At 49.8% G+C, this 70534-nt stretch overlaps 2 protein-coding genes across 3 annotated transcripts; one reads left to right on the forward strand and one right to left on the reverse strand.

Moving 5' to 3' along the window:
* Nucleotides 1-24075: 24075 nt before the first annotated feature.
* On the reverse strand, nucleotides 24076-27949 carry EVX1 (even-skipped homeobox 1). Of its 2 annotated transcripts, none has more exons than XM_027101322.1 (3): nucleotides 27188-27847; nucleotides 25384-25631; nucleotides 24076-24743 (listed from the first exon to the last, which is right to left on the reverse strand). In XM_027101322.1, the coding sequence occupies exons 1-3, from the start codon at nucleotides 27612-27614 to the stop codon at nucleotides 24201-24203; spliced, it is 1218 nt and encodes a 405-aa protein (XP_026957123.1). In that variant the 5' UTR covers nucleotides 27615-27847; the 3' UTR covers nucleotides 24076-24200. The 2 variants fall into 2 exon arrangements, with proteins under 2 accessions (XP_026957123.1, XP_026957124.1); XM_027101323.1 differs by having other exon boundaries at nucleotides 24201-24743; nucleotides 27243-27949.
* A 39037-nt stretch (nucleotides 27950-66986) lies between these two features.
* HOXA13 (homeobox A13) lies at nucleotides 66987-70156 on the forward strand. Its single transcript, XM_027101324.1, has 2 exons — nucleotides 66987-67955; nucleotides 68663-70156. Exons 1-2 carry the CDS (start codon nucleotides 67040-67042, stop codon nucleotides 68905-68907), a joined length of 1161 nt encoding a protein of 386 aa, XP_026957125.1. The 5' UTR covers nucleotides 66987-67039; the 3' UTR covers nucleotides 68908-70156.
* The last annotated feature ends 378 nt before the right edge of the window (nucleotides 70157-70534 follow it).

The following is a 70534-nucleotide window of genomic DNA, read 5'->3' on the forward strand; positions in this document are numbered from 1 at the left end:
AGAGAGATGTACCTCAAACCTACCTAAAAGTTGGCTTTATGAAACAAATCATGACTGCCTGACTCATAAGGTGGCAATGTGATTCTGGAATGCTCTGTGGTAAACAGAGGTAAAAATCCCACCCTCTTCTCTATTTTCCCAAGACTCCAGAAAGCTCCAGGGAGCCAGCAGGTCCCCGACAGGCAATGATGAGCTGAGACCGAAGGCTCCACAGCTCTTTGCCATATAATTATGAAAGAAAGCGCCGTGAGGGAATGTTTGCTTCACCCCTGGATTTTAGCTTGTTGTTTTTTGGTTTCTTGCTAATATTAAGCATAGAACAGTCTAAGTCTCCTACATGGTAGTATTCCTTGGTGCCTGGCATGTAACGTGCATCGATTTCACAGTTTACCAAAAGGCTCATGTGCAGAATCTGATGAAAGCTCTAGTCCTTCTCCTAAGAAAAATGCACATATATGTGCAAATGTTGCATATTGTTTCATATATGTTTCCGAAATGACATTTAAAAAACTAGTTTGCTATGGGGAGGGGGAAGGGTAAGCTGTGACAAAGGGAGAGAGAGGCATGGACATATATACACTACCAAACGTAAGGTAGATAGCTAGTGGGAAGCAGCCGCATAGCACAGGGAGATCAGCTCGGTGCTCTGTGACCGCCTGGAGGGGTGGGGTAGGGAGGGTGGGAAGGAGGGAGACGCAAGAGGGAAGAGATATGGGAACTATGTATAACTGATTCACTTTGTTATACAGCAGAAACTAACACACCATTGTAAAGCAATTATACTCCAATAAAGATGTAAAAAAAAAAAAAAAAAACTAGTTTGCTCCCTCACCACTCCCACCAAACCTACTTCTTACAGCTTAGGAATAGTGAAATATTATTTCTTTAAAAAAAATGAAATGTCCCCAAACCACGTCATGTTCCTTCAGAGAAGCTACCTAGCTTTTATGCTATAACAATTCTCCAAGATTCCAGGAACTGCTTGGAACAGCAGTCAGGGTCAAGTAGCCTTTGTGAGAACTGGGGGCAATCTTGGATGATTTTTTAATAAGGCACTCATCAATTTCTTCAGTAAAGGAAAAAACCCACATCACTTAATAGAACATGTTGAATAGAGGCCTAATAGATTGTAGGGCTATGAAAGCAAGGCTAGAAACAGAGTGATATTGACTTGGGGGGAGTATTTCAAGGGGACAGAAAAGAGGCCCTCTCTGGCTATATTTTGCTCAGGGCTCGACCTCTTGTGCTTCCCTGGTACAGTCCAGGAGAAATGTTTTGGCAGTCGCAGTCAGTTATTAACGGAGTGACAAAAAGGGGGCACAGTTCACAAAGTCACTTTCTGCTGTGCTGTATTCTCCATTGTAAAATGGCTCCTTGCTTCTGAGGACACTAAATTCACAAAAGATGCGTCTGTATCCCTGTAGCCATGTTTTTACTGCAGTTGCAAAACAAAACCATCATGTTCCCTATTATCTTAACTTCTCATAGTTGATAACTTTCCTAATTAGCATTACACACGTTTAAGTCTCTCTACTTATTTAATGATGGTCACCAGGTAATTCATAACGGCAATTACATATCTGGATTGTCATGGACTATTGGACAAATATGTAATGGAGCATTTTAAAGGCATTTAAAATGTAATGCTAATTAGAAAGGTTATCAAATACAATACTTACCATAATAGGGAACATGTTGGAATTTTTGTGGTAAAAAACAAGAAAATGGTGTTTATTAGTACTTAGATTTTGTGAATGTATGTAAGAATGAAATCAAAGGATATAGGGAATTATCTGGAGCCAGAAACATAGATTTAATGCAAGATTCTCATTGTTTTATTTGGCCTTTTATTAGACAAGTATCAATTAATCACCTACTGCATTTTCCTAAGTATTAAAAGTGAATACCAAAAAATTAAGAAGTATATGTTGCTTGCTCATGCCCTTGGGAAGTCTGAAATCTGGTTGGAGAGACAGGCCATAGAGAAATGGAATTACCAGAGATCAATTAACCAATCGCAATTAATATTACCACTAAAAAACCCCAATCTATAATGATCTAATTTCAACTACATACAAAGCTCTGAGGAAAGATGACAAAGACGCCTGGATGAGGCAAATCTCAAAAAAATGTCTTGAAAGGGGTAGGGAGTAGAGGTAGATGTGTACTGGCAGAAAGCAAAAGAGAGTTACTACAGATTGAGACTGTGGCATGAAGGCCCAAGAAAGGACATTGGGCTTGGAATCAGAAAACATGGGTTGAAATCTTGGCTCTGCCTCTTACCAGCGTTCTGCCCTTGAACAAGGCAAGCCCCATAACCCTCTGTTTTCACATCAGTGAAATGAGGATAATAAAACCTACCTCATGGGTTGGTTGCAAAGATTAAATTAGTGAGCATATGTGAAAGTATGGTGTTTAAGTGTTTGACATAAAAGGAATGGAGATGCTCTTTAAATGAATGGGGGGAACAAAGTTGTAACCAGAAGTTGACACAAAGAATATGTTTAAAGAGTAACAACTCCATGAGGTTGTACAAAGAGAGTGGGTTCACCCAGCAAAGTGCCTTGAATACGAGGCTGAATCACTTTAGGTTTGTTCAAGATCACTATCGGGATCTCCTGTCAGCTCTTGAATGGAGGTTGGGGAAGGTGACCTGGATATTGTTGCAACAATTCCGGGAAGATTGGATGGAGAAAGTATCAATCAGTGGTTGGAAACTAGAGGCTCTTGAAGTGTTTATTTTTATTTATTTATTTACTTGGCTGGGCCAGGTCTTAGTTGAGGCATGCGGGATCTAGTTCCCTGACCAGGGATCGAATCCAGGCCCTCCGTATTGGGAGCATGGAGTCCTAACCACTGGCCTACCAAGGAAGTCCCTCTTGGAGTGTTTAGACATGAGGAAACTTCAAGAAAATGGAGCTACCAATTGAAAGAGTGAGAGAGAGGGTAAGACAGAGAGAGAAAAGGAGAGAAGAGATCAGAATTGAATATGAAGTAACCTGCATGAAGCTGGTACTCGGCACTATCACCCTAGTCCAAGCCACCAGCTCTCACCTAAATCCTACAAGAGGTTCTGGGTTAATAAAAATGCTTTCAGCTGCAGGTAGCAATTTAGCTCACTGTTAGTGGCTTAAATAATAAAGGCACTTAGTTGTTTCTAGATCAAAAAGTCTGGACAAAGTGGCTCCGGGGTTCTTTCAGTGGTTCCATGTCTGTGTCTCTGTAACTTTCTTGGCCTTTCCCTCACGGTCACAGAGTGGCTGCCACAACTCCAGGTATCATTAGCTCAAAGGCAGAAAGCAAGGACACATCACTATGGGGGCAAGACAGTACCAGCCAACCCTCACATCTGTTCCTTTTATCAAGAAACACAGTTTCTGTGCCAGAAGCTTTCCAGAAAACTTGCTTCTATGGCACAAAGGTCAGGTCTAAGTGACATGGCCACCTATAGCTGCAAGGGAGACTGGGAAAGTAAAAACTAGGCTTCCAGACAGTATGGAGCAGAGATAGGAATAAGGTTTATGCGGTCAATCAACAGTATCTGCCATGGCTCCCTAACTAGTTTCTTGTTTCCAGACTTGTTCCCCTATGGTCCATTCTCTACACATCACTGTTTTAAAATTTTAACTCTGATTTTATTATTCTCCTACTTAACAATTCAAAGATTTCCAGTTTGCCTAGATTAAGTCTGACCTCCCTACTTAGGCTACAATGCTCCGCACTATCTGGGTCCTGCCTACGCCTCTAACTGTACTTATGGCTCCTCACCTCTTCTCCATTATTTCATGGCCATGACGACCTTCTGTTAGTTCCTCCTTAGGAACTCTGCACCTGTTCCTGGCTTGGGGACGATTTCCCCTCCCACGTCTCACCCAGCAGCTCCTTCTCATGCAGATCCGTCCTCCTCAGAGAAGTCTTCTCAGGGTACACTATTTAAAGCAGGTCTCACAGGCTCAAACCCCATTGCTCTCTTTCACCAAACCTTGTTTATTTTCCTAGTTATACTTATCACAATCCTTAATTCCACTTAGCACAGTTGGTCCTTATTTTGACTGTTTTCTCATTGTCTGTCTCCCCTTCTAGAATGTGAGCTACATGAACATGATACCACCTTCTTGTTCACCCTTTTATGACCACTTCTTAGCATCATGCCTGGCACATAATAAGTGTTCAATAAGTATTCGCTGAATGAATGGATGAATGAATGAACACATCATCAAGAACTAGGTCTTAGACAATGAGAGTAGGAAGAGGAACCAGTGAAAGGGAGAAAAAGAGTGATAAGAGAGTTAAGAGAAAAAGCAAAGGAGCATGTAATACGTAGGCCAAAGGGGCTTCAGAAGGGGAAGGAAAGGATTCCTCCTCATCAGATATCGTAAAAATAGCAAAGAGAAAGAAGAGTTGAAAATATCAGTCAATTTGATTAGGAGGGGACCATGGTAACTTGAGTTTAGAGGTTATATAAGGCGTACACATTCTAACTCTTGCATAAAGAGCTTCAGAATCAAAGAGAGGACATAATGGCCTGAAAGTCAGTGGTCTGCTTTCCTTCTTGGCTCTAAGAGACACTATATGGTTCCTCTTTAATGCTTCAGTTTTCTACTTATTAAACAGCATGAGAAAGATCTTAAATCTTTCCTCCCTACCTTGGTATCAAATAACAAAAATAAAATAATTTAAGCACTCAGGATGCTAAAACATCAAAATAATTTAATAATAATCCAGGAGATAGACATGTATCTGGAAGAGGACCCAAAACAAGCATGTTCATTCTTCTCCACTGGAATAAGCAGTCCCCTCCACATCATTCAATAATCTTTACCACACCCTAAATCTACTCTGCCTTATGTAACTTTCATGCACAATTATTATTAGTAGGCTGGCAGGAAAGCCACACAACCTAGTTTAGAGTGAGGAGATTTTAAGAATAATTGCCCCATAAACTTTTATCTTTTTCATTTAACTGTCATGTGATATGGTTCAAGTCATTACTAGAGAGAAGAGAGACAATCCTGAGTCATAGCTATGAATCACAGTGGAATGAAACTTGGTGACATTTAGGAAAGAGTACCTTAAGGAAATCAGAAACTTCCTGGTGGTAGTCCTTCCAGAGCTATTCTCATAGCACAAATCCACGTGACTACTTCCATTATATGTCCATGAGCTTAAAAATATTATCCTACCTGCTTTTAAAAATATCAGCAGAAATAAACGCCTTACCTTCTGTGTACGTGCTGCTACAGTGAGCACGGAAATGCCTTACCTTCTGATCTTCAGAATAGGATTTATCTGGATCTCATCAAAATTGTTTCTTGTGAATAGCCCAGTAAAGAGGAGAAGAAAGTGGATCAGAGATTAAGTGGCCAAGATTTTATCTGCATTGTACCTGTGAGAAGACCTAGGAACTCCCACTGAGTCTCAGTAAAAGTAAGGGTTTATCTAGATAGTCGCTTATTTAACTCTATCTAAAAATTAATAAGAGCACTTAAGGAGATTCAGTTACAGCACAAAATGATTTTCTGGAGATGAAACTGATGTTTTCACTTAAAAAATTAATAGACAAATTAAAGAAGAGGATGAGGGGCTTCCCTGGTGGCACAGTGGTTAAGAATCCGCCTGCCAATGCAGGGGACACGGGTTCGAGCCCTGGTCCGGGAAGATCCCACATGCCGCAGAGCAACTAAGCCCGTGTGCCACAACTACTGAGCCCTTGTGCCACAATTACTGAAACCTGCTCGCCTAGAGCCCGTGCTCCCCAACAAGAGAAGCCACCACAATGAGAAGCCCGCGCACCGCAGCGAAGAGCAGCCCCCGGTCACTGCAACTAGAGAAAGCCCACATGCAGCAACAAAGACCCAACTCAGCAAAAATAAATAAATAAATAAATTTATATTTAAAAAAAAAGAAGAAGGGGATGGGGGACTTCCCTGGCGGTCCAGTGGTTAAGACTTCGCCTTCCAATGCAGGTGTGGGTTCGATCCCTGGTCAGGGAGCTAAGATCCCACATGCTTCAGGGCCAAAAAACCAAAACACAAACCAGAAACAATATTGTAACAAATTCAATAAAGACTTAAAAAAATATAGTAATAAAGAAGAGGATGGTTGGTCACTGCGGAGGTATGATTTAGAGGCCAAAAGTTAGAAATATCTTTTGAGTAGATAGAACCAAAATACAAAGAGATAGAAATTATGAGGAAAAGGACTAAGAGCCTTAGAGGGTATCTAATATGTGAATAATAGGAGTTCTAAAGAGAGAAAAAAGAAGAGATGGGGGAGACATAATAATTAAACAAATGGAAGAACTGTTCCTTAGTCTCAGCCCTTAGTCTCAGCTTAAAAGGGCATGCCAAGTTACCAGCAGTTCAGTGATAGAAGATACACCCCTAGGAAAATCATTGTAAAATTCCTGAACTCCAAGTATAAAAAGAAAAGCTTAACAGCTTCTAGACAGAATAAGTAACTCACAAAAGAGACAGACTGACCCTGGACTTCTTATCCCCAAGACGGGAAGCTGAACTAACCTCACATGTATTTGAGAAAAAGGAAGCTACAACCTAAGAATGCTATAGTCTTTCAAGATATCATTCACCTATTGAGGTGAAAGGATGATATTTACACATCTGGGAGGATTCAAAGAATGTGTCACCCCTGTATTCCGTCTGAAGAAATGACAGTCTAGAACTAAAATTACTAAATATCTCAGCCTAACCTAGGAGGTAAGAAGAGAAGAGGAATGAAAATATTTCAAAGATCTCATCTGGAAGAGGAAGGAAACAGAGAAAGGGGGATGTACAGAGGTCTCATCTAAAGGTCTTGTTTTGGGGGTTGGAGGAAATCAGGAAGAAATACAGCATCTTACCAAGGGACAGAGTAGACATCTGCTTCAAGTAACAGTAGAGACACTTGTGTGTAATTATGAGTGCCACGAAAGGACAGAAACCAGTAAGGAAGTCAATCAAATGTGGCTCCACCTCACTCATAAATGAAGAAATACAAAGTTAAATGTTTTTTAATGCCATTTTTATCTGTCAGATTGGCAAAACATGGAAAGTGTGATACTATCCAGGGTTATTGTCAAGGATAGTGGAGGTGGGGAGGTACCCTCACATACTTTTGATGGGAATGTAACAGATGTAATCTTTTTGAAGAGCAATTTCACAGCATCTAGCAAATGTAAAGTGAACATACCCCATATTGAATCATCTCACTTGTATTTTTTAAATGCACATACATAAAATATACATTACCTTAAAGTTATGAGGGTACTGAGAATCTTTTAACCATGGCTGGTGGGGAGGTCAGAGCTTTAGAAGGGACTTTATGCTTTTCACTTTCTGTACTGATTGATTTTTTACCTTAAGCGCATATTTTCCTAAATGTATAAAACTAGTTCATCAAAAACATACATGTCCTTTTACCCAGAGATTCCATTTCTAGGAAATTACTCAACCATCCAGCACTATACCTGCACATGTATGGATAGATAATGATGTAAAGAGCATTTTTATGCATAGGTTTGCAATAGAAAAGAAAAAAAATCTAGAAACTGCCAAAATTTCCATCAATCTGGTTAATAAATACAAGCACATTCTTAAAATGGTATGTAATGCAGCATCAAAAAGAATGAAAGTGATCTGTATGTACAGATGTACAGAGATGAAGTTTAAGACATTGTTTACTAAAGAAAGCAAACTGCAGAAGACTATTATAAGCATATTTATAGAGTTTTAAAAGGACATATGTATATATGACAGTGAACTTTGGTGGCAGGAAATTTTAACATTGTTTACCTCTGGGTAGTAGGACTGAGGAGTGAAAGAAGTAGGGAGGCAGACTTTTTTTTTTCCCTTTGTATATTTCTGTCTTTTGCATAGTTTTAATTTTTTTCCACGAACATATGTTACTCTTATAATTTAAAATATCAGTTAACTTTTTAAAAGTGCAATAAATGATATGTGTGTATACTCATACACACATCATCAAAATGCTGAATTACAAAAATACCATATTACCACATGGCATCTTTGTTAAATAATTTGCACTTAATCATCAAGCATTTTTACCTTGACATTTTGGGATACCTTTTTGCACCTTCTGTAACTAATTACTCAACACTAATTGTTTCTCTCAGAAATGTATGGCCCCATTGGGAAGCCCAATTGCAGGGCACATATACCATCCTGAATAAAATCCCTGTCTGCTGAAATCTTCAATATTCTGCATAGCATTTAAGAAACGTTTAAACCGTAATATCTAGAAATGAGAAAATCAATTGAATGTGCTATGTATAAAGTACAGCGTTTTGAAAATCTATTGCTGAGCAGTTTCAGCATCAGTTGTATGGATGTAAATCAAATCTTTTAATAATAAGGATAATTACAAAATCTCACTGGGTCTGTTGTAAGCACATTTTTAAAAAAGGTGAATGTCTCTTAATATAGCAACCTCCCTTGCATGTTCAAGAATTTCATTTCTGGGTAGCTTTCTATTATAAAATATTTGTCATGTTTCTCTTTCACAAGGTTCCACAAATCTTGCACATGCTTCTCTCTAGTGGGACATTTTGCTTCAGTGAGGAGAGATACATGTTGTTAATACTAGAGGAGAATGTTTTAAACACAGAAATGGAAGAGTCCTGGAATGGCATAATAAGCACAATGCTCAGAACAGAGATAAATCTAGAAAATTAGGTCCTTTCATCCAGTTCGTTTTAGGGGTCTTTTTACAATAGCACAAATACAGAGCAAGTAAATAAGTTTACTTCTTTCTTTTCACTTATGTACTTGCTTCTTGCTCTCACGAGTGAGGAGATAATGACCAAACCAAATCTAGCACCTAGTTCTATTTGCTATCATTTGACACCACCAAGTGCCTACAGAAATCAACTGACCATTCAAAACCCTTTCCAAGGGACTTCCCTGGTGGCGCAGTGGTTAAGAATCCGCCTGCCAATGCACCAGACACGGGTTCGAGCCCTGGCTAGGGAAGATCCCACATGCTGCGGAGCAACTAAGCCCGTGTGCCACAACTACTGACCCTGCGTGCTGCAACTACTGAAGCCGGCGAGCCTAGAGCCCGTGCTCCACAACAAGAGAAGCCACCACAGCGAGAGGCCCGCGCACTGCAACGAAGACCCAATGCAGCCAAAAATAAATAAATAAATTTATTAAAAAAAAAACAAACTACAGATTGAGGATCTATCTGTCTAACTGACACTGTCTATGAATGAAACATCGTGACTCTGATGTCAGGACACAATATCTACTATATCTGGTTTAGTTTTTCTCAAGAGATAAAGGAAGTCACTGGACACAGGAGAGAGATGCTCTTGAAAGTAGCCAAGAAGTGGAAGCACCCCAAATTTTCCATGGATAAAGAAACTATGACATATATACAATGGGCTATTATTCAGCCTTTAAAAAGAAGGCAATCCTGTCACATGTTGCAACATGGATGAACCTGGAGGACATTATCCCTAGTGGAAGAAGCCAGTCAGAAAAAGGAAATACTGTATGATTCCACTTGGATGAGATATCAAGAGTAGTCAAAATCATGGAAACAAAGTAGAATGATGGTTGCCAGGGGCTACGGGGAGGGGGAAATGGAAAGTTGTTTTTCCATGGGTACAGAGTTTCAGTTTTGCAAGATTAAAAGCTTCTACAGATCTGTTACACAACAATGTGAAGATAATTTATACTATCGAACTGTACACTTAAAAATGATTAACAGGGTAAATTTTATATTAGATGTTTTTTCTAACCACAATTAAAAACTTTTTTTTTTAAAGATTTCTAGACCCCACCCCAGATCTAAATGAGAAACTATGGAGGTTAGGCTGGGAATCTTGATTTTAACAAGCTCCTTAAGTGGTTTGGAAGCACATTCAAATTTGAGAAGCACTCTCTGGAACATATTTCCAAGTACCTCAGCAAACTACTAAATTCTTTGTCATTTCTGCCCTCTTCCACCCTTCCTCATGTCCCTTCAGGCCAGACTTTTGGACGTAGCCAGGCCAATTATTCAACAGCCTAAAGGATCTGAGCTAGTCCACTCAAGTAAGTTTTAGGACTTGCTATAAAGGATGAAGACAAGGATGTGAGAACCAGCAGGTCACTTTGATGTGAACATGGTCAATGCTTTCTTTCCTTTTTCTGACTTAAGGTCATTAACTTACCCTTTCTGGCCTTCATGTCCACAACTTTATGATCCAAATCAGCTGTGCCCTAGGAATAGAGCTAGAAGTCCAGTTTGGAAACTTCTGGGGGTCCCAAAACTGTAGAAAGAATATGAATGGCCCTCAAATGCCTAATCTAGTTCAGGCCAATCTTTGTGGTCCAGTTACAGCCTGGACAAGATTTGAGAGGCAGTGTGGGTGGGGAGGATGAATGCAGGGCTACTCTCTAGTGTTCGAATCTTCCCTAATGTGTCAGTGTCACTGAGAAGTCATCTAAGTATACTGCTTTTCAAACTGTGGATCAAGACCCTTGAATAAGTCAAGAAATTTAGTGGATTACCACCAGCATGTTTTGGAATGGAATGTAAGTAAATGGAATGGAAAAGAAACCATCAGAGTGCCTGAGTAAGTATAAATATTGTTTAAGCAAACCTTTGTGGTTTTTTGTGGGGGGGCGGGAATCTGTGTGTACTGCGTCATGATATAAGATGCCGGGGTTTTTTTGTTTTTTTTTTAATGTGAAAAACATTCCAGAGTTTGAAAAATAGTGATCTAGTTGTCTGTAGAAAGAGGGGGATAAGGAGAGGTATCTTTCCAGACCAGAAATAGGGCTGAGAGAAGGTATGGAACAGAGCGGGATTGAAATTGCTCCCATGGCCCAAATCCCCAACCTGACCCTCTGAAATTTATCTCAGAATCCCTGAGAAAAGGGAAGAGAGAAAGGCTTCCCAGGCTCTGACATACGCCAGTGGCTTGGCTTTTCTTATTTTTCACCAAACAACTCACCACGCCGAACCAACCAGGGTTTCTAAAGTCTTTGCTCCAGCCACTGTGTCTCACGTCACCTTGATATTCCTAAAATTCAAAATGGTCCAAACAGGATTTTAAACTTATCTTTTAGTGATACAATTTGCAATTCTCGCTCCTGGAAGATTTTAGGTATACATTGCCTCCAGGGAAGATTACCCCTGCTGACACAGTCTGCACTTCAAAGCTTCCTACCTTATCTTCAGGTGCCGGAATTGTTAGGAGGAAGTGTGTTACTAATCGCTCAGGCTTTGGGGGCAGGCAGGAAGTTTATGGCCTTGCTATCAGTTTTACATTCCATATTACACAAGAACTAGGTAGGTACCTTCCTCAAAGAAGACCCTGAGGTTTAGGAGGTTAATTTTCACACCCAGATACTAGAGTGGTGAAAGGGAACTTGAGCTCAGGCTTTCCTGGTTTCAAAGCCTACGCTTTCCACTACTTCAAGCTGCCTCTTTTGTTTCTGACTGACATTTCATATGAATCTGGATCTACTTCCATTTGAGCTGTTTTAGAAACTGTTCGTACTGCTCTCCCAGCTAAAGTGTTCAAATGACTCTCAAGCAAGAGCAAAGACCAGTGTTGTAGAAATGAATTTACAATGAACAGGGATCAGTGTTGTTTTCAATGGGAATTGAAAATCATACAGGTTGATTGTTCATTTGACTTGCTTCTTTAAAGAGACAGTAGGAGAATTAAATGCACAGAGACTAAGCATAGATAATACAGCTTGACATGAATACCAGAAGTCTAGTGCTGGATTTCTGATATGTATTAGATGAAAATGTTTATATAAGGACATATTTCCAAAATTATAACAGAAATCACTAGCAAAGTATGGTTCAAAATACACAATTTCTTTTAGTAAAGTTTTTTCATGCCCCCACCAAGTATATAAAATTAAGTCCACTTGTATCAACCCTTCATATATTTATAACTAGTACTTAAAAATCCTTGAAATGAAAAGGTGCTTTTTTAAGACTTCACGCTCTGAAAGCCGTTTAACACTCTTACATGAATATTCATTTTAATCTGGCTCAGTTTTTGCTTCTCAAATCATACATTTTCCTCTGAGATAAGCCACACTAAAGAAGCTTAATTTTTCACCTCTTATAAAATCACCATATACACTGACCTACTTACTATACTATACCAAGTAACTGATAAACAAAATTTTGGAAATCAATTATCCTCACCCGTCCATACAGCACTGTTAGGTCCCTGTGCCGTTCATTTGTATTTCATGACTCTACTTGATGGGAAATGAGACATGGCCTGAAGAATGGGATTAAAGGCAGAGTGCAAGCCAAAAATGAGGCTATTTCACATACCCCTTCTCCCAAGAATGTGTTGCTTTGTCCTGAAATTGGAATAATTGACTTTGAAGGAAGGAAGGAATAAGGCACAGAACTTGTTCTAAACCATGTTTATTAGCCAATAACCAAGGCTACTTCCTTTAACCAACGAAATTGTCCATCAACAGAGCATTCAAACACTCACTATGTAAGTCGAGGCAATTTCTTAGGGACAGCATCTAAAAATTTCGTTGTAGTAAAAGGGCCAAACTAACACTATATGTCACTGGGACTTAACTTCACAGGTGAGGAGACAAATTAAGGGTTCCACAGTTGATCACTGAAGGTAGGATTCCATCTCAAAATCATCACTGATGTAAAGTACTATCCCATCACTAGGCAAACCCATACCACACATCCGGAAGTAGATATACCGTGTTAAAACAGCACTCAGTTAAATTCACATCTAACCTTAAGCAGAAACTGCCGCTTGAAAGGCTTCTAATAATCTTTTAAAAGTTTTGTGAAACTCATCCTAATAAGGTAGAGATTCTGATTTGAAGAGCATTCCTGGGTAGTACTGTGGATACAGGGGTCAAGGGAAGTAGATCTGAACTTCAGTTCACTGTAGGATAACACCAAGTTTAAGAAATTAAGTCTGACACAGACCTTCCCACAAATAGTCCAGGAAACCAGCACATGCCATCAACAAAGCCAAGAACTCCCCTGCTGCTTCTCAGAGCCTATATAAACCTCTCGCTTCCTCTTCCCAAACCAGAGACAGGCAATCATATAACATACAAACAGTGTCCACCCTCAAACAGACAGTCATTTGAAGTCATCTAAGTTTCTGCAGTGCTCCCACTTGTGTATCCATAATCCCGACTCCTCCAAAGATGGAGAAATACAATGAGACCAGTTAAGAACACTTTGTCACATTTTACAAAAACCTTGTTATAGATAAAATAAGAGTAACATGTTCACCAGGCCAAAATGGTAATTCTAATTTATTAAGAGATTATCAGATCTGGGGTAGAGTCATTAGTATATTCTAGGGGTGAGATTAGTGACTTTCCTCCAAGCGATCAAGAGCTTGTGCACTTTATTCCATGAGTTCAAATCCAAGTGTGGGTCTCCAACCCAAGTGGTGTTTCCTGTTTCCATCCATCCACTTTATTACTTGAGTGGTTTGCTAAGACTTGTGGTTATACTCCGCTCTCCCCTTTCTTTTCTTTTTTATCTCCTTTGATCGGATCCAGACATCCCAGCAAATGCAAGCCTCTGGCTAGGGCAGCCGAGAGAAGACATCCTTACCAAGATGTCTCTGGTATTTCAAGAATTACTATGTATGTGTTGAATTAAATCAATTTCTGAAAAAAATAAAATAACCCTTTTTTTCCCAGCAGAGAGTAGAATTATTGGCTCTTCTGCAACAATATCATAATAGTTCAGAAAAAGACCCTGTTTCAGGCAGTGCTAAGATCACTTTTCTGGAATTCTAGAAATTCTCTTTGGAGATGCAAGACTGTTTTTTATACATATTTCTTCCAGAGTCACCGCCACCCCCAAACCCTATCTCTGATCTTGAACAATCGTGCTTCCCAAAGTCACCTGGCCGGTTCTGGTCATCTAGATAACAGAAACTGGCGGGGCTCTCCAAAGGTTCTGCCCCCCCAGGCACACTAAAGTCAACAGGAGGCTTACCTTCTGGAGCCGCTTGTAAATCCTCCTTTGCACTTCCTTCCTGGGGGTTTAGGAGGGTAACATCCAGGCAAGAGTATGCCCAATTACCCTGTTTTTCTCAGCACCCTGCCTTTCACTAACTTCAACTGCTAACCCTGGAGATGTACAGTTGCAACGCCAGCTTCCAGTGAAGTTCCTAGAGTGCCGTTAAGTAATGCAGCTTTGGCCTTTGGATCTGGACTTGGTGTTGGGACTTAGAATTGCCCAAGGCAAATACGAAAGGAATGTGCAGTCACCCCAGACTTGGCTTCAAAAATAAAGCGAGAATAGAGGTGGCATATATCCTATGTAACATCCTGTGTCTGCTCTAAAACCACAGTAGCCATACGAGGTTCATTTTACCTAGAGAAAACTGAAAGACTTGTAAAGTAAAGTAGTTTGGCTAAATGACCTGGAGGTTATTCCTGGCTTTGAACTATCAGGGGGCCTCCAGTTACGCAGGATATCCAAACTACTAAAACCTCGGTTACTCGGTAGATAATCTGAGTATATCAAGTATATTTAAAGACAATACAGAGACACTTCTATTAAGCCGCACACATCAGGTCTGCTTACCTCCCATTGGCCAGAACTTGGTCACATGGCCACATCTTGCTGGTAGCCTTTATTACAGGGTGGCCATTCATCCAGCTAAAAACAGGGGTTCTTTTACTATAAAAGGACAGGGGCAATTAGGTCTCAGCCATGTTTTCCTCCTGTTACTCCAGCCTTCCCCTCTAGGACTGCAGCCCTCACCTGAACGTCATCAGCAGCCTAACAAGTCTGAGAGCCTTATTTGTCCTGCTCTCTTTGCATCAATTTCTCTTGCCAGTCCCATAGCTTTTATCTTTTACCTCAGGCTGCTGAGTAATAATGCATCTTCCATCCTTTCGCTACTTTTGCTCCACTTCTGTAATTATGTAGCCCAGTATCAAAAGCTTGCCCCCTGGGGACTTCCCTGGTGGTGCAGTGGTTAAGAATCCGCTTGCCAATGCAGGGGACATGGGTTCGAGCCCTGGTCCGAGAAGATCCCACATGCCGCGGAGCAACTGAGCCCGCATGCCACAACTACTGAAGCTCACGTTCCTAGAGCCCGTGCACCACAACTACTGAGCCTGCATGCTAGAGCCCATGAGCCACAACTACTGAAGGCTGCACACCTAGAGCCCGTGCTCCACAACAAGAGAAGCCACTGCAATGAGAAGCCCACACACCACCACGAAGAGTAGCCCCTGCTCACCGCAACTAGAGAAAGCCCACGTGCAGCAACGAAGACCCAACGGAGCCAAAAATTAATTAATTAAAAAAAAAAAGAAGAAGCTTTTGCCCCTTTGGGTGTTGCTACTGGACCTCCTGGTTGCCCATTTTTGAGTCAGCTTTTAGCTAAGTCGATAGTACTAGCTAGGTCAGGTAGGACTGGGAGTCCTAACCAAGTATCTGACATACTGCCTCCCCACACCCCGGACTACATTCATGCCATATCATCTTTCATGGCTCCAGCTGAAGCTATAACTTTATGATAAGGAGAAGTTGGGCAGCTGTAATAGATTACAAACACAGTCAAAGCCACATCAGCACTAAACTGGAGGAGAGAGAAATACTGTGTAAACGTGAGTCTGGTATGGCCATAGAGTAGGTGCTCAATAAATACTTATTGATATAGTCATTGGACTGCACTGCTCACTGCACGTCCACCAAAGAAATTGGAGATGGTATTTTTGGAAGGCAGAGTAGGGTTGTGGTCTTTACAAGCAGACACGAGTCCACCCTGCCTCCTTCACTAGCTGCCCTTATCTAGAGCCCATTTCTGATGTTAGTAACTCGTGGCGCAACATACTCTCAGTCTGCCCTTAGCCACCATACTACACCACGAAAGCAGCTTCAGTGACATGATCAGCAATGTAAACTCCGGAATCAGACTGATCTACTAGCTGTGTGAAACAGGCAAGTTACTAGCTCTCTATGCTTCCATTTCCTCATCTGTAAAATGAGAATTATAATAGTATGCACCTCAAGGGGTTGTTGTGGGAATTAAATGAAACAATGCATGGAAAGCATAGCCAGTAAATGCATGAGACCAAGTACTCGATAAAGGTTAGCTCTTCAACCTCACTGCCCAGCGCCACAAATCTGGTCACTGGACTTTCCAAGTGAAGGCAGAGAACTGTAGGAGCCACAATTACTGCTGAGCTGGAGAAAAACCTCAGTGGAGCGCTTGCCCACTGCCTTTCTTGAGCCCAGATGCCATCAGCCAGAAGCTTGAAGAAACCCTGCCTAGCAGCTGGGTTTCCTGTTTGGTGGCTTCAGAAAGTGGTATGTTTGGGGAATTAGTAAGAGTGGAACTCTAACTATGGAAATAACATATAAGCAGAAAATTAGCAATACCACATGAATAAGTCACGGGTGTCCTAGTCAAGTTCAGGGATCCTTTACCTTTAGTTCACTGTCAAAGCACTGGGGCATGCAGAAGAGGACTTTCTCTCTGCTCCCTTGAAAGTACTCTCCATCACGGAACTACCTCTGCAGTATTCATCCTCCCTGACTTCCTCGCCATCTTAACAAGTTCTGTACTTCTTTTACTGATCCCTTTGTCCCGCACTCTACAGTCTCTCTACTGTACCCTACCCGTACGCACATTCTATTCTACTCTCTCCCTTGAGTTCTTTCTGTCTTGTTTTCCTTCACAAAAGATTATATTTGGGAATTGGGAATGATACACACGGGGGTATACAAATTGATATTCTGCTGTCACAGTTAAAAAAAAAATACACACTGCACGGTAACTGGCACATAGTAGGCCCTCAAGTGTTTGCTGAATAAAATCCTCCTTGACTGAACCCTCCAAGGCTGGATGGAGACAGAGTACCTGAGAAGATGCCCACATCCCTAACTCTGGTGAGAGCTGGAGGAAAGAAAAAGAAATATTATATATCATCTATATCAAGCCCTATCTACCGTCTATCTTATACAATAAGAAAATGAAGCTAGGAAAACAATGTAATAGAGATTACACAGCTATTTAAGGACAGAACCCAAGCATGAAGCCTCATCTTCCGCTTTGCAATTCACTGTGAATGACGTGTGTACAAATACCCCTTACTTCCCAGAGTTATGAGTTTGTAAGGCTTGAGAGGCAGCAGCTAGCCACCACTCCTCAAAGTGGGGCCTTGGATTCAGACCGAGGTCTCCATTTCTGATCTCCAGCAGACTCTCCTGGCAGGGTTTGACATCCACACTTCAATGGGGTGGGCTCCTAGATGGATTTTCTATTCAACATTACATGGGGTTGGGTCTGTGCTAACTTTATGGGGGAAACACCCTGAAAAGGGGGCCTAGGACTTCACTCCTCCTCTACCCCAGGGCTCCTTGCAGGCGCTTTATTCCCACCTTCCTCTAGGTTCCAGGGAGCCAGGCGGCTCCGGCTCAGGTCTCTGTGCAACTCGGCTCCCAGCGCCTTGATGAGGCGTGTTTAATCTTCCACCCAGATTATTTAACCTCCGCATCCTTGTTAACAAACAGCCATTATTAACGAGATGAGAGACCACATGGGGTGGGCTTCTACAGACGATGCGCGCTCCCTTGGCCTTTCTGCGAGCAAATTTATAATCCTCAGCGACTCAGACGCCCGAGCCCTCCTGCCAGGACCGCGAGGGAGTCAGGAAACTAGAAACCGGGGGATCTGGACCCTTATCCACGACCTCGCGCCTGGAGGGTCCGGGCTCTACAAAACGGAGCTGTACCTCTCCCTTCCTTCCCGGCCTCCCTCCCTCGCTCTCTCTCCCATGGGATTGCTACAGTGCGTTATAAATTTTACCTTTCCAGTGTGTAGGAGAGGCGAGAGGAGGCTGTGTCCCAGCTCCGGGCCGGCCTGTCCCCGAGGACACCAATTAAAGGCACTAATTGGACAGCAATACATCAAAGTCGCTCCCGGGAGTGGGTCCTCAGAGCGCCAGGAATCCATTAGTTGGGCCTTTGTTTCAAAACACAGAAATACAGAGGAATAAAAAATACAATAAAAAGCACCTCGACGCGACGGGGGTGGCGCGGGTGCTGTACCGCGTGCACCCCGCTCTGTGTTCGCTGGGAGCCCCACGCTTTCCTCTCCTACTCCAGGCCCGGCACGTCAAACGATCTTTCCCGCTCGTCTGTTTTGAGCCCATCTCACATTTATCCCCACAGAGCTCCGCCTGGAAAGACTCGATCGCCTCTGGGCCCGCGAACAAACAGAGCCCGTGTAGACGCGGCACACTAGGTTGCCACTAACGCGCCCGGACCAATTCGGGGGAAAAAACAAACCCACTTCCCCGCGCACACTGCTCAGGGTCTCTGCCTAACCCGGCCGAGGAAGGGGAAGCGGACACCTCGGGGAGGCACATGTCACCTCGAAGTCGTGACGGCCTCCTGGGCTGCACTGGGGATGCGAGGCGGACAGCTCGTGGGAACCGGCGTCCCCGAGAGGGGTTAGTTCAGCATGCGGGGAGCGGCACTTCGATGGCAGAAGGAAGGAACTGGCTCTTCTTTGCAGAGCTGGATGCCACTCGCAGGCCCGAGGGCACCCGGAGAAGAAGGCCGGGGAGGGGCCCAGGCCCCGCAGGAGTGAGGCGACCCCAGGCGAGCTTCCGGCCCTGGAATGGCGGGGTGAGCGACCCCGTGGAAATAGGGGCGCTTCGGCTGTCGGCTTAGCCCGAGGCCAAGGGTAAGAAGAAACCGAGCGTCTAGAGTCCAGAAGTCCTGCTACCCCGCCCCGTGCGCGCGGCGAGGCCTCCCGACCCTTGCGGCTGAGGCCAGAGTATGTCGGACTCTGGTGGATCCTGGGCGTGGCCGAGGCCCCGGCGCAAAGGGCACGGCCTGGGGTCGATGTCCGCGGCGCGGTGCCTCCAGATGCGGGGCCCGGGCCACACCGGCCGCCGCCCGGGCCGGGGCGCGGGGGCCTTGCCGCGGCTTCCCGCCAGACTTGAAGCGGGCCTAGGCGAGGGCGGCCCCGGGTCGCCACGGCAGCCAGAGAGCTGGCTGGCGCGCCCGGAAGCCCCGGCCTCACCTGGGTGGAGGAGAGGCTAGAGGCCGAGCCCCCAGCGCCTCTCATACTGCGGGGGCCACGCCAGCTCGCTTCCCTCAAGGAGCCAGACTGCAATGACTGCTTTTGATCCCATTTGTTACTAACCCCGGCATTTGTTTTCCATTTTATAAACGCTTCCCTTTGAGTAACTGTCCCTGTTAACAGCGTATACCTTTCAGCAGTCCTCACTGCACTATAAATAATCTCGATGAAGATGCAAGGATATGACTTTCACAAGATTGGACAATTGATTCAATCTGTGACCCGCGATCGCGAATAATATTGGAAGGCTATTTAAACAGATGAAGGCCTAAATTGTCTTGCTTGTATCTGAATTAATTTCTCATTCATCATCATTATGAAGTGATTGGTCTATTCAAGCTCTTCAGCCTGCTGGAACGGCGTGGGATTTAAATGAGATTGTAACACAATTTAAATGCTCGCCGACTTTAACGAGGCCAATTGAGCAGCTGCAATAAATACAAATATTTTTCTAAACAGCCTTGTTTTAAATAATTACTTAATGCTTTCATGTTATTTTTAAGTGGCAATCTTTCTCTCTCTCCTGCTCAGAATATCACACACTTATTTGCTGAGAAGGCGATTTTGGAAACGACTTTGTGTTTCTTTGTGCTTTGTAGATGGTAGCATGCGTTTTGCCGTCGGTTTTTTTCCCCCCTTCAGAATCAACATCTCGGGGTCCACAACCTGGCACCAATGGTGAGCTGGGCCTCGGTTTCGCCCTAATGCGGTCTGATATGTCTGCCCCCGCAAGAGCCAGGGAAAAGCTGGGTGATGGGAGAAATTTGCCGTTTAGATCAAGTCACTTATCCAGACACATTTTAGCTGGGTCTTGCAAACGAATCCGTGCAACCACACTTACAAATGACACCCCAAAGAGTGGCGTCGTTTCTGACTTGTCCTGATAACCACCATCAGCTTGAACAAATCAGAATTCCAGAGTATCTGAAAGGTGTCCCTTAGGAAGTTCAATCTGCCAGCAGTTTGGCTCCCGTGCAAGTCGACTGGAGCGGGTGGAGGCTGGCTGAGGATTTCTTTGTTAGGGAACAGGCCCAGAAAGAGAACCTGGCCACAAGGATTGGTTGGGGGTAGAGTAATTGGAAGAAAATCCCAATTCTTTGGCCCAACCTCCTTTTCCTCCCCCCATTCTCTGACACTACTCCCTCACTCACTCCGGACGACGGTGCTTGGAGAGGATGCTAGGAAGGAAAAGCTCTTTCCACTACGAGAATGCCATTCGTCTGGCCACCCTCGACAACTGTCCGCCCGTGACACCCACGCTCTTCAGCCGACATATGGCGAAGGGTGTTTCCTCGATTGCGGAATAATGGAAGCAATCGAGCGGGAAAAGCCTGGAGAACAAAAGAATCTTTTAAACTTTTGCGAAAGTCCTAGGCTGGGGGTGGGGAGGCACGCGACTGCAGCGGGGACCTAAGCTCCCGTTTGCCACGACCGTCTAGGGCCATATACCCCTGGGAGGCCTGGGGTGAGAGGGTGCATTCTGAATCACCTCTCCCTCTGACTGGGATGGGGGCAGAGGGACTCGATGTCTGGAATGTGCCGGCGCGGGTTTCCCGGTTGGGAAAGCAGGGCCGATATAGTCACTAGAGAAATCATTCGTGGGACAGACAACATTGGGGGATGCGATCAAACTGCAGGCCAGGAAAAAAAATGGGGACAAGGGTGGAGGAACCAAGTGATTTGCTATGTAACTGGGCAATTTAATGCCAGAGTTAAGGAGCTGCTGGCCGGAATCATTTCGTCTTCGGAGGCTCTGCCGAGCTCATCCTCCTTATCCTGTTGTTTAAAATGAGCATTATCCCAAACATATGCAATGCAATCAGTTTGGTCACACTTACAAGAACACGCTTTAATAAGGCAATCAATCACTCGCTCACAAGACGGCGACGGCTCGCGCTGACCGCGCACTCGGGCTGCTGGGTGGCTGGTCTTCCCTTCCCGGACCGATGGACCGCGGCTGAGCGCTGGTCTGCGCTCCCAGGCCCCGCTGGGTCCCGAATAGGTTGAGGAGCCCAGGGAAAGTGTGAGTCGGATGTGAGGTGTCAGACTTCGCGAGGGGTGACCATGGGCTCTGGGCCCCAAAGAGGCCTAGGACAGGGGAGGGGAAGCCAACGGAGCCGGGAGCTCATAGCTACATGAGTCACTAATAGCTGTGTGAGACCAGAGCCTCCGTTTTTCCACCTGCAAAATGGGACCGAGATGGGGGAAAACTAAGTAGAGATGCTCAGAAAATTGAAAAACAAAAACAATAATACGAAAACAACAGTGTCAGTCCTACTGCTTGGTCTAGCCTTCTCCTTTTACAGATGAAGAGATGGAGGCTGTGGACGAGCAGGGCCTTGTTCACGATCATGTCCCATCCAGCCGCCCCCCACCCCATCACCAAAATGGAAGTATCCGGCCAGATGCTGCTGCCCGCACAGGCAGAAAAGCCTATTTTTAGGTGTGGGGGTCTTCGAGGGAGTGTGAGTAGTGCGTGCCTAGCACCAAACCGCAAACCTTGGCAAAACGGAAATTTCATTATGAAATAATGAGTAATTCCTCCTGGCAAGATGTATTGTTATATATTCCACTGCAATTTGGAGGAAGAGAGGCTCAATTACCCAGAAAATACAGTCAATTAAAGGCTGCTGATTGGACACGAGGCCAGATCATCGATCTTGTACTTTCCAATATTGCTGCAGACACCTCATTTTCCCTCCCTATTAACTGAAAATACGCCTGGCATTACGGCAACCCGCAGCCCATTTACCTGTCGCAAGCAATCTTGGTCCGATGTGAAGTAACCGAGAAATTTGCCGGGGTTTGGCACCTGGAGCTTCCCAACTGCAGAGGGAGCTGCTCAGGGCTGGGGGGTGGGGTGAGTGGCAGAGAGGATACTGGAAACTTCAGCACAAGGCTTTGCTTGGGAGGGCGGGGGGTGCTATGTTTGGGAGGGTTTGCTCTAAACCCCAAGGGGGGATGGAGGCAGATTAAAGAGTCCCCGCCTGCCCATGGATACACCAGCAGAGGACCCTTGAGTCCATGCAATCCTGAGCGCCCAGCCTGCTGATGACACCCATCTCTTCAGAGACAGCCACAGTGGCTCTCCTATGGGGACAGAGGGTGACAATGAGGTGGCCACTCAGCACTGTCTGTCCCTTTGCCCTGACCAGAATTCCATCCTTGGAGATGACTTCCAGTCTGAAGAAGATTCAAACCCTCCCATCCCAACTCAGGAGTCCTCCTCCCTCCTCTCCCCTCACCCTAAGATGCAGACCCAGCTTGACCAGCAAACCCAGCTCTCTGCAGTGCTCAAGCTCCACCCCCACTACCTCATTCGTCTCCACCTTGGGTTGGGGTGGAGGTAGGATCCACAGAGACCAGAGTCCAGAGTCCCCTTTCCTCAAAGGGTTGGGGCAACTGGAGAAGGAACCATCAGGGTGAGCCCCTGATGGGATCAGCGCTCTGCTGGGCCAGTTGAGCCAAGTCTCCTAGCATGCACAGAATTAAGGAAACTTACACGCCAGGGCAGCTCAGCTCAGAACCCTCCTTCTCCACCTCTGTGCAATGTCCATTTGGAGCCTCCCAATGCCCAATAGAGGCTTGGGAGACTGTGTGTCCGTCTTTTGACTCCTTGCCTACCCAAGCCTATGACGGCTGAAATAGTCATTTAAAAGGACTTAACATACTGCCCGCTGCCAAAAAATTTAAAATGCTAAAGTGAGAATCATATCCAGCTTTATTGCAACATGGTCAACAAATTGTAACAGCAAATTCTTTGGGCGTCAAAGGAAAACCAAATCAAATTCATTCCCTACAGGAAGAACCACTCCCTCCCAGTCAGGGTGAAACTTGCCTTGGAGGTAGGGGGTGGGGTGGGGTACAAGTTCTCCTCTCTCAAAAATTGGCTGCAAGAATGACTGTGGAAGTGAGAGTTTGGGAGTGGTTCCCAAACAAACCCTGATGGAGGGGAGAGACAAGGTCCCCAGAAGGGGCAGAAGGCTCCCGCTAGTAATTGGAAAGTCAAGCCCCATTGGCAGCTTGGGAGACAGAAGAATGTAAAATGCCAAATGCAAAGGGAAGGGCCAGAAAGCTCCTGGTGAAGGGAAGGCAAGGGCTGGAAATTGCTTCTAATTTGCCACCAGATACCGAGGGAGAGAGATGAGGTCCCTGCTCCCTAAGCTCTTCCCTGGGCGCCTTGTTAACAGCTCAGCTCTGGACTCCACGGCCAGCCAGCCGCATGGTGATCATATTATACATTCAACATTCAAAAACCCTCCTCACACACATCGCTTACTAATCAGGGTGTGTGTTGGGCTCAGGGAGAAGAGGCTTGGTAGAAGCTGCCAGGGGAGCCTGGGGTATCTGCAGCCTCCCTGCCCTCGGTACACAAAAAGTAGGGGTAGAGATGAAGTTACAAGAGAGATATCAAGAAGCTAGGAGAGAGGAAAGAGATCAGGTGGTGGTAGATGCTAGAATCAGAGAATATTGTGAAACTGAGGCTCCAGGAGGGTCAGAGAGCCCCCAGCTTCCTAGGGAGGGCCAGGATTCTCCGCCGTAGTAAGTCCTCTCCCTCTTTCTCCTAGATGGCTGGTGCGTTGCCATCCACAAGCCCCTTGCCATGCCTTGGAAAAGCTGGCATAGATTAATCTCTACCTGCTCTGCATACACAGCATTTTGTTCCGAGAGACAGCAATTTCCCTTTCCATTGCGTGGGCTTGGCCTTGGCAGGGGGGAGGGGTTCCAGGTGAGAAAGGGGTTGGGAGTGGGGGGCTGGGGAGCTTAGGGGCTGCATATCGGTTGCTGTTGCAGCTAAGTTTGTTTAGCTTTGGAACCACGGCCTCAGCCCGGGTCAGGGGGAGTGCGGCCGGTGAAGAACGACAAAGAGGCGCCACCCCAGAGGAAGGTCTCTCAGCCACGGCCTCCCCACCCCCACTCTTGCTCCCCAAAAGCGCCAGCCACGGCCGCTTCCCGGGCGTCCGGATGCTCGAGGCCAAATCCCGCTGGTCCTCAGCGGCCCTCTTCTTTCCCCTCGGTACCCCGGGGGCGGGGAGGGGCGCTGTCTTGAGTCCCCGGGGGTTGCCCACGGGCGTCCTGGAGTCGGCTGCCGGCGGGCGGCCCCTTATCTCGTGAGGGGCACCTCCTCCCTCTGGTCCAGCGCCACAGAGGAGGCCTTGCTGAGCACGGAGGGCGCGAAGGTGAGGAAGGAGTCCGAGCGGGAGGTGGAGGCACAGGTGAAGTCCGAGGCAGCGGCGGCGGCGCGGGGCGCCAGCCCGTTGGCCGGGCCGCCGTGGCAGGCGAGGCAGGAACAGGGACCGCCGGCCGCGGTGCCCAGTCCGTGCGCCGGGCCCGGGTAGAGCGGCGGGTGGCGGAAGGCGCACAGCAGTTCGGGCCGCGGGTAGGGCTGCGAAAGCACGCGGAAGGTGTCGAGCGGGCGCAGCGGCCCGCTGAAGGGCGAGGCGGCGGCGGACGCGGCGGACGCAGCGCCCAAGCCCACGGGCGAGTAGTAGGGCAGGGGCAGGTGCGACGGGAAGGGGTAGGGCAGGCCGCCCGCGGCCGCCGCGTGGCTCATCATGTACGTGTAGAAGGCTGGGTCGGCCGGGTGCGGCCAAGTCATGGCCAGCCGCTGCCGCTTGTCCTTCATGCGCCGGTTCTGGAACCACACCTGGCGGGGAGGAGAGGAGCGGGTTCGGCGGCCGCGCGGGCCCGGTGCGCAGAGCCCAGAAGTCCCGCCCCACTGCGGGCGACGGTGCCGGCAGCACAGGAAAGAGCGGAGGCGGAGCCCCTCTGGGCGGGGGCGGATGCAGATTCCCCCCCGCCCCGCCCCGGAGCTGGAATCCCTCCCGGAGAGGCTCAGGGAGCCACTCCAGTCTCTGTCCCTCCTTCCCTCTGCCCACGCCGCCAGGACGCCGGAACCCGGTGTGGATGGCAAAGTAATGGGGGCACCGAGGACTCCACCGGTCTGAGGCGGCGGGCAGAGATTCCCCGGAAACATGTCCCTTTCCTGCTGCTCTCGCATGGGGCACTTCCTTGTCACCTGCACAGGCACTTCATCCCCGCTGTTTATTTGGCTAGGAAAGGGACCGTCAAGCGCATGGCAGCCGCGCTCGCCTAGGGACCGTCAGGTGGGCAAATTGCTGGCACCTGGCACCTGCACCAGGCCTAGCCACCCCCCGGCCTAGCTGCCATGTGGGCAGGGAGACTCCAGGCCCCAATTCCTAGCTAACGATTTAGGAAGTGGGAAGCTGGTATTTATCTCCTCCTGACTGGGTGCACCCCGTCTTCCTGGTCCCTGGAGCTCTTACCTTGATTGTGGTTTCCGGCAGGTTTAGAGCAGCCGCCAGCTCACATCTCCGAGGCCTGGATACATAGTTCTCCCTGTAGAATTCCTTCTCCAGCCGTGCAATCTGCTCCCGGGTGAAGGCAGTACGGTACCGTCGCATCTGGTCACTAGCACTGCAGGCCAAGGTGCCCTGGGAGCCACCGCTGCCATTGCTTTTGGGAGCCTCGCCGCTGCCATTGGGACTGCTGGCCAGTGCCTCGGAGCCAGGCCCTGTGCAGGGAGCCCAGAGTATACGCACACACAGCACACACAACAGACACACAGACACTGCTCATGTAGGGCTGTAGGCCAAGGGTGTGTATGGAGGGGGTGATGGAAAGGGACATTCCCCTTCTCAGTAGCCTCAGACTCTGCCTCTGCGGGGGTGGCAGGGACTTTGAGAACCCAGGAATGGAGGACAGAGGCTCACCATTCAGAGGAGCACATAGCAACCATTAGGCCTGGCTGGGCTGCTGTTTGGGAGGCCTCTCTGTAAGGCCTGCTGGGAACAAAAGCCCCAGCCACCCTGGCTACCTGCCTCGGGGCACAGGGGAGATGCAGCCGCTCTGAACTTTCTGCCCACCATTGACAGGTGTGGGCAAGGATATGCATATCTGACAGGCAAGTGAGTTGAGATGCACCTTTGTGCTGGAGCGTTGCCGGAAGTTGGGCAGGGACTGAGTTTCCTTGCTTTGTGTGCCAGGCTGCGGTGCAGGTGTGGGAATGTGCACTAGGCTGCATATGTTGTGGAACGGCACAGGGGTGTGTGAGTATCCTGTTACCTCACTACGTATGAATGGAGTATGGATTAGTCTGAGGGTATGCTGTGCTTAGTCTGGGCTGAGTGGACAAGATGGTAATGCGTGGTTGTGGGTACTCAACAAGGTGTTGGCTGCCAAGGCCAGGGGGTGGTTTTTCGTCCATACCAGGCTCTTCTCACCCACCCGCACGGCTTTGTGGAGGAGTGTCTGCTGGTGGGCTCTTCCAACTAGCTTTCCACCCCTCTCAGGGAGACTCCCTTCCTGCTCATTCACCCCCCCCCCCCCCCCCCCCGGTCGGGGGGGGGTTCTCCAGTTACAGCAGTGTGACGGCCCCCCCATATGAGTGTAACCCAAGGAAGGGGGGGCTCCTGCCCCCTGCAGCTCCTTTTCCTTTGGGTGGAGAAGTGGGACTAGGAAGGAAAGGGGAAGGGGGGAGGGCCAGAGCTCTGCCTTTTCAAATGCAACCGGAGACCAAAGGCAATTAGATCATTGGGACCATTTCCGACCTGGCGCCACCGAGCCCGGGAAGTGACAAGGTAATTTGGACCTCTGACCGACGTGCAAACTGGCCGAAGGGCCGCAGCACCCGGGCGCCCGAGTTGGCCGCGATTTTACGGTCCTTTATGGACTCCCGGCTTCCGCGCCTGGATACTCCTTACACTCCGCCAGTCACAAACTGCCCGGACCCGCGTTTGATCTCTCCCACGCCGGGAGAAGGTGTCTTCCCCGCGCCGTTGAAGCAGTACCTCAAAGCTCTGGGAGGTTGGGGTGCGCTTTGAATCCCCGTCAAGCCCAGGGCTTGCGTCTCCCTCCTTCCCCCAAAGCACAGCTGTCACCCTCAGTCCCGCCAATGCCAGAGCACAGAAGGAGACCCCCCTCCAGGGCGCAGATAGCGGGGAGAGTTGCTCAGGTGGGTCCCCCCAGCCACCCCGCCCTGGGGGAAAGGAGTGTCTTCCTCTCCTCCAGAGCTGAAGTGGAAGGTGGGCGCGTTGGGAGGCCGGGGGAGAGAAGGGGCGCGGTGGCTACCTTTGCTGTGCTGGTACTCGGCGTTCCCCGTGGCGCAGTCCGGGGTGCAGCTCACCTCGATTTCTTCATAGAAATCCGACTCGGTGTCCGAGCTGCTGGGTTGCCCCTGGCCTGAGAGGCTGTCGGCGGAGGCAGCCGGAGGTCCGGGGCCGAGCACTGCGGCCCCGGCTGCCCGCGACTCGGCGCCCGGCCGCGCAGCGCTGCCTGCTAGTCCGTCGACCGGCTCCTCTTCCAGGCCTCCCCCGCCGCGCTCCCGGGCGGCCGGAGGACCAGCCCGCGGACTCAGGCAACCACGGGGCACCATCTTCTCGGGCGGCTCGGGCAGCGGGCTGCCCACGGCTTCGGACAAATTGGAGACCCTCTTGCCAACCAGAGTGCCAAGCTGACCCCCATCCAGAAACATAACCATGTCCTTTCGGCTCTCCATCCCGGGCTCTCAGAGTGGGGGGAGGGGGAAAGACCCAAGTGAGCTCCTAGCCCCCCGGCTCCCTGGGTCCCCAGCGGTCCGACAGATCTTGGCTGCGGGGGGGAGAAAGAGGCCAGGCGACTGGGCGAGCGCGGAGCGGCCGGAACGCGGTGTCGACGGTGACAGCGGTGGTGGCGGTGGGGAGCTGGGGGTCACCTTGTGATGCGAGCGCTCCTCTGTGCCGCACCGCCTCTGGGAGGAAGCCCCATTGCCCTCTTCTTTCTAAGCTGTCATCCTCCTGCTGCAATCGTCATTACAGTACCGCTGGTGACGCCACTCGGCGAGCGCAAGTGGATAAATAGAAACGTCTGCTACAGCGAAGATGAAAGGAGACCCGCAGCTAATGGCTCGGCAGTGATGCGCCAGGTGTGGGCCTCGCTCGAATGGGGAGGAGAGTGTGAAAACAGAGAGACACACACACTGAGAGAGGGAGACACCCAGGCAGAGGGGATGCAAATGGAATTCAGCAGAAAGAAAAGAGAGCTTAACGCGGTGAGTTCCGCAGAGGCTGCGGGACTCGGTAATTGAATACGCTTTTGATATATTTTTTTTTCTTATTGTTGTTCGGGCTTTTGTTTTCTTAACTTGGTGCCTTGTTCTAACACCGATGAGAGAATCCTTAATTTTAGAATTTTAGAAGTGTGAAGGCCGGTTCACAAGCCTCCCTTCTCTCGTCATTATTACAACTGCCTGTCCCTGGCGAGCTAACCTCGCCCGGGCTCCAACGTCTTTTTTACCAGCTACTGAAAAGCATATTCCCTCCCCCGCAAGTTGTCTGGAGAGCTTGAGCCTGGGGTCTCTTTCCTCCCTCCTCTTCCCTCCCAGCCCTACCCCCAGCTGTCTCCTTCCTCCTGGGAACTAAAAGAGAACTTTGCCATTTTTCGTCCCCAAGGGGCAAGAGATAAATGTCTTAATATTTTTCTTTAAAGACGGCCTTGGCTGCTGACTCCAAATGTTCGCTTTTTTTTTTTTTTTAATCCCCCCCTCCCCATCTAGGTGGCCTTAAGCTTTCCACAGCCCAGCTTGACCTCCAGAAGGCTATTCATGGAAGAAATCGCTTTCCCATTTGCTCGGGCCTCGCCTGCACTTCAGGTATGTAGGGTGGGGAGAGGTTCTAAGGGTAGCCTTTTTTCTTCTCTTGCCTGTATTTTAAGGTATTTGTTCAGAGTCAACGAATTCCCCCGAAACAGGTTTTGGGAGTTCAGAAGCGCCGGCAAATGCGGCTCCCGCAGTGGCAGCGGCAGCGGCAGCGGCAGAGGCTCCTAGCTGGGAGAAGGTGTTATTCTCACCCAGAGATTTGGTGCAGGGGTCGAGAACGACCAGCACGCAGCATTGGGGTTCACAGAGGGTTGACTCGCAGGGTTCCCCCTCACGCCCTGCCCCGGGGCTTTGGTCCCCTGCTCCAAAAGTGGGTGGCGTTGGGAGAGAAGAGAGAGAAGTCATCGAAAATGCCATGAAAGCACAAGTGACTGGGGTTCTCATCAATCGTCGCGAACAGAAAGGGGTCCCCCGTGGCAGGGCTGAGGGGCGTGAGCAGTGCTGAATATATTTGGGAACAGCCACAGGCTCCCTCTCAGGTCTTCTTCCAGGGAAGGTGGAACCCATTAGGAAACTGACCCCTTGCCAGCTTTGAGCAAGTGTGCCCGGGCCAGGTAGGTGGGCTGGGTCTCTCCCCACTTTGCTGAGGCTGGGAGGCAGGCCCCTCCTTGGCTCTGCAGCCCTACAACTCTCCTTTCTCTGTCCCCTCCTCAGAGCTTCTAGCGCTAAGCTGACAGCCGCAGAAGTCTGCCTTGCACCACCTCCTTCTAGATGTTCCAAGACAAAGCCCCAACTTGTGAAATTCTAAAGAAAAGTCCCTCTGTCACTAAGTTTTTTCTTTCTTTGTGTTTTTTTTTTTTTTTGGTCTTCTATCTCTTACTTTTCTCTCCTCCTCCTCCTCCTTTTTCTTTTTCTCTACTCCTCTCTCTTCTCCCTGCCTCAGTCTTCCTATCTGTGGGCTTCCAGAGGTGGTGGAGGAAACAAGGAAACAAAGTCCCTTCTCAAGTACTGCCTTTGACTTCCCCCCAATTCCATGAGAAGATGCTCATTAACCTCCCCTGGGGTGGGGTGTGCAGAAGGATCTGGACGGTAATGTTTGCACAAACGTCTCCACTCCCTGGAACTCCCAAAGCCACCAGGTGCTGAGCACTGCTAGCCCCCAAATCCTGGAGAATATTTTACAGGTGAGAGGAGCAATTGGGATCAGATCCCAGAGGCTTTTGCCCTGGTGCAGAGTTGTCCTAGGGTGCTGGGGTGCCCTGTGCTTTCCAGCTGGTAGCCAGAGGCTGAGGGAGCAGTTGGCTTCCTCTTTCCTTCCTGTCAAAGTCGAGCCACCAGCGTTTGTGTTAGATCTGCCACTGTCCTCCACCCTCGGCAGGGCCCTTCCAGCACTGGGCCTGGGGCGCGCCTTCCCTCCCCGCCTTCATCCCCCGCAGCCCTCCACCAACTTACAGCCGGCCCCGCTGTGCTCACCTCCAAGAGGCCAGCTCCTCAGAGGGACTCCTGGTTCCCTGCCCCGCCCCGTCCCGCCCCCACTTTGCATTCAATGGGAGTGCTCTGCGTTTGATCCTCTTTTCCTCTGGGGTTTTCCCTGCGAGATGAAAGCGGAGTAGGATTGAAAGATCAAGAGGTGGCACTTGCGTCTCCTTCCTGGGTCCGGCCCATCCGAGCGGGGCTTCCCCTTGCGTCCCAGGAGGAAGGAGGCTCGAGTCCGGGTTCAGCCTCTCCGGTAGGGGGGCTGCCTCCTTGTGGCTTCGGAGCTGAAGCTTCAGGGATGCCCCATCCCTCTCCCGGTTCCTGCCTCCGCCCTTTCAAAACGCCTCAATTTTCCCTGTCTTTAGGGGCCTAAGATGCCCCCGAGCGCAAGAGGAAAAAAAAATTTTTTTTTAACCAAATGTCACTTCTTCCAAAAGCATCTTTCACCAACATCAGATGAAGAGGTCGAATTTTTAACAAGAGAAAGAAGAAAACAGGCGGGACTCGATAAGAGCACTGTTTCTGGTTGGGGTTTTGTGTGTGTTTCTTTTGGGGGGTGTTTGTTTCTGTTTGGTTGGTTTTTTGGTTTAGGGGGAGGCGTTTTGATAGCGTGGTTATCACTGTGTCATGAAGGTTATTCCCTACGCGGCAGGAGAAAAAAGGTAAATTCGCAGAGGGGATGCAGCCCGCGTCGCCGAGGTCTGGGCAACCTCATAAAACCAGAGAGGGGGTGATAGCAGCCTAACTGGGGTCCGGTCCGGGCCCCCACGGCTTCTCACCTCCCTCGGCGGGGAGGACAACCCCCTCCCCTCCACGGGCCTGCTGTCCCCTCCCCCGCTGGGGCGGCGGTTTTAGGTCCAGCCGGCTCCTCAGGGATTGAAATTCTCCGGACTTCAAAAGCTCGCGGCTCCGCTTCCGCCCGGCTGGGCTGGGCAGGGGGTGGGTGGGAACCCCGGGGAGGAGACGCGGAAATAAGATGCGCGGGTTGTGTTAAATGGAATCGGAAGCCGGGCCTGGGCACAAGACGCGCTGATCCGCTGGAGCCTCTTCGCTTCCCGAGAAAACCCCGGCTCCGGAGAGCGGCGGCAGTGGGTAGGGAACGCCTCGGTGGCCTGCGGACCCTTTCGGGGCCGTAGTCTGAGGCCCTGAGCACCCTCTCCAGCCAGCTGCGGGGCCTCCCGACAGCAAGCACGAGTCCCCGCCGAAAGGAAGGGGCGAGGAGACCTGGGACAGGGGAATAGGGTTCGGGAGCTGATTTGGCTGCTTCAGTGCCAGCAAAATATTGATCAGGGAAAAGTTGTTTTCGCTTCTCACTTTAGTAAAATGTAAGAACAAAGGGAGCTTCCCTTTGAACAATAAGCGTCGCCGGGCTCCCGGGGCATTGATTTGGGGCCCTCGGTCATCTTCCAAGCTGTGGCGCGCGGGCTGTGGCGGTCGAAGTTCCCGCGCGGCTGGGTCGCCGCTGCTGTAATAGTGGGAGGTGAGGGGACTTCTGGCGGTCGGTCCCCGTCTCATCCCTGGCAGCTGCCGACGCCCATTTGGGAACCCAGAGCCCAGAGGTACCGCAGGGTGTGCCCCACTTGGAACAAGGTCCACTGGATCTCAGATGCCCAGAGGTAGGGTTTTTCCGGGATGGGGGGGCGGCGGTGCGGATCATCCCTGACCACATCCCCCGCCCCGCCCCTCGCCCACCGTGCAGAGGGAGTTGGTGGCAGTGGGCTCCACAGAGCAGCTTCTCCTTGGGGCAGGCAGAACCTGCGGCTTCTGGAACTCCAAACAAGCACCCCCTTCTCTCTGTACCTCCTGGAGTGAAGGCACCAGGGACAGGAAACTGGTGGCTTTCACCACCCCACCACTCCTGCTCCTCAGGTACTCACAGACAGCCAGTCCTGCAGCCACTCTTGCTTCTACACCTGTCAACTCTAGGCTCCTGTAGGCCTGAGCCCGGGGACATCCGAACCCTGAGCTTGGGGTTATGGACTGGACAGCCCACATCCTTACACCTACCACCTGCCCATCTGGGAGCTGGAGGACCAAGGGCAGGACTGGTGTCCTGAGGACCTCCCCAGGCTCAAGGCTTGTTCCTTCCTCAAGCCACCAGCTGGAAGGGCCCAAGTTCTGGTCAAGTAATTCCCCAACATGCAAGCACCCAAAGACCCAGACGTCCCCCTCCCCTATCTTAGCAGAGATGGTATGGGTTTTTTTCACCATTAGTATCCTGAAATTTGCTTTCATTACAAAGTGCATTGATGCCCATTTCTCCTTTAATCTACATAGCACTTCCTTTAAAAGACCTCAACAAGCAGCAGCGCCTTTTCTCCCACACAGATAGGGTGACCGGTGGTCTTGACTCATGGCCAGGGCCTGGCTGAATGTTGGGCCCTGGACTAATGCTCCTTCCAAGTCCCTGTCCCTCCCTGGCGAGCAGGTATGCCCAAACACCCAACAGTGCCTTAACTCTCCATAAGGCATCCTCCACAAACCCCCAGGCTTTTCTGGGATCAAGCTGGGTCCAGGGGCCTCACAGGGTGTCCACCCGCCCCCAGAATCAGAAGGCTCAAGACCCACATACCTGGGCTGTCCTCACCCTGCTCCTCCATGATTTCCCAGGAGGGCAAAGAGGAACCCCATGTGGAAATCTGGAAGCCCCACATGATAAAGAGCAGTCACTGTTCTAAGCATTTCACCTGTATTAGCTCTTTTCATTGTCACAACAGGCCCTAAGGAAGATATTATGAATCATCCCTATTTTCTGAAGCACAGAGAGGAGGCTCATATATAAACGACTCAACTCCCATCCCTCTAACTTCAGGTCCACACTCAAAACTGGAGCCATTAGAAACTGCCAGGCATCGCATTCTGAATCTTTCCTTCCCAAAACTCCACTTGTGTTTTTTTTTTGCCAAGGCCTTTTCTCCTCCGTACTCCCAGAAAAATTCACAGGGGCTAGGAGAAGTGTGTGTTGCGGGCATTGGAGGGTGGGGGTGTGTGGGGAGAGGTGTAGGCACCTAACCTCTAGCCACTCACTTTGGGCATGAAGGAGAGTAAAGAATAAAATGGCCCAAAGCCATTTGGAAACTTGTCCCAGAGAAGTCCTCTTTAAAGAAAGGGATCAGAGGCTGGGTGGGGATTATGCATATCTGCAGAGTGGCTGGAGTCACCCTTAGGGATGTGGGGTAAGAGAGACTAACTGATCTACTCAAGCAGGTGGGAAGAGTCCTCAGGGCCTGAATTCCAAAATAGGAATGTCACTGCAGCAGCTGGTTCTGGAGACCCTAAGACACAAAGTCTGGTCCGTCTTTGACCATTACAATCCACTGAGGCCCTGAGCACCTATCTGGAAAAGGGCAAACTCATCAGGCTTACCTAACCAGTTTTAACATCTTGGGAGTCATGGCCATTCACATATCTGGCAAATCTCTCTCCAGAAAAGTGCACAGAGACATTGAAGTTAGCCTTCAGTTTCCAAGATTCCCCTACCCTCTACAGCCCCTACAGAGCCACCAAACTTCAGACACAATTGCCTGATCCCTTTGATGGGGGGGGGGGTATGGTTTTACCAGATGTTTTCCCTTAGATGGCAGCTACCTCTCTCCACCTGTCTTCCAGGATTGATTGGCCCAAGGGACAAAACCTGAGGGACTGGCTAGGCCTCCCCACACATCCTCAAGGCTCTGCACGTGCCTCCATTTAAAACCAGACCCTGGAGGTGCATCTGGGTGGAGAGGATGGCGGCGCTGGTGATTCTGCTGTAACAGGCAGGACTTAGTTGGGGCTGACCTTCCCTTGGGATAAGGGCAATCCAGAGTGCAAGGAGCTGGTGGTTACTATGGAGGCCCACACGCCATGGGTTGCTTTCCCTCCTGGGTGTGGTGGGGGGTGGCGGTAGTAGTCCTTCGGTTTCATTTTTAATAGATTTTGACCGGGTCACAAACCCTTTCCAAGCTTTCTGGACTGCCCAAAGGCCAAAAGAGCCTGACAGCTCCCCTCCCCCCTCCAGTGGGGCGCCGCCCCCCACTCTCACCCCGGTGCTGGTAGAGGGAACCCGCCTACTGAGGCGCCCGTCTGGGTGGTCCAGCGCGGGGTGTGGGGGGGAGAGATCCGGGACCCCTACTTGGTGGAGTCGTTACCCAGTAGGATCTCTCTTCTAAGATTTAACTAGCCTTAAATGCCCTAACCGCTCCCTCCCGGTGCGGGTCTCTGTGTGAGTCTCTGTTTCTGCGTGCTCGCTGACCGCGTGTCTGTCTCTCCCGGTTCCCGGGCCAAGGAGGAGGCCGCAGCCCCCTCCTCTCTCCCCACTCGGCCTCGCCGGGTCAGGAGACGCGGTGGCGCCGGACTGCGAACGGAGGAGTTGGTCTCCCGGGTGAGGGGTAGGGGAACCGCCCCCACGCGAGGAAGTCCAACCAGTTGGGCCGGCTAAGCCTCTCTCTACGAAATGGAAAAACCTTTGTGTGAGGAGTTCTGGGTACTGATTTTTGTAGAGCCCCTCCTGACCCGGGCTAGTCCCTTCCTCCTATTGAGCTTCACGGAGTCCCGATGGGGTACAGCTCCTCCGGTTATGCAGAGGGAAAACTGACTCTCAGAGAGGTTGATGGACTTGCCCAGGGTCACACAGCTGGGAAGTGGCCGAGCTGGGATTTTAACCTAAGTAGTCCAGCCTGCAAAAGCCAGATTCTCTTTGTGAGATTAATGCTGCGCCCCCAGGACCGAGGACTACGTTCCCTGAGACCGCAGATAGACCACTGTGGTGCCTTGGGTATGACTGAAAGACCTGGACAGAGGCCACCTTTCTCGGGTTGGTTGGGTGGATGCTGCTGCGGCCCCAGCAGAGGGTGAGCGGTGAGCGGGAGTCAGCTTCAGCTGTTACCGTAAGTCTCAGAGGAGCGGGGCACAGCGGGAAGGGCGGCTAAGAACAGGGAGGGCCGTAGGGCGCCGCGACGTGGAGGTACTGTGAGTTCCTGGTTCAGAGCCTTTCGGCGAGCCAGTGAGGGTGCGCACGAGCCTGCAGTTGTGAGTTTCGTAGGTGGGGTACCAGTTATCAGGGGGTTGTTGTAGTGGAGGGAGAGCAGGAGGAATGTCGGCGCAGAGGACAGGGTGTCAGCGGCCCAGCACTGGAGTGCGCGCACAGTCTGGGCCCGGACCTGGAACCTCAGTCCCTTCCTGTCCCCCACAGGGCCGTGCGAGGTGCGGCCGGGAGCCCCCTGAACGTCCCTGTCCGGCCTGAGAGCCGGTCAACCGCCCCGTCCTGTCCCCGCGGCCCTTTTCTGCGCCCTCCTCCGCTCCCGCCCCTTGCCGCCGCAGTGACAAAGCGCAGCTCCTGAACTGCTGTCTTGGTGCGCCCCCCACTGCCGACCGCCAGAGGAGGAAGTCGCGGCTTGTCTTAGCATCTTCGCTGGCTCTGATCCCGCGACTCTGCAGTGGGCGGCAGCCCAAATCCCCTATCCGGGAAGCCCACCTTCGCTCGGTAGGGAGTCTCACCTCGCCTTGCGCGCCCGACTTCTGAGCTGGACCCCAGGAGGGATGGAAGGCAGGTCGCGGTCCCTTAGCCTTGGCTTCTAGGAAAGGGTAATTACCCGTGAGGGGCTGGAGGGAGCAAAACAGCTCTGGGACGCTACCCTCCCCCCTCCTCTGACACCGCACCCCCCCCCAACCAGTCGAGGCTTGCCTAAAGGAGGGTCGCATAGGCGAGGGTGCCTTATCGATTCCCCTGATCAGCCAGTATGATCAAATCATGCCCCCAACACACGGATCGACCCTATTTGTTGTGGTGCTCCCCAGGCATTGGGGAGCCCCTTGGACACCCCTGTCTCCACAGTCCTCCAGCGATTCTTTGAGCCTCACTTAGTTCTGAGCAACAACTTTGCTCGTAGCAATTCTCAGATTCCCTCCGACAGTGTTTCTTGAAGTGTGGTCCCTGCATCACCTGGGAACTTGTTAGAAATGTAAATTCTCTGGCCCCACTCCAGACTTATTGAATTAGAAACTCTGGAGGGGGGCCAGCGACTGGCACTTTAACAAGCCCTCCAAGTGATTTTGGTGCACACTCTAGTTTAAGAACTGCTGCCCTGTGGATTCCATCATACTGGTTTCTAAGTTCCCATGATTTTCCACTCTGCCTGGAATGGCTTCTTATAAGTGTTTTTGTTTTTGTTTTGTTTTGTTTATTTATTTATTTCAAATTTCTGGTGCAGAGCTTTATGCCTCTTTCACCCATGTTTATTCACCCATGTTCTTTACGCTTTAGCAACTCTAGGTATCTCTTTGCACACTAACTTACTACCTAATGATGTCATCATCTAACTTAGCTCCTCACTCATCTTCTCATTCATCCACTGCCTAAGGACATACCTTACTCAGTGGCAGATTAGAAACTGCTCTGCAACTGCAGCAGCTGGAGCAGAGTTGAAAACTTGCCCTACCCAGACATTTCCTTCACAAAAGAAATCAGAGGCCTTGAGATGTGATTGGTTTGTTGGCTCTAGAGTGGGGAAGAGTAGATCTTCCATGTCTGTGTACCCCTATCCTGCTAGAGGACAGATGGAATGGAAAGAAAGGCCATGGGAGTAACTGGGTACAAGGAAAGGTGAGGCATAGAAATGGGTTTTCTAAGGGCCCCCCAAGGACTATGGGCAGGGACTCAAGGGGTTCTGTCAGTACCTCCTGCCTGCAGCCTTTTAGGCTTGAGATATACAAGTATTTTTCTTTTCAGATATCTCAAGATGGTGATTCAGGCATCTGCTGTGGTTGGTTAAAAGCAAGCAGCTTTAGTAGGAATCAAAAAGGCCTAACCAGCTAATTATATATGTAAATGCTTTTTCATTCAGTCATATTTATCTAGTATCAGACATACTCTGGAATGTTATTTAATAAATTAAATTTACAACTAATGTTATAAATTAGGCAGCAAGAGGCCAAGGTGCCACCAAGAATAAAGAGAGCCATAGGGGCTTCCCTGGTGGCGCAGTGGTTCAGAGTCCGCCTGCCGATGCAGGGGACGCGGGTTCGTGCCCCGGTCCGGGAAGATCCCACATGCCGTGGAGCGGCTGGGCCCGTGAGCCATGGCCGCTGAGCCTGCGTTTCTGGAGCCTGTGCTCCGCCACGGGAGAGACCACAATAGTGAGAGGCCCGCATACCGCAAAAAAAAAGAGAGGGCCTAAATAACTTTGTGTACTGGGTACTACTTTAAATGCTTTACATGTATTATATCATTTAATACTCACAACTCCATGAGGCAAGATGGAGAAATCAAGTCAAAGAAGGGTAAAATGCTGACTCAAAGTCACATATCCTGTTAGAGGTGAGATTTGAATCCCAACACTATGATGCTAGAGGCCACTCTCCTACTCACTGGATTCAACCTGTGCCTGTGGAAGCCAACAGGTCATGCCCTGGGATCTCAGTGGATTGATTTCATTTCCAAAGAAGACTAAACTAGTTTGATGCCTGTGAATAATGCAACTTCACCAGGCATTACTACTACTAATATTAAGAACAATTAACCATTGGGTGGTCTTTTCTTACTTAGGTAACATTTTTACACCCACTGTCCCATTTGATACAATAATTCTGTGTAACAGGAAGAGCAGCTATTATCATAAGCCCCATTTGACAGATGAGGAAACTGAGGCCCAGAGAAGGTAAGTGCCTCCCCCAAATCACTCAGCTAATGAATGGCAAAGCAAGGAACACTGTTATTCCTTTTGACTTCTTTGGCTTTGTTTCTTAATTTTTTCTTTCATTCTCACTATAGACACACATTCATGTATGTCATATTAAGCCTTGACACTTCTCTACTAGTTTAGGCTGCTGTTCGCTCCTCCCCAAGTCTCTAATGAGGTCGAAGAGGTCAGAGTTGTTCTTTCCAGTTTCCAGTTGAGGAAGCCAAGATTCAGAGAGTTCAGAGGACTTGACCAAGGTCACAGAGCCGCAATAAGGATCGAAGTCGTGGGCATTTCACAAACAAGAGTATGAATTTTGCAGAGAACTCTATAGAATGAATTATTCTTAGTCCCTGTCCATCCTTAAAGCCTGGCAATACGGACAGACGCTCAAAAGACAGGCAGACAGTTGTGAAATACTACTGACAATTTACAAGTTTATAAAACATAATGTTAATGCAAGTTTTTATTATAATGGACTTAAAGTTCTTTCATAACTTCCATTATTGGCAATATGTCAACTTTGGAATGTTTTCCTAATTATTCTGGAGTCAGCCTTACTGTTCTTGGAAAGAATTAGAAGAGGAGAGAAAGGTCACTTTTAAAAATAGGCATGGAAAGGACCAAAGAAACCCAGATCCAGGATGTAACTCTGCCCTGGTCTTAGGCCCTGAGGAAGGGGTCTGCACTTTCACAAGTGGCAACACTCAGGCCATACATTTAATCCTGAATATGGCCCATCGGCAAGTGAAGAGCCAGACTACCTCCAAAAATTGATGAATTTTCCTTTTATTAGAATCTGCCTTTCACTACAACCCTTATCTTTTCTCAGTACAGTTAATGGGAAAAAGCAAAAGGCCGTGTGCTCAGGCTCTAAGCTAAGGACATGATATGTGTTCTCATCTAAGCCTCACAACAATCCTCAGAGGAAAGTATGGGTCTCCCCATTTTACAGATGAGGAAACTGAGGCATAAAGAAGTTAACCAACTAGCCTGAGGTCACACAGATAGTAAATGGGAGAGTCAGGGGAAAATCCATGCTTGTAAATACAAAATTTTATTTCCAATAGCTGTAAATCCACTTTCCCTGTGGATGTAGATTTTGAGGTCTGATCCAGCAGGAAAGGAACAAAAAGGAGCTGTTCTGAAGTGTAGTGAGGCCTGAATTTTGAGTCCAGGAGGAAGAAAGACAGATCCCAGAGGCCTTTGGGAAGATAGAAGATAGACAGATCCCAGAGGCCTTTGGGAAGATAGAAGAAAGACAGATCCCAGAGGGCTTTGGGAAGATAGAAGATGATCTGCAACTTCTATGAGAACAGAATCGATGGTGGGGGAGTGCTCTCAAACTCACCCAGCCAAGACTTCTGGTGCCTCAAAGACAGTTGGTAACAAGATAAGAGCGTGCAGTTGGAGGCCAGAGCTTGAACTCCAATTCTGGAACTTACTTCAGTGACCTTGAGCAAATCGAAGCTGCAGGATGTCAGATCTAAGGGATGATGTGAGGCCTGCCTCTCAGAGCTGTTCTGAAGATTGAATGAGATGCCACGTGGAAAGGGCCTAGCACAGTGTCTGGCCTACAGTGGGTACTCACTTCAGTGCCCCTACTTCACCCTATGTTTCCGATCCTCTTTTCTCAACATTATACTCTTGGTGAGTGAGAACCAGCAGTGAATGTGAAGTGGAATGGTGCCCAGGGAACCAGTAATATGTTTATGCCCCTCTCCCTACATGGTGGCTAACATTTCCCAGAAATAGCTACATAGCAAAACTAGCGTGCATTCATGCACTTGTTGGAGTTCAAACAAATATGGAGATGGTAACTGCATAACTGAAGTAAAGAAATTATCTGGCTGGCATCTTTGCAGTACCATCATAGATGGCGTCCAGGTTCCTGTGTCCTCCCTGTAACTCCATTCACTGGGAACTGGGTAGTGAGAAGAAAATCTAGATATGTCTAGTGTGATCATGGAATTTCCCCTTTATGGTAGCTCAAAGGCATAGGCAGATGATACATAAATAGTAATAGGGAACCATTGTTGCTTTCTTAACTGTAGTGGAAATTTAGCATAATGGTTAAGTGCCCAAACTCAAGTTAGACTGTTTGGGTTCTAATTCCAGTTCTGACACTCACTGTACTAGCAGTGTAATGTTAGGCAAATTACTTACCTTCTTTAAACTTCTTTTCTTCATCTGTAAAATGGGGCCACATGAAGATAAAATGAGTTAGTACATATATAGCACTTAGAAGAGTATCTAGCTTGTAGTAAGTCTCAGTTAATGCTAGTTATTACTACTGTGGTGTGTTACTTCCCTGTGAGCCCAAGGGATTTCTGTGAGTTTGTGGAATGAAAGGAAGATGAGTGAAGGAAGCACTCCATGCCTGGGGCAAATATACCAGTGGGGAGCCACTTCTATTCAGAGCCAAAGAGACCTGGGGTTCAATTCTGACTCCACCACTAGTTAGCTTGGACAAGTCGCTTAACCTTCAGGAGCTTCCCCATAAAATGGGGGTGAACAATAGCTGCATGGCCGTCTTCATGCAGTTATTGGCCCGGATAGATCCCTATTGCCTGCATTTTAGCTTTTAATCTTTGGAACCATGAAGTTTTCTTCTGCTTATTAAGGAGTACGCCCTCTGGGAGGAAGGACATTTTACGCCATCACCTGCTCAGTCCTTAGCGACCCAACAACAGTTTACCAGTGTTATGGGAGTGGGTGAGAGGAAGGCCAGGGCAGGGCAGGAGGGAGGCACGGAGGCAGGATTGAGGAAGTGAGGAGAGCAGGATATGAGTGGACCTCCAAGACCTCTCACTTCCTTCACATTGTCAACTGAGGAGCATCCCGCCCAGTGCCTTACAGTAATGTCCCTGGTTTAATGCCACAAGTATAGTAAATTGCTAAATGAGAACTATTCCTGTCAGTCTCTTTTCTATTTTGAGGGAAGAGACTAAGTTTTGGTGGCGTGGGACTTTCTTTGGTATCTGTGGGAGGTGGATAGTATAAGAAATGCAAAGAGGCTGCCATGTTGGGCACTGTTCTCAGTGGGCATGGGGGCAAGAGGCTGGAAGTCGAAGCTGGTGAAGGGGAATCTAGTTTTCCTTTCTGAATTGGCTGTCCTTTTAAGCCAGCTCTCTGGAGAAAGGAGAAATCTTTGTAATGTATTCCTTCCACCTCCCAACATTTCACTGAAAACAGAAGTATATAAGCCCTTGCACTGTCATCTTTACTGTTCCTCTGTCCTGCTGCCTGGAGCTTGTCTACTGACATCCTGGACCTAGATATGGCAGAGCAACGAGGCGGAAGAAGCCTGGGTCTCTGACATCATAGAGCGCAGGCCCACAAGAGAATGGGAAGTGAAGGAGTTCTGTTTTCCAAATTAAAAAGAGAGAACAGGACTTCTCTGGTGGCACAGTGGTTAAGAATCCTCCTGCCAATGCAGGGGACACGGGTTTGAGCCCTGGTCCGGGAAGATCCCACGTGCCGCGGAGCAACTAAGCCCATGCGCCACAACCACTGAGCCTGCAAGCCACAACTACTGAAAGCCGCGCGCCTAGAGCCCATGCTCTGCAACAAGAGAAGCCACCGCAATGAGAAGCCCAAGCACCGCAACGAAGAGTATCCTCCCCTCCCCGCAACTAGAGAAAGCCTGTGCACAGCAACGAAGACCCAACGCAGCCAAAAATAAATAAATAAATTTATTTAAAATAATAATAAAAAAATAAAGAGAGAGAACAAGAACGGGGAGGGGGGAGGTGGAGAGAGAGAGAGAGAGAACTATAAGAAAATGTAAATTTCCCAAGGTTTCTGGGTGGTGATAAAGGGGTGTGCACGCGCGCGCGTGCGTGCGTGTGTGTGTGTATGTATGTGTGTGTGTGTGATACTTTCCACTGACAAATTATACAACATCTTAATAGAACTTCAGGCTACACTAAGCCTTTTTCCAGGCAGGCAGCTGAACCGAAGAAAAAGTTGCTAGAGTACAAGCAGTCATCTAATTATGTGTACATGTACAATATGCCATTTTAAAAAATCATTTTACCTGCACAGTGATAACACCTAAGTGAGATACTGTAGAGAGATTGTGAAGAGGGCATATGAGAAGCTCCTCTGGAGACAGAATGAAAATGAACAAGCCTTTCTCAGGAGACCAACTGAGAAAATCAGCCAACTCTTGTATTTCTATTTCTGTTCTCAATTTGCTGTAAGACCTTAAGTGAGCTATTAAACATCTTGGACCTTATTAAAATGGGTGGTAATGTCATGTAGAGTGACTATCGTTAAACCTTCTTGATTTCAAATCCAAATTGATCCTCTCTCACACACAAAAATGTAGCTTTTGAAAAAAGCTGTTCACTTTCTGCTAAGGAGGTAAGGGCATCTGTTTGAAGAGCTCGTGCAGTTACAGATAGATCTTCCATATGCTAAACTAACATAAATGCCTCCGATTTTTATTTCCTTGATGGAGAAACATGAGGGTCTCTGGCCTGCTTTATGCGCTTTAGTCTTGGGTGGGAAAAATAAGAAGCCGTTTCAGAAGTCTTCCTCCTTTTCTACATCAGTTAGTATCTCTGATAACTCCCTTTTCACCCACCGTGTTTCCCTGTTTTGGTTTTATGGTAGGGAGTCTCCACCACTGTGGGCCCTCTGCTAGTCTAGCCAATTCTTCCTGGCTCCCCAGTGAAAAACCGGAGACAGAACGAAGAACTGTGACAGGGCTGCTCACGTGACACGGCTTTTACTTTTGCTGTCTTCATCCACCCTGTAGGTGGCAAGTTTGAAGGTTCTGGAAAATTCCCCTGATGGCTAGGTGGATTTCCAATGGATCAGATTAGCACATTCAAGTATAATTGCTATAGTACCAACCAGGTCTATTTTCAGACTGTGCATGAGGATGAGGAATAGCTGCCACAGGCCTGTGATGTTTCTTAGACGAGAATCCATCCCCTGAAAGCTGAAAGTTAGACACACGCCAGCCATTACGGATTTCTCCATTCTATAGGTGTAGATGGAAGCAAGGGAAACGTGGTTGGTCTAACCAGTGACTAGGTCAAAAGCCCAAAAGCCCAGGTCAGGGTCATGTGCAACATCTTTGGCCAATGACTGCATTTTACTGAGGCCCCTGGGCAACCAAGAGAATGGGCCAATGGTCAGGGAAATGGACTCTAGTACTGCCCCTGCCATTGCCTGGCTGGGTGACCTTGGACAAGTCACTTCACTCCTCTGGGCCCTTGTCAATAAACAGAGTGCCAATCCCAACTCTGTCACACACTGGTGACCTTGGCCAATTCACAGCATCAAGTATCAGAGGAAGCTAAAGGGATTTGTTTTTCAGGGTGTCCCCACCACGGCTTTCTGTGACCCCAGCAGGGGATGCACACCGATGCCTACAGGAGTAGCCCTGTAGTAGCAATGAGAGAGATGTCTTGGTTATATTAGGAAATTGAGAAGACTGGGATGGCAGATTCTCAGCACCAGCCAATAGAGTTGCCAGATGTTTCATTTTCAAGTGTTTTTACATGTTGGCAACTAATTTGAATTGTTATAAAATTCTGTATTGGCCAATGACTCTAGGTCAGAAGTGCCCTACTAGGGCACTTGGGGACTTCTGCATTCCACTGACCCAAGGAAGAGACCGACTAGGTGGGGACCTGGCGGGGAGGGGTGGTAGATGCAGAGTCCCCCACGTGGAGGACACGGCTGTGCTGGCCAAAGCTGGGCTGGCTCGTCTGAGCTCCTACCCCAGCCTACCCCAGCCTCAGTTTCCCCGGCCCACCTGCAGTGGTGTAGGTCAGCCTGGCCTGTTTACCTCTACCCCCGGGGTGGAAAAAGGAGGATGTAGCAGGCAGGAACCGACCCCTCGCCTGCGGGTACCGGACCTCCAGGGTCCAGCCAAAGCGGAGACGGGCGGGCTCGTTGCCAACAATGCCGCGGGCAGGTGCGGGGCGACTCGGTGACTCAGGCGTTGGAGGCCGCGGGCACTGTCGGCGGCGGGCGGGCTGGGGGGCGCGGGGTGAAAGGGGGGCGCGTAGCCGGGGAATCTCCAAACCGACGCCACGTATTTATCGGGAGGAAATTCGACCCTGGAGGAACAGTGGGCTGGGCGAGACCATTCCTGCCGGCTTCAACATGGATCCTCCACCTGCGAGAAAGCCTTGGGCTCCAGGCGGCAGGGTCCCATCCCTCCGAGTTGTGAGGAGCCCTGCAGACACCCCGACCCCCGGGGGCCCTTGCTCCGACCCGCCCCTCTCCTGGACACACCCCAGTGCTCCCCGACGTGGTGTTCCTTTCCAGGCCCCCCACCTATTCCGGTCAGCCCTCCACGGAGGTGGAGCTGTGGCCAGTTCAAATACGGAAGCCGATTTTCTACATGGTTCAGTTTGTGCAAAAGAACTTTGAAGACGGACGACGGCGTACAAGGACACTCACCCTCACACTGTTGGTTAAAGGTAAAACAAACATACAAACCTTTAAAACCTCTTTGGAGGCAATTTTGATAGTTATGAATTTAGTTCTTATTCCGTTTGTCCTCACGATCTCAGTTCTTGACATTTTTCCTGTACGTTTTACAATGTGCTGTGCAGTTTAAACAAGGTGATGTGCATAAAGCTTTCAGAATACTAAGCTCTTTAGAATACTAAGAACATAGCTTTAGAATATAAAGCTTGCTGAATACTGAGTTTAATAAAAGTTAGCCACAGCTATTACTTACTCTTTTACAGCCCCTAAAAAAGCTTATGCTTTCCTCCATTCTCGCCTCCTTAAGACACTGTCCACGCCACATTCTCCTAATTGTTTTAGCTCCATCCCTGATTTAACGGAGATTCTAACAATAGCTTCTCCCCTGTGCTCTGCCTTCTCTCTCCTACCCAGTGGGAGGCAAATGACTATACCACAGTCTAAAGAACATCTAATTAGAAACCTGGATTCTGTTCTACCTCTTCTTCTGTGATAACCTCTGAGTTTTTAAAACAACTTTGATGACATATATTTTATATATTATTAAACCATCCATTCCAGATGTATGATTCCATGATTTTTAGTACCTTTACCAAGTGGTGCAACCATCACGATAAATCAGTTTTAGAACATTTTCATTCGCCTCCCTCCCTCCCAAGATCCCTCATGACCTACAGTTAATCTTTCTTCCCACCTCCAGCTTGAGGCGACCACTAATCTGCTTTCGGTCTCTAAAAATTTACCTTTTCTGAATAATTTTAGATGGATGGTATCATACAATAACTAGTCTTTTGTGTCTTCTTTCACTTAGCATAATTTTTTAAGGTTCATCCATAATGTAGCATATGTTAGTGGTTCAATACTTCCTGTTTTATTGCCTGTAATATTAGAATGATTGCTACCATGTCTATGAGAATTACATTATATAACAATATTGATATTATATAGTTAAAGCTATTATTACACTTACATTACTGTAGGCACTGGGCTAACTGCTTTATTTGCATCATGAAGCTTAAACTTCACAACCGTCTTATGGGTTTATCTAGGTGATATCATATCCATTTTTGAGTTGAGGAAACAAGTTTAGAATTGTGAGCAGACTTACCCGAGGTCACAAATCAAGTAGGTGGCAGAGTGGGGACTTAAATCTAAATCTGTCTCACACAGGAACTAAAGCCAGAGTCACCCTCAAAATTAACAAATCTTGAAATTTCATACCCTTCCAGCATCACAAAAACAAAATCCAAGGAAACATTCACATTAACCCCACGAAAGAGATGGAGAAATGGCCAGGGCTTTGTCAATTGTAAATCCCCACTCGTATGTAAGGAGTTTTCACTCCATCATATTCTCCATACCTGATGCTGCCCTGTTCTGAGAACATTCAGATCCATCTACCACCCAGTGGTACTTGAGAAAACTGTTTAGTAGGAAGATTCTGCTGGCACAGGCAGAAACACTCTTGTCTAAAGATTTCTAAAGAAAACTCCAGTTGTTGTTTAAAGTACAATAGTAAAACCTCTTTGAGGTTTCATGATGAGCCTCAGGCTGGCAACATTAACCTTCAAACGTGTCAGTATTATGAATGCATTAATACTATTTGTTTTATTAATAATAAACACAACAACAAGCCATGCTCCAAATCTGTCCTATTATTTCTGAGATACACCCAAGCCACCCTCATTCGTTGCAGAAGGAAGCGTCCTCAGAATGGAAGCCGAGCCCCTCATTACACGGAAGAAGCCCTGAGATCACAGGAGGTGCCTAGGTCTTCTGGGGATGAGAAACCAAATCTTCCAGTCCCTTGGAAAGACCCAGGAGAAGCAGGTGCTCAGATAAATGCCACCCTGGCTCAACAGCACTTAACTTTGATAATGATAGCATTTTCTTGCCTGTGTGCAGTGCCCTTTCACATCATTTATTCGTCGAATGAAAATAACTATTTGTTGGTGTTAGAGGTCAGGATAGTGGCTCCCGTTGGGGAGTAGTAAGGTGCTATGTTCTGTTTCTTGATCTCTTGCTGGTTACACAGGTACTTTGGGATATTTTGTTGATCTTACGCACTTTTGGGTACATAGTATTTCAATAAAATTTATCCGAAAAGGCACAAATGAAAAATAGTTTGGAATGAAAAGAGCCGAGCGTAATGCCTGTCATATAGTAGGTGGACATCTCATATGTGTTCATGGAGTAAAGGACCGCATTTGATCCTATCACGTAGGATAAGCAGACGCGTAGAGTGCTGTTGATACTGTTGTCATTACTAACCTTTCTTCACAGGTTAGAAGACATTCCAGGACTTTGCCCCACCACGCAGTTGGTTAAGCCGCAGAGCCGGGAGCCTCGGTTCCTGTCCCCCAGCCGGAAGAGGGTGGATCACTGCCCCATTTCGATTTCGCCGCCGCGCCGGCCCGTCCTGCTGCAGCCCCGGGCGAGGCGGCCGGAAGAAGCCGGGCGGCCGGAGGCGACTCTCCAGCCCGAAGCCCCGAGCGAGCTCCGAGGACGCGGCGGAGGCGGGCGTGAGGAGGCATCAGCGCGCTCGGTCAGGCCGGCGCGGTCTCCGCCCGCGGCCCGCGCTCCCCCGGGCTTCGCGTTCTCGCGGTCGCTCGCCGGGCCTGCCGTCCTCCCGGCCGCTCCGGTCCGTCCGTCCAAGCCTTCGCGGCCTCCGTTCCCTGGTCCCCTTACCCGAGCGACGGGGCCGTCTGACCCGCCCCAGAAAAAAAAAAGACCCAATTTCTCAGCACTATTGGATATCAAACGTAGGATGTGACGGCGGCAGGAGGGAAATAACAGAACTGTAAGAACAACACAGCTTTTTCCTATGCGAACCGCAAACGAAAACCTCCCACGTGGGCTCCCCTTGACCTGGACTTAGCTACACAAGGCCACCTATGGACCTGGCTCAGAGTGGCTGAGAGAGGGGGCTCCCCAGTCACACAGATCCTGGCCTTGGCCACCCAGCCCTGGGACCAGGCACGAGTCCCTGACCCTCTGCCTCAGTTTCCTCATCTGTAAAACTGGAATAATAACCCTGCCCAACTCATAGGGGTGTGTTGAGAGTTAAATGAGATAATCCTGCAAAGCACATCATTTAGAGCACAGTGGGCACCGGACAGCACTTCCTTTACATTCCCTGACCCTTAGCCAAACTGCCGTCTGTGCTTGTTCCCAACACCCCCCCTCTCTGCCTGCCCCAGGTCAGAGACACCCTCTAGGCCCAGAACAAGCACCCTGGCCACCTGGCTGCCTGCCCCAACCGGACCCCCGCTCCCTCGCCCTTCTCAGCGCACTATTCATACTGCTCTGTCCCTGGGTCCTTATCTCAGCCTTCAGTGCAATCACTTATGTAGCTGGGTCACCCCATCCTTCTCTCAGAAACCCACACGTGCACACACTTATGGACTATTAAGGCTGCTTGAGGATGTCCCACCTTGCTAGTGTTAAATGCAAAGTGGTGCCCAGCACAGAGCCTTGCTGACTCAATAAATGTCTGTTTGGGGGCTGTAGGTAGAGAAGGCCTGCTCCACCTCCAGCCTCCCCCTCCCAAACCTCACCCCACAGCCCCCTGCCCCCTTCCCTGCAGCTGGTGGTGCTAAAGACTAAGTCTCCACCCCCTCCCCCCAACTCAGAAGCCATATTCACCCTAGCCATGGTGACAGGTTGATGACTCCTATAACAGGCCTCTTTCCGCCTCTGGGGGGTTCCTGCCAGGCATGGAGCCTGGTGGAGGGGCCACCAGCAGGGCCAGAAACCTGGGGAGAATGTCTCTGGCTGCCACTGATTTCTGTTACTAGAATTGATGTTTTTCTACAACCTTCCCTCCTTCATTATGTCTCCTGTGTTCCTGAGGTAGTAAATACCAGGGATATGCATTACATTTCCCATAACTTACTTTCAATGATCAGAAAAGCTTCAGTTACTAGACCTGCTGTTGACCAGGAATCTGGCTTTGAAGCTCCGAGTAAGGGTCCTAGAGTAGTGGCTACCTGCTTAGCACAGAGATGCCCACCTCCCCAACTTCTGTCCTCTGGGCCACTGTCTGTACACAGCATGTTAACAAGAGGCAGCACATGAGTGGTTGAAAACATGGCCCCTGGACCCAGGGCCTGGGTTCAATCCTATTGCTTCTTACTAGCTGGATGACCTTGGGCAAGTTACTGAACCTGGCTGTGTCTCTGTCTCTCCATCTGTGAGATGAGGATGATGACAGTAATAGTTCCTAGAGTTCAACAGATTAAATGAGTTCATCTTTGTACATCGATTAGCACTCTGTAAGCACTTGGTCAGTGATTTTTGTCAAATACCTAAAGCTTAATGCACCTAGAGACCCTGACTACTAAAGGTGTCTAGCTAGCCTGAAATGGTTATAACCTGCTCTGGAGGAGAGACTGAGGATGCCTGTAGTAAAAATATACATAAGGACTACCCAGTCTAACCCTGGTCTTATTATTGATATTTAACCCTGAAAGAACTGTCCTTGGGAATAAATTAATTTCTCTCAATCTTTACATTCCTTCATTTGTGTTATACATGGACATATTCTGGAAGGAAAACAGGGGGGAAGGAAGGAAGGGAAGAAGGAAATGAAGGAAGGAAGGAAGGGGAGGGAGAGGGGAAGAAGGGAGGAAGGATCAGATTGAGATGACTGGATTGTGGTAAAATTCTTTTTTCTTTTTTTTTCTTTTTTTTTCTTTTTTTTTGCGGTACGCGGGCCTCTCACTGTTGTGGCCTCTCCTGTTGCAGAGCACAGGCTCCGGACGTGCAGCCTCAGTGGCCATGGCTCATGGGCCCAGCTGCTCCGCGGCATGTGGTATCTTCCCGGACCGGGGCACGAACCTGTATCCCCTGCATCGGCAGGCGGACTCTCAACCACTGTGCCACCAGGGAAGCCCAATTCTTATTTTTTAAATTAGTTTCCATCAGCATTAGAATAATAATGCCCAATGTTCAATAAATTATGCCCAACATAATTTCCTGGACCTTACAGTTTCTAGAAAACCTAGGTCAGAAGACATTGCTCAGAGTCAGATCAGCTGGGTCTCAGAGCTGGAGGGAAGCAATGGCTGCAAAGCTATAGGGCCCCTTGCTGCATAAGTATCTCCCCACCAGCATCACAGAGACCGACTCTCACCTCCACACTTGCAATAGGCCCTCCACTCCCTGATAGCATCAACAGCACAGGTTGCACAAAAGCTCAGCCATTTCCCACTTCAAGGCCAGGTGTGCCAAGGAAAGGAGCTTTCATTCACTCAAATCTGCCCGAAAAGGTGAGGCCTGGATCCCCTTCCTGCAGCACCTAAACACACACACACATTTATCCTAGATTCAGTATGTCTAAAGGTTTGGATTATATGCTCTAGAAGCTACATGGTTATTGAAAGGCTTCATGAAGGTGTTGCAATGGAGGTTCAAGGCAGCCTTGAGAAGGTGTTCATGACCCGGCTGGCCAGAAGGCCAAAAAAGAAGAGAGAGTCCCCCATCCTGCTCCCCCGGCTCTCTAGAACCCTACAAATATCATTTCAAGCAAAGTACTCCACTCTTTTTCCCAGAAATGCCTGCTTCACCGAGGCCTAAACTGGTAGTTCTCCACAGAGGGTGATTATGGCCCCAGGGGACATTTGGAAAAGTCTGGAGACATTTTTCTTTTTAACATCTTTACTGGAGTATAATTGCTCTACAATGGTGTGTTAGTTTCTGCTTTATAACAAAGTGAATCAGCTTTGTTATATTTTTTGATGGTCATAACTGGGGTAGGGGCTACTGGTATCTAGTGGATAGAGGCCAGAGATGCTGCCAAACATTCTACATTGCACAGGACACCTTCCACAGCAAAGAATATTCCAGCCCAAAATGTCAATAGTGCCTAGACTGAGAGATCCGGACCTAAACCAAACTCTCCCTGCCTTGGAGGAAGTAATCCCTCAGAACTCCTCCAGCAAGTTAAGCAGAGAGCAAACTGGAGCATGGGGCTGGGGGTGGGGGAGGGAGCCCAAGAGAACCCTTTCTCAGGCCCAACGCTAAGAATGGGGAGGTCCCAGCAGACTCCATCCTCCTCCTGCTTCTGCGTCCAGAACACAGAATCCTGGCATCTGAAAAGATTAAATGAAACCCATGATTCCCAGCCCCTCAGGCTGCATAACCCTGCCCCTCATCTCCTATTTCCCTCTTGCACCCCTCACTCTTGGAGCACAGTTAGAAATTCAAATTGCAATCTTTACTGTCCAGCCCTCAAAGGCTCGGCCTGCTTCCTCTCCTAGAGACAAAGTCTCCTCAACGTCCTGCCTCCCTTTGAGACGATACCCCAAACCCTGCCTCTTTCACCAACTGTAAGTTTTTCTTCCCCACCTCCCTCTACCCCGCCTTCTCGCTCTAATTAAACCACATCCAGGGTGTTGGGAGGGAAGGGGAAAGGATTCTGAAGACTTCCGTGCTGCAGGTTCTGGGGGCCTACAGCCTCATGTTTTTTGTGAGGTGCCAGCCACGCTGTGATCATTAAACCCCACCGTGATGGGGGATTTTCTTATTGCGGTTACCCTGGGAGCTACATCTTGTTTATCAGACTCGTTTTAATTCAGCTTGGTCAGGTTCCAAGTGTTGAGGTGGAGATTAAAGGCACCTGAAGAATCCAATTAGCTGCCTAGTCTTCTTTAAGCCAAAAAATCAGGTCACAAACTAGATCAAAGTGAAATTATTTCTCGACAGCTCCGTTCATTAAGGGGAGGGCGGGAGCTCACACTGCTAAGCTGGGCTCATTACGGGGATTGGCATTTTAAATACAGTATCTCCCCCAAATTACATGTTTCAGAGGTCGCAGGGAGAAACCGAGATTATCTTATGTGTAGTCTCTCTTTGGCTAATAGGAAACAGAAAGCCGAAGAACGAGCATACAACTTCTAGGAAAAGACTTAAACAAGGCCCCAATTTTCCTGGGCCGGAAAACCAAATCTGGAAAGTGGAATTCGCAACAATCAGTCCCAGCCAGAGAATTCCTCCTCCGGGCAATCTAGAGAGCTGAGAAATCTAAGTTTTCCAGGTGGCCTATATTCACCCATTTCCTTGAGAGCCCACCCTTTTCCCTGGCTGGGTGCAGCTGCAAGGGAGGCCCCCTGGCAGCCCAGCCCAGCCTTCCCCCAGCCCCAGGACCCAGGCAGCCTTTGAAGAGAAACCACTCACCATTTCTGGATTCTGGGTCCCAGGCAGAGTCACTTCCAAGAGCAAGAAACTCCCCTTGGGACTTTCTGTGGGCTCTTTCGAGGGGCTGGAGAACAGAGGAGGAGGAGAGCAAGGAAGGCCCTGATCAGATTCACTTCCCAGAGGGAGGATCAAATATTGAATTGCTGTGAGGGCATTTAGAAACCCTCAACTCTACGAGAGAGAAAGAGACAGAAAAATTACATTTAAGAGAGCAGTAACGGGACACATGCCCTTCTTCTGTGAGCACTGATTTTGAACTAAGTTAGGAAATCAACAGAAACAGTGGCTTCCCACCCCCACCCCCGTTCCCTTCTGCTTGCAAAATTCTGTTTAGCTGCTCAGGCAACCAGGAACTTCTGGGTTAGAAGACGGCATCTTTTAGGCCCTCCAGGCACAAGCCTGTGGGACACTGAAAGTGATTAAGTTTGTGAGGGTTTTTTGGGGGGGTGGGGGAGTAGGAGGTGGCCACTTCTGGAGTCTCCGAAATCTGAACCACTAGTGAGACCCCTCCTCAAACTTCCCAGTCTCTCCATCCAATCCAAGTAGAGCCTGGGAACAAAGCCACTTGCACCTGGAGGCCTGACCCCCTGGAGTGGGGTAAAGATAGGAGAGAGAAAGGGAGACACAAGGGGAAGGAGGAAGAACAACGTGAGGGAGTCTGAAAGCTTCAGTCTGCACCTCCTGCCAGGTCTGGCTGTCCCCAGATTTCTAGCTGCTGCATCACTAACCTGCTGCCTCCTCCAAGTCTGGGAACCTCCTCCAAGTCTGGCAAATTCATTTCATGGAGGCATCCAAGGCATGGTGTTTGCTTTGGGGTTGTAGCCACCCAGGACCCCCATTAGGCTTTCCTTCTCCCTTTCATCCCCCTTAGCTGGAGCCTGCACCCGCAGGGGAGAGGCTGGGAGCTCACATCTCAGGGAGCCTCCGCAACACTGGTAGATCTAAGGACCCTGACCCCGGAGCCCAAGTCACTGTAGCCCAAAGGGATTCTCCATGGATCATGCATTTGAAGCAGAAACAAATCATCTCTGGTGGGTTTTGTTTTTCTGCTCTGTGAGAGTATTTCCCTTCCTGGGATTATGGGATTATGTCATCCTCCCGGATCCTTCCACACCCGCCTATTCTCCATGCCCTGGGGCCAGGGGGTTGGCAGGGGCAACAGCGCTGCCAGGCCTCAGAAAATGCACCCTGGATCCTACACCGATTTTCTTACGTGTCCCACAACATGGAATGAACGCCCAATGTTTACGTTTTGTTTTGTTTGAAATCAGCGGCCAAAAATGAGTTTCAGAATCCGGTCGTTTCCTAAGGAGAAATGAGAGGACACAGGTCCGCGGCGGAAGGTTGCACTAATGGGACCCCGGACCCAGTGACTGCCGTAGGGAGTCTGCCGGCCTCCAGCAAAGAGGAGCCTCCCGCAGCTGCCCCAGACCCGCCTCCCAAGGCCCGCGCTCCAGGGGTTTCGCGTTCGGGGATCGCGGAGCCAGAGATGCGCCCCGCCTGGCACTCGGGCCAGAGCCGCCTCTGCTCCACACCGCGGCCTTGTTTTTGTCCTAAAAGCCTGAGCTGAAACAGAAATCTGGGGAGTCGGGAGCTGTTGTTGTCTTGCAAACGTACGCCTTGGTCCCTCAGGGGGCTGGTGTCCGTCCTGGACTGCTGTTTTCCCTGCGCTGGTCACTCTCGCTCGGCTGGCGGAGCCGCTGCCTGAATATGGGGACCGAGATGTACGTGTCGCGCGGTGGGAGGTGCCAGCACAGGACCTTACAAATTTCCCGGAGAGCGCCTGGCGCCGCACGCCAAGCCTCCGCCGGGTGGAGTGGGTGCGCCGACAGGCTGGCCCGGTGGTGTGGAGGCGGGGTTCCCCCAACCCAGCTGTTCTCTCGGCCCCTCAGCACCCGGGACCCAAAAGAGCCAGTTCACCCCGGGTCAGCCCAATGCTAGCCGACCCCGCACCCCTCCCCAGTAAGGGCTCACGGGCCCAGGGCCTCGGCCCAGCGTTCGCATTTGCAGCCGGAGCCGCCTCGCAGTGGGCTTGCGGGTGTGCCGATCGCGGCCTGATGAGGAGGTGAGGAGGGAAGAGACCCGAACGTCCGGGAAGAGCGGGAGTGCTCGCTCCTGCCCAAGCCTGGGGCTGCCTGGGGTCGTCAGGGCTCCGGGCCACCAGCCCAGCCGCCTCCCGCTGCCAGGCCCGCGCGCCAGGCCCGGCCTCCGAGGGCCGCGGGCTCCGCACGCCCGTGCCGGCCGCTCCGGGCTCTCCTCGGCCGGCGCCTTCTCTCTGGCGAGCCCCTGAACCTGGCACAGACGCTGCCCAATAGACACTTCGAACAATACGGGAGAAAACGAAAGGAAGAAACCAGTTTGCCCGCGTAAACGCGACGAGTCACTCTCCAAGTTTTCCTGGCTTCTCGTAAAGGTGGCCGGGGCCGTTTATAGTAAGAGCAGAATACTGTTTGCGACTGTACGACATAATTATCTCCAGACTTGCCTCTCCCCCGCCCCCAGCTAGGGTTTTCACCAGCGAAAGCGGCTAATGCATTTGCACACATTAAACATCTTGAACGCATAATTACAGGCTGCAGACAGGCTGAACAATAAAATATCTCGGCTCGATATTTTTGGAAGCCTTTTGCGACTGTGCCTGGAATAAACAACAACCGCTTTCTCTATCCTCGGCCATCTCGCTGCAGCCACCGTAATTTCAGAACACCCCACGCCACCCCCTCTAGTGCTTTTGAGAAAAGGTGCGGGGGGGTGGGTACAGGCGGGAGGGTGCAGCCTTCTGGAGGCGTCTCCCGGGACGAGGGTTCTCCCAGGACGCAGGCTCTGCTGCAGGGTGCAGGGTGCCTGGGCAGGGGTGACTGGAATAAGGAGAAGAAAATAGGTTCCGAGCCCCAGAGGCCGCTTTTCCTCATTAGAGGGGCGCGAGTGGGGCCCTCTAGGCCTTACAGCCTCTGGGCACTGTCCTCCGCATCCTCTCCCTACTCAAAGCCTAAAAATTTTGAAGAGGGAGCTGGCTATCACATTCCTGCCTCACAACCACCCTGAGAAGGGCGTCTTTAGACTAGGCTGGTTCCTGTTACCTGAGAAATCTGCTGGGAAAGAAAGAGTTCCCTGTTGAAGCAGCCAGATTGGGAGGAGGAAGCTGGGAGTGGTTATTTTCTCCCACGGAGGCCAGGGACGCTCTAGCTTCCCTTGAGTCTTAGTTGCAGTGTCTGTAAAATGGAGATGATTATAATAACCTCAGGACCTACTTCGCAGGTTGTTATGAGGAAGCACTTAAAAAATTTTTTATTGCCATATAACTTACATATATAGCAAAGCATAAAAATCTTAAGCACCCAGCTCACTGAATTTTTACATGTGTATACACTTGTGTAACTACTACCCAGATCAAGATATAGAGCATTACCAACCCCCAAAAGGCTCCACAAAGAAGCACTTTTAAAACTAACTTTAGTCAGTGATAATATTATTGTCTCTAACTCAAGAAGTCAACACCCCAGTCAAGTATGTGGAGCTTCTTGACCCTTAGAGACAAAAATTGACAAACCAAATATACACAGAAAGGATATTTACTATCCACACCATGGTTAGGGGCTGTAAGCACTCTAGACTGAAGGAGCATACACGGGCTTTGTCTACAAACCCTCAGGCACTCATGAGTTGGGGGAAAATTGAAGATAAGGCTTTAATTCGTTTTGAGACAGTGGGGTTCTCCTGTTGCTGTGAATAGCTGGGGTTCTATATCCTGGGGTGGCATGTTCACTTCCAGGTCAGGGCAAGCCCAGCAGAGAAAAGCCTGAGAACTTCTCCCAGGGGATGGGAATCTGAGTGGATGCCTGTAGGGCTGAGATCTAAGTTTGGAGGTGCCTTATTTCAATGTCTCCTCTGAATCCAAATCTGGTTTGACATGTGGAGGGAATTTCCTAGGATGTTTGGCCATGAGATAAACAGGGCACCCTATTTCCCGACAAGTGCTACCCCACTGGCTAGCACATGAAATCTGTGCAAATTACAAACAATACAAAAATAGTGAATTCTCCATCTGACCCTCTGACCCCCAGTTCACCCCAGAGGAAGCCACTGTTATTGGTGGCTTGACTATCCTTCCAGCCCTTATTACTCACCCCCTTTTTTTAAACCAAACTGGTAGCCTTCAGTGTACATTCTGCTCTAGCCTTGGATTTTTTTTCCTAAATAACTGTCCAAGACAATTCTCCATGACACGAATATTGGTTCAGAAAGTTATATTCAGCCCCGGTGACTCAATCCAGCTGACCATTCAAGCTAACTTTGTGTAGCCTGGCATGGGGGAAGGACCTGGGTTCTAGATCCAGAAGTACCTCTCAAGGGCTTGGCAACCTTAAAAACAATCAGTAACTTGGCTGCTCGATCCATCGTTACCAGCAACACCCCTCTCTCCTTGAGCGACCAGAACCATGCTGGGGGAGACAATCAAGGCGCTGACCATGACTTTGGACCTACAGCTATTCTCTGGAGTCAGGGGAAACTGGAAGTGCCTCTTGGAATTTTTAACTCTTCTGTCTAGTAGCTGTAAAAACTGTGCTCGGGTCATTAGGCCACCCTGGGTGTCTGCCTCCGATCCCATTTCTTCAGTACTCCTTGGTGCACAGTGGGATGGCCCTGGCCCTGGCCCCCCCACCCAGGCCTGGGTAGAGGCAGGAGGGCACAGTGAGGGCCTCAGCCCCAGACCTTGGACCCCGCAGTGTCTGCCAGGAGACGTCGGAGGAAACGCGTTTACCACCTGGGCGACCTTGACTGCAGCCGATTAAAGTTTAATCCGAGGTGTGTACTCAGCCTTGCCATGTTATTTAAACACATCAAAGGTCATAAAAAGATTCCAATGCCTTGAGCGGGTCCGAAGCGGGCCCATAGGGAGCCGGCGCTTAATTCTGATAGATTTCCAGAGCCAGAATTTGGAGCACGGGGCGGGGCAGGGGCCATAAGAAAGAAAGAAAAAGGTTTGCTTTCCCAGCGGAACTCCAGACTTCAAAAAGCAACGGGGGAAATCGAGTCTCGGGCACCGGGAACAGACAACGCCCTTCAATTCCGATTAACTGGGAAGACATCTAGTGGGAAGAGGTCGCAACTGCAGCGGCGCCTTGAGATCATCCTTGGCCTCTGCCGGCCGCGACCGTGACTGCCGCTAAACTGTGCGGGGGTGGGAGGGCCTAGAAGAGAAGACCCTTTCTCTCCGGCCGCCCCTTCGAAGCATGCGGCTGCCTCGATGTTCCCGGGCCAGGGCAGGGATCCCACTCAGGACCGAGGCACTATTTCCACCTCAGAGAGGAAAGGTCTAGCTCTCATTGGCTTTCCTCTCTCCAGGTTGGGGTCCTGGTCAGCCAACGGAGGGCATTTGGGCCCAGGATCCTCGGATATCCGTTCAACTCTTCCTGGAAATCCTGAACCCAGAGCCAGTAGAGTGCTGGAGCGACATATGTGGTTTCTCCTCCAGGGTACTGAGTGACTCTGGGAACCAAAAGATTGCTGCAGAATTCAGGTGAGGCAAATGCCCCGAAGGCCATCCCACCCAGTGGTCTGCTTTGAGCCCTCGCCACCTGCGGGCTGGTGTTGGCCAGGCACATTGCAGAGCTGTAGGAGCCCAGCTTCCCAGGGGGCACAGGTGTGTTTTCACTGCATCTCTGTTGCAGAGCCATTGGACCTTGCCCTGTCTTCTTTCTCTTGCCCAGACTGTCTCATTTCTATGGAGGACTGGGCGCCTTTCACAACCCTGGGAGAACGGGCCCTGCCATGAAATGCCATCTCTTACATTAGCTCTCCCAGCTGTGCCAGCACCTCTTCCTAACCTGGAGGTGGGCAGAAAGATAGGTGGATTCTGTTGCAGGCCTCCCCATCTGCCTCAGAGATGCCAGTTGCAACTTCTCTCTTGGCTGGCTTCACCTGTTTAAAACAGGGTCTTCTCCTCGGGCCCTCATGGCTGACCACTTTGGCTGGATCTAACTTTTCCCTCTTGTTCCATTGATTGTTCCACTACATCATCTAAGAGTTATCAGGGACGAGGAGCAGCCCCGGGATGCCTTCTTATGATACAGGAGGCCAAGGGATATGTATTTGCCACATTGCAATGTGTAAATCCCAGAACTTCATGGATCCGCAACTGGGGCCCCCAAGAGTGGGCCTGCGGCCCCGCTGATAGACCCTCCAGGCCCTCTGGGGTGGGGCCTGCAGGGGACAGTGATGACTGCTGAGAGTTGCCCTCGATAGGAGGACTCCCACCTCATGCTCAGTCCAGGGCTGTCAGAAGTGGCCTCCTCCCTCCTCCTTTTGTCCATCAAGTTGCCTCCTCCACACCTACCCATACTCCAGGGCTTAAACATTCCCTGATTCTCAAAGGAGGGCTCAGGGAATCCTGTTCTTTTGTTTTGTGTTATCCTACTCCCCCCAAAATGAAAGGAACTGGAAACTGTGGATAAGACAATTGTAGGCAAACGATTTGAAGCCCTTCACCAAGATGTTAGCCAGCCCTGTCATCAACACTGAAGTCATCCCCAAAGGAGTATAAGGTGTATGGTGCCTTGTGCCCTCTCCTCTTCATACCTCTTAGCTGGGTGAATCTCGTTCCTCAGGTAGAGAGACTCCCTTCGGTTTTATTGAGTCCGATACAGACCATGAGAGCAGCAGTGAGTGGAGTGGGGTGAGGGGGAAAGGACTGCTCCTGGTTTAACCAGCTTTAACTTCAGGGAATGAAAAACTGAGACTTGGGTCCTGTTGAAAATGAACTTGGGATGCAAGGGCCTGAAACAATCTGGGTCCCACACAAGCTCAACGGGCTGATATGTGTGCTTGGAACAGAGCTGACTCCTCACTCCCCTGCACCTACATGAACAACCCAGAAAGCCCCCTCCCAGCCCACCTGGCTAAGCCAGCACTGGACCCATGGCTGGATCCCCCAGCCCCAGCCAGCCCCGCTCTGCTCTGCTCCCAGCTCAGGCCCGTGGGGATGTCTATTCCTCTGGGTGACAAACGAGTCTGTTTGCTCTCAGTGACATCAAATTACTTTGCACCAGCCAAGGGTCCCATGACCCGACATAACCCCACATTAGGTCCTAGAAATGTAAAGAAATATGGCCTTTTTAAAAGTGGCTGAGAGCACATAATTGCTAGCAGGCTCGAGGGGTTGTCCCAAGTATGGCTCAAGACCTATGCCGGGGCAGCGGATACCAGCCAGAATTCCTTGCTCCCACTCTCTATGGGCAGAAGTTCATGCTCACATTTAACTCTGGACTCCAATCGGTTTTTCAAGCTTCAGATTATTTTTGTGCCGTTAAAGAAATCGCAGGGAGACCTACAGCCTAAGCGTCCCCTCCACCCCAGCGGGGTGGGGGTGGGGGGCCCAGCCAGGCTTCCTCGGAGAACAGGCTTCCGCAGAGAATGGACTTCTGTGCAGCATTAAAAACACGGGCCTGACTTGGGCTGCATGGCTTGACTTTTTGATGGGAGTTATGGTTTCCTTTTTATGTTGCACCCTCCCGTCTCCCCTTTCCTCTTTGTCTCCCAGCTTTGCTGCGGTATCTCTCGTCCCTTCTCCCTCTTCCTCCGAATCTTCCCACTTCTGCAGTCTCCACCGGTGACCCTGACCCAAACCGTAATACCCGTGGTGGTGAACTCCATCCTAGAATCAGGAGACCAGGGACCCTTGAAGGAGCTGCCCAGATCCCTGGTAGGGACTGATCTCGCTGATGTTCCATAGCCTGCAGGGGAGGGACTCGAGGCCAACGTCTCCAGGGGCTTCTGCTGGGTGTAGTTGGAGTTGTCAGAAAGTTATATAAAATCTGTGCACGTAATTTCTCCTTTTGCTTAATTTACACATCTCTTATGAGTTTAGCCAAATAGCTCTTTTCTACTGTGATGAGCAGCGATTTTAGCATATATTTTAGCATATAATAATATATATTATTAGCATAAAAGCATCCCAGGGTCAAAGTGTCCCAGATATTTCACAACTCCTCAAAAAAATTAATTAAGGAGACATAAACAATCCAAATGCAAAATAACCCAATACTCTGCCCCAGAAAGGATGGCCAATATCCACGCAGACAAGTGGGATTCGAATTTATTAAGTAGCTGGGTGGTGTAGAATTTGTCAGATTCAACTGTTTGCTGTTTTCCATTTTTGCCTTTTTGCTTTCTAAAATTGCCAAGGCTTTAGTTAAATCACGCCTCAGAGGAGGGTCATACTCATTGTCAATTAGACCACTGAATTAAAACAAAGCAAGCCACAACACCTTTAGTAATTCTTTTAAAAAAATATTTTACTGCTGAGGAGTTTTTTTAATACATAGAATTGCATTTGTTCTTGAAAACTGTCATTACTGCAATGATATATCAACCCAGAACAAACTTTCCCTTCCTAGATTAATCATTAGAAGTCTCTCTGTGCTTTCTACAAGGGGAGGAGGTGTGTTGAAATGGGAAATGATTATTTGTCCAATAAGAGGGAAATAGATGTCAATTTAGGACATAGAAAGGACTGAGGCATGGTTTTCATCTCTCCTCCCAAATCCTGATGCAGCAGTAGAAATCTTCAATTAAAGGACGACACGTTCATGGTAAAGGGTAACATGTGTCTCACTCATACATATGTATTCTTGATGAAGAGACACATAAAATTTCAGGAGAGATGCCCAACACGCCACTCTCCTTTTTTGTCCAGATTTCTCTTGGGTGGACCCTCAAGTCCTTTCTAGATTGTAATCAGAAAAATTCAAGTTCAAACACACTGACCTCTTACCCTCAGACATAGGAAGGATTCATTTTATTGAGCAATTTTGCTTAACCTTGAATTTATCTTCAAAATCCTATGTTGGAAGTGGAATGATGTGATGCCTGGGATTTACTTTAAAATACTCCAGGGGAAAAGAGAGTGGAAGTGGACGATGAAACATGAAAGACTAAATGATAATAATGGTTGAAACTAAGAGTTGGGTATATAGGGGTCCGTTGTACTTTTGTGTGTGTTTGGAAAGTTCCATAATAAAAAGATTTTTTAAAAAATGTTGCGCTAGGCAAAGGTGGAAAAATTATCCCTGCCAGGGGGTCAAATAAAAACGTAGTCTGTCGGGTAGCACCTGGAGTTACCCTTTTAATCTTCGTTTTCCAAAAACGGTAAACGACCTTGCTCCCTTTTTCATTTCTCTGGAATCAGCCAGCCATCCCCATGCTTTCTTTCCGGCAAGCTCACTTTCCCAACCCATAAACTGAGCATCCGAACCCGAGGTTGGGGGCTGATTAATGGAGCTTCCGTACTCAGCTCCTCTGACCAGAGTGTAAATACCCATAAAAACTAATATCAAAAGTTTTTATTGAGCTGCTTCGTTTCCCTGAGCGTTGGGGCGAGCGGGGCCAGAGCAGCGGGACAAAGGAGCGGCAGCTGCGCCACGAGTAACGTCGGTGCTTCTGATCGGCTCAGCGCGGGTCCCCAGAGCCAGCCAAAGTTTCTGGGGAGAACACCCGAACCAGGTAAATGCCAATCGGGGGCTTGCCTTCCACTGGGGACAGGTGTATTTGCAAAACCGCGGGGGAGGGAACGGTGAGTGGTTGGAAAAATCAGCAAGGGTAGGGAGACGCCAGCCACCCCGAAATATGTCACCAGACTGGTCCGACAGGGTGAACTATTCTTCCTCAAGACTTGGTATGATGCCTGTATTTCACCCACAGGACTTTGGATGTCCACGTTCACTGGGTGTGTGCGCTCATTTGATGCGTGAATCTGTGTGTGCACACACATCGTTACGATTAGGGCATATAACCTGCACGTAAAAGTCTGATCACACCTCTCGGTGCTCTGTTCCGAGTTCCCCTTTCTCGTGGCTGCGCTGGTGAGTTTTCTTCCCTTAGCTGCTCTATGCATTAAGAATCTGCCACCCGGGTCAGGGACGTGGGAGTCTTTGGGGAGAGACGGATTCACGCGGGCCCAGGCCCAGGCCGCGTGGCCGCCTGCACCGGTTTCTCGGCATGAAAGCTGGGGGCTCCCGCAGGGCCAGGCTTACGTCCAAGCCCCCTATTTCTTTAAATGTTCGAATGTCTTCGGTGTATTTGTTGACATAATGAATCCACAGCCCCCAGAGCTGGTTTCCTGTTTTGTTGCGGCCCGAACATCAAGCTAGGATGGGGGTGGAGGCCGGCAGTTGGGACTCCTCTTGGGTTGTGGCAGGGACAAACAGACAGCGTCGGGACAGAGATCTCTCGCCCTTTTCACACCGCAGGCGGAGTGACGGGGAGCTCACCCCCTGGGTGGCGTGGGCCCCGCAGTCCTGTGGACCGGTACCCTGGCCGGCCCACTGAGGACTTCGAGAAGGCGCTTCCTGCCTCTGAGGAGCACTTCTCTGAGTTCCCTCTGCTTCTAACGCAAGCTCCCGTCCTTTAAGTGGAGGCTGAGTTTCCAGGTCCTGTTAACAGCAGAGCAGCGGCAGCACCGTCGGGGCAGGCAGCACTCCCCTCACCATCACTGCCTCCGCCGCCACTGGGGGAATCACCCAGGCCTCCCTGAGCCGGAGGGCCGCTGGTCTCAGAGGTGGGAACGCACCCTTCACTCCAAGTTTGCGCCAAGCTTGCGGAGTCTGGGCACCGCTGGCTGGCACTGTGCAGAAGGGCTTGCTCCTCAAGGGAGCCTGGGACCTGGGCCTGGTTGTTCTAAAAGGGGAGACGCCCCTATTCCTGCTCAAGGACTTTCTGTGAGAAATACCACAGGGCAGGGCTGGAAGTGGGGTCCTTTCTGGGGCTCTGTGCACTGGTGGCCTTGAAGGCCTGGTACCAGAAGGAACACACCAGGCAGAGGGACAGCTGCTCCTCCAAAAATTCACTGTCCTCAAAATCCACAGGATGAGGGCATCTTTCAAGGCAAAGTGGGGTCTTCGTGGATCTTCCTGCATCTTGCACATCCTCCCATTTTCACCATGTTAGCGTTCGGTCACCACAGTGCCAAGTGACTTCCCACAGTCCAAAACTGTCCCTACAACCTTGGGCCTTGTGTTGCCTTCAAATGGCAAAAAAAAAAAAAAAAAAGAAAGAAAAGAAAAAAGAAAAAAGGAAAGAAAAGAAAAGAAAAAAAATGAAAGAAAGAAAGAAAAGAAAAAAAATCTAGAACAAAAGCTTCAGCAAGTGGTTCAGGATGTGCCATTTCTCTGCCTACTGGCCAGGGCTGGCCCAGATTTCTTCAGAACCTACCCTTTCTCCTTAAGAAAGAGTACAGTTTCTACCCTGGTGGGGAAACTCATAAAGCCCACCATGGACAAAGCTGTCCCTCAACTGCATCTGTCCCAAACAGTCTGGTTGACTACAGTTTTGGAAGTGCTATCCTGTTCTGGTGTTGCCCCCTTTCTCTCTTTCTTTCTCTCTTAGCTAGCCTCAGCTCCTCAGCCATTTCCCCGTCTGGATCTTTCTTCCTTTGCCATTATCTCTGAGCCCCTACCCCTCCTGCAATGGGAGAGAGAGGGTTAAGATGTTCTGCAAATGCAGCTCGTAAAGCTGCTTGGATACATTAGAAACACATGAATATCCTGAAATACAAAGTGTCTTTAAAACCAACCAAGGAATGTTTATCCTAATGCTGGATGGATGCAGAGAAATAGTGCCAGAGAGCAGTGCTGACAGCCTCCTCCAAGTTAAAGTGAGAGCAGGTAAATTTCATTTGCTAGTGAAAATCAAACTCGATTAAAACCCGGTTTCCCTTTGTCCTTTTCTCTTCCAACCCTGGGAACCCAGGGCCTCATAGCTCAGGCTGGCAGCGAGTCCCCCCCCCCCCTCCCAAAAAAACCCAGCCACAGTATCTTTCTTCAGCTCCAGAGCAACCAAAGTCCCTCAGGGCACCCCAGCCTGCCCTAGGAGGTCGGAAGCTATGCCTGCCAAGGCACTGGCAAGAGAGAGGATCTGGCAGCTCCTGGAACAAAAGCTGCTGCCCTCCAATCTTGCCGTGCTGCCCACTCGGGGCTCCTCTAAAGGAAATCAGGGAGCGCCGGGCAAAGTCCACCTCCACTCCTGCCACCCTCTTGTTCAAGGGGCCACTGCCACCCGCAGATCCCAATGAGTGCCATGGCTTCCCAGCAAAGCCTACAAAGGGTCTGAGGATAAACTTGTCATTGCCGGGATTCAAGTTGAGGCATCTCCCTGCAATCCCATAGGAATTCCTGCGCCTGGTAGACAAAAAAGCAGAGGGACAGCTCAGAGGATGAGACCCAACCAGCTGCGCAGGCAAGTGAGTCTTGACCTTGCCTTGGGAAAAGAGGAAGAACGCTGGGAGAGTCTGTGCTTGCTTCCCAGAGCACTCTCCAGTTCTTCACTGCCTTCCAACCTTTCTTTTTCACAGCAAGCAGGTTTGGTGGCTGCCTGGAGGGCTAAGAGGCTAAGAAACGATATTGGGAACCTACAGTGGATCTCTTGGGTCTCTCAGCAATGGACAAGAAGGGGAGAGAAAGAGGTTTACTTCAAAGTAAGGAGAAAATCTAGAAACCCAAAATTATTCATGGAGTTCATTCAAATTCTATAAACCATCCCCACTGGTGGCTACAACTCAGTATCTAAAGGGACCGGCAGACTTTTAAAAACAGTGAAGGCACACCAGGACACCACTAACTTGCCTGGTAGAAAAATCACTTTGTGTATATTGAGATCCAAGACAATACGGGAACAGGCAGGGCTGCCTCCCTCTAAGTAATCACATCTCGCGAGTTTTTAAAATTTGATAGAGAGATATTCAGAACTAAGAAAACATCCCAATAACTTGATCACGAAAGATCCACCACAAAGCTCAATAAATAATTCAGGCCTGACGCCCTTCCTTTGCGGGGTTACCGAGTTTAGGAAGCAAAGTTTAATTCGAGATGCAATCCAAAGCCTTCCCCCCAGTGCCGTCCCTCCCAGACAAACCTTCTTGGGGCTCCTCAGCAGAAATCTTGTCTCACCATTTTTGGTGAGGAGGGACCTAGCTGGCTCTGGCAGTCTGTGGAGCTGGGGCCCTTCCTCTGCATGCAGGGCTCGGTCTCCGGTGAAGTGGGGAGAGTGAGGGAGGAATGTGGAGCTGGCCTTGGCCGCGGTGTGCACCGGGAGGCAGCTGCACCATGGCCAGAGGTGAGCTGGCACAGGCGCTGGCTGGTGGGGGCTCCCTGAGCTGTGTTTTCGTTTTTCCGGGTCTGGCTGGAAAACAGAAGAGGAAAGAAGCCTGGGCCAAGAGCAGGGCGGAGGCAGAGAAGAAGAGTCTGTAAACACCGCCCCAAAAACTCCACAAAGGCAGCAAAAATTGCTGGGTAACCAAACAGAGCCAGAAACAGGAGGAATTCTAAAGGAAAAGGGAATCAAGAGTGAGGGTAGGTGGGCAGTGGGCCTTTAGGAGCTGCCTGGGTCTCCAGGCTTGCATGGCAGTTCTCAAGATGGCTAGACTGCAACTTTCAACTTGACCTTGGCCTCCAGCCGTGTCTGACCTGTATGTAAAACAGCCCTTAAGTCCTCAGGAACTGGGGCCTCAAACCCTACCCTGTCTCTTTGTCATCATGAGTTTTACAATGCCACTTGGAGGAAGGAAGGGGGGCGAACGGGCCGGAAAGTAACACAAAAATCAGGTCCCTACAGAGGCTGGTTCTTTAGTCTGCAAATGGTCAGTCAGGGAGGAGGTAAACTGGGGGCAAATCAATATTTACCCGGAGCTACTAAAAAGGCAGGAGGGAAAGGGCACACTGGGTATGTGTATGGCGGTGCGGGGGAGGGGGGCGGGTTATGGAAGGTTTTATTGGGCAACACTTACATTGGTCCGGGCAAACCTGGGATTAGGGTGGATAAAAGCTGGAGCCCAGCCTCGTTGGTCCGGACACTTTGGGAAGAACAGGAAACTTAGAGAGCAGACCAGGGCGGGGGTAAGGGGATATTGGTAAGGGTATGGGGATATTCGCGGCGCCCTGATCTGAGGGCTGAGTCTGCAAGCTGAGACAGGAGACAGGTCCAAGCCTGGCTGCTCACCAGTCTGCCCGGGATGGAAGGGAGTCCAGCACTCTTCCAAACTCTGATGCTCTGGTGGAATGCACTCATGTTCACTTTGAATGCATGTTCCCTTTCTGGGCATCTGACCAGCTCACAGCATCCACAATCGGAGGTGAGAGTATGTGACCGAAAGCGACAGGACCCCCAGAATCCCTCTCCAAAATATGACAGCTGCTTGCCTCTTCCAGCACCAACACCCCACTGTGCTCTCAGGAAAGGGTCGCATTTCCCAGGCACAGAGGAAAAAAAGCTTCTCGAGCTGGTTCATGGCCAGAGGAGGACCGGGCACCCGCTGCAGGCTGGAGACAGTGCTCTCCCCAGTCCTACTTAGCGGGGGGTGGGGGGGGGGAGGAAGGTATGAAGTGGCCCCAAAGAGTCCCTTTCTCCTGTCCCCAAACGGAGTGCAATTGAGTGCCCAGGTGCCTGGAGAGTCAGCTCCGGCCCAGGCTCTGTGAAGCCTCATTAAAGCCCCAGAAGGGAGGCTCGAGTCCCAGCTCAGCACCCAGCTGGGGCCTGTTCCTCTTAACCTTCCAAGACAGGCCAGCCTGGCTAGAGATGTGGGAGCACTGAATAACGGTGCATAAAGATCGCTCTCTCCATCTCAAAGTCTCTGGAGGAGGAAGAGTTTTTACTGGGACAAAGTGAGGAACAGTCTGTATATAAAAGTGTGAGTGTGTGATCAGAGCACACTTGGGTTTGTGTGTGTGCGCGTGTGTCCGTGTGGGTGTGATGGGTCGTTCTGAGCATATGGGCCTAAATACGAGTGTAGGAGATTGCCCACCAACACTGTGGACAAAGAAGGGGAGGAAGCTTCTATATGTAGTCCAAGTTTTCCAGTGGGATGTCCTGGGACCCATAAGCCAGGCGCATCCACAAACGCCCCGCCACGGTTCCCCCGGAAAGAGTGCCAAATCGCGACGCTGTCGAAGCCGAAAGCGCAAGTGTCCGTGCTGGTGTCTCGCTGCAGAAAGAGGCGCGGATACCTGGAAAGAAAACAGCGCCGGAGGCCCCAAGAAACACCCAGCCTGGTCTACGCCTCGCTACTTTACCGTCCCCAGCCGTCCGCAGATTTACCTGACCTGTTCCCATCGCCTCAGGTCGCAACCCAACATCTCGCCCCATACCCTCCCCGCCTTAGGCTGCTCCGAGCCTCACTGGGAGAGGGGAAGGGAAGGGGAGCTGCAAGGAGGTCGCTCTTCCCTCCAGGTCCCGCCCGCCCTGTCCTCCGCCCCTACCCTTCCGCACCCCCCACCTCTCCCTTGGGTGAATGGTGCGCGGCCGCGCGGCGGGCGCTGGCGCTGGGGACCTCGCGGGCGGCGGCAGGGACGGCGGGTGTACAGAGCAGAGCCCGGGTTGGAGCCGCCCGCTTTGCATACGCCATGGGCGGAGCGGGAAGGGGGGGGCCCGGGCCAATGGGCGGCCGCCTGGCGCGACCCCGCGGGGCGCGATCCGCCCCCCTCGCTCTGGCCCCGGCCCCGCGCCGCGCGCTCTTCACTTCTTGGGGGCTTTTTAAAACAGCGCCACTGGGGTCTTCTCCATGCGGCTCGTGCTATGACAGCCTCCGTGCTCCTCCACCCCCGCTGGATCGAGCCCACCGTCATGTTTCTCTACGACAACGGCGGCGGCCTGGTGGCCGACGAGCTCAACAAGAACATGGAAGGGGCGGCGGCGGCGGCGGCGGCGGCAGCGGCGGCTGCGGCTGGGGCCGGGGGCGGGGGCTTCCCCCACCCGGCGGCTGCGGCCGCGGGGGGCAACTTCTCGGTGGCGGCGGCGGCTGCGGCGGCCGCGGCGGCCGCAGCCAACCAGTGCCGCAACCTGATGGCGCACCCGGCGCCCCTGGCGCCCGGCGCCGCGGCCGCCTACAGCAGCGCGCCCGGGGAGGCGCCCCCGTCGGCCGCCGCCGCCGCTGCCGCCGCCGCCGCAGCTGCAGCAGCGGCGGCGGCGGCGTCGTCCTCGGGAGGACCGGGCCCCGCGGGCCCAGCGGGCGCCGAGGCCGCCAAGCAGTGCAGTCCCTGCTCGGCGGCGGCGCAGAGCTCGTCGGGGCCCGCAGCGCTGCCCTACGGCTATTTCGGCAGCGGCTACTACCCTTGCGCCCGCATGGGCCCGCACCCCAACGCCATCAAGTCGTGCGCGCAGCCAGCCTCGGCCGCCGCCGCTGCCTTCGCGGACAAGTACATGGACACCGCTGGCCCCGCGGCCGAGGAGTTCAGCTCACGCGCTAAGGAGTTCGCCTTCTACCACCAGGGCTATGCGCCCGGGCCTTACCACCACCATCAGCCCGTGCCTGGCTACCTGGATATGCCGGTGGTGCCCGGCCTCGGGGGCCCTGGAGAGTCGCGCCACGAGCCCCTGGGTCTTCCCATGGAAAGCTACCAGCCCTGGGCGCTGCCCAACGGCTGGAACGGCCAAATGTACTGCCCCAAAGAGCAGGCACAGCCTTCCCACCTCTGGAAGTCCACTCTGCCCGGTAAATGGCGCCCCTTTCTCAGTCCCGGTCCTCCGGTTCTGCTCCAGCTTCTCCGCTCGCTCCTGGGTCACCCTCGTGCCCCTCTGCTCTCTCCCTGGCCTGTCCTAGTGGTGCTGCACCCCTGGGAGCCCGATCCCGGCTGGCCTGCCCTGCCCGCACTGCTCTTGAGCTGGGCTGGTCCTGGCTCTCCCTGGGTGAGGGATAGCTGAGAAGAAGCTTGTGGGGACCCTAGCTGGCTTCCTTCTCCCTCTGCGCCCCGCCCTCGCCAGCCCTTGACATCGACTTAAGTAAGGATGGGAAATTGACCTGGAAATGGTTCACCAAATTGCCCGTATTCGTTCTCTCAAAAATCCTTCAGTGTAGAAACATCAAGTGTTGGGGCTTTGGGGATACAGCGAGGAATCTGGGCGTAGAAGTGTTGTCCCCTGAGCCTGGTGCTAACGTTTGGGCCAGGAGATCAAGCAAAGCCCGCTGCTGTGTGGGCAGAGTGGCCTGGGCTGGGGTGGTCATTGGATCCCTGGGCGATTTCATTTCAGTGCAGAACTAACCACCCTCCCCACTGGCCCTCCAGATTTTGGCAGAAAGGCTGGATTGTACAGCCTGGCAAAGGGCAGCCGGGCACTGCAAGGCGGTGTCTCAGATAGAGCTGTTGCCTGTGTCCTGGCCTGGATCTGACCCTTCTGTAACTTGCCTTCCCTATTTTCCAGATGTGGTCTCTCATCCCTCAGACGCCAGCTCCTACAGGAGGGGGAGAAAGAAGCGCGTCCCTTACACCAAGGTGCAATTAAAAGAACTCGAACGGGAATACGCTACAAACAAATTCATTACCAAGGACAAACGGAGGCGGATATCAGCCACCACGAATCTCTCCGAGCGGCAGGTTACAATCTGGTTCCAGAACAGGAGGGTCAAAGAGAAAAAAGTTATCAACAAACTGAAGACCACTAGTTAATGGATTAAAAGTGGAGCTAGAGGGCAACTTGAAGAAATGCTTCAGAACTCGTTGCTTTGTCCAGATAATGATTATAATGCTAATAATAATTGAAGAATGGGAAAGAGAAAGAGAGATACTGGCATTTTGCTTTCCTAAGGGGAATCTTTTTCTCCTGTGGAATCTACAACTCTTTTAAAACTTTACTCTAAGAAATGGTAAAGACTGCCAGTTCTCCCGCCAACCCCACCAGACCATTCAATGAAAAACTCTAGAGTCAAACATCAACCCCGAAATACGCAATTTCAGATAAGTTACACATTTACTGAAATCTTGTAAGTATTTATGTGACCGTTATATTTTAGGACAGTATGTTATACGATAATAATCCGAAAGTTGGTTACAAATGCAAGAGGCTGTTGTAAACGTATGCTTGTCCTTGGGTCACCATCACAATCCCCTTTGCATGTTAAGTGACTGCTCAGGTAAATCTCAGTGAAAGTCCTACCATTGTTGTATATTCTGCAAAACATGTCATGTATAGATTTAGAAAGGAAAGGAGAAGAAGGTACTGAAATAATGATCTTGGACTATTTACTATGAAGGGGCAAAGGGAGAGAAAGCTCTTCCGAGGATCATTTGTCTTGGTAGTAAATACAACCAGCTGAGTGAGCCTTTGAGGCTACAGGGGAACCCCAGGTTGGGAATGTCCTTCTGATAATAATTTTTACTTGCTTATGACAAGATTTTTTGTGGCATTTGGACAATATTTTCCGCCCCAATATAATCTACTTTTCAAAGGATTTGATAGCTTTAAAAAATATTTAAAGCATCAGATAATTCACGGAATTCACTTTGTGTCAGATCTCCTGAGAGGTCCTACCCTAACATGGTGGCCTTTGGTTTGAACACAATTTTTCATTTAAATTGATATTTCCCAATACTTAATAAACATCTTGCTGGAGAAATAATTTTCCTTTTTTATTTTTTAGAAAAGTCAGAATGGAAATCCATTCCCCTGTGACAGTTAGATGTTTACTTTCTATATTTTGATCTATTAAGGGATTAGTATTTTTTCCTTGTTTATTGTGTTATGAGACTGCATTAGAAAGTTTAGGGATTCATCTTCACAGCACATCTTTAATCAAGCAGTTATTTCAACCAGCACATTCATCTTGTTCATATTCACTATAAAATGCTATCTTGTAAATAAAGACATTCAGCACACTGTGAAAATGTATTTGTGCACCTGCTTTTCAAATATTTCTACTAAAAATAATAGTAAAAAAGAAACAACTTAGACCTGTAGATAGTTGATATAGTGGTATTAATTATGTTAATAAAATAGTCACTGCCATTAAAATCTGAAGGAAATACTCGTTATTTTCCTATGCTAAACATGCACTGCACAGAAAGAAAAGGAGCAGGTTTGTCCTATACAAACCAAGGACCATTCTTTTCTATATTATTCAGTTTTGTTTTGTTTTTTGGCTACAAATTTTTCAAGCAAAAGGAGAAATCCCTCACAACTAAAATCCTAAAAATTTAGATAAGTGCTTCAAGAAGGTTAAAGTGTCAGGTATTCTAAAAGGGAGAGAAAAGAAAGGAGGAAGAGATAATATAAATTCCCAGGCTCCCTGTGGAAAAT

This window comes from Aethalodelphis obliquidens, unplaced genomic scaffold, assembly GCF_003676395.1.
Source record: "Aethalodelphis obliquidens isolate GAN/ISIS:26980383/991018 unplaced genomic scaffold, ASM367639v1 scaffold5, whole genome shotgun sequence".
NCBI classification, from domain to species: Eukaryota; Metazoa; Chordata; class Mammalia; order Artiodactyla; family Delphinidae; genus Aethalodelphis; species Aethalodelphis obliquidens.

Excerpts from the sequence above, each read along its gene's own strand:
- EVX1 (XM_027101322.1), bottom strand. The coding sequence starts at position 27,614 with ATGGAGAGCCGAAAGGACATGGTTATGTTTCTGGATGGGGGTCAGCTT. Across the intron at positions 25,632-27,187 it reads CGAGTACCAGCACAGCAAAG|GGCCTGGCTCCGAGGCACTG; the intron begins GTAGCCACCGCG and ends CTCCCTGCACAG. Across the intron at positions 24,744-25,383 it reads TGCCGGAAACCACAATCAAG|GTGTGGTTCCAGAACCGGCG; the intron begins GTAAGAGCTCCA and ends CCTCCCCGCCAG.
- HOXA13 (XM_027101324.1), top strand. The coding sequence starts at position 67,040 with ATGACAGCCTCCGTGCTCCTCCACCCCCGCTGGATCGAGCCCACCGTC. Across the intron at positions 67,956-68,662 it reads CTGGAAGTCCACTCTGCCCG|ATGTGGTCTCTCATCCCTCA; the intron begins GTAAATGGCGCC and ends CCTATTTTCCAG.